The 68,014-nt window shown below is 43.3% G+C and overlaps 3 protein-coding genes and 1 long non-coding RNA gene across 7 annotated transcripts; all 4 read left to right on the forward strand.

Annotated features, from left to right (window-relative positions):
• The first annotated feature begins 3,616 nt into the window (after positions 1–3,616).
• On the forward strand, positions 3,617–6,754 carry LOC118398105 (perforin-1-like). Of its 2 annotated transcripts, none has more exons than XM_035793137.2 (3): positions 3,617–3,753; positions 4,166–4,710; positions 4,932–6,754. In XM_035793137.2, the coding sequence occupies exons 1-3, from the start codon at positions 3,751–3,753 to the stop codon at positions 6,142–6,144; spliced, it is 1,761 nt and encodes a 586-aa protein (XP_035649030.1). In that variant the 5' UTR covers positions 3,617–3,750; the 3' UTR covers positions 6,145–6,754. The 2 variants fall into 2 exon arrangements, with proteins under 2 accessions (XP_035649030.1, XP_035649031.1); XM_035793138.2 differs by having other exon boundaries at positions 3,712–3,845.
• A 5,630-nt stretch (positions 6,755–12,384) lies between these two features.
• On the forward strand, positions 12,385–19,880 carry LOC118397737 (uncharacterized). Its single transcript, XR_004828464.2, has 5 exons — positions 12,385–12,936; positions 13,220–13,308; positions 13,438–13,571; positions 19,500–19,616; positions 19,837–19,880. It is a non-coding gene; the product is annotated as an uncharacterized LOC118397737 (long non-coding RNA).
• LOC118397738 (uncharacterized) lies at positions 19,870–29,085 on the forward strand. Of its 3 annotated transcripts, none has more exons than XM_035792634.2 (11): positions 19,870–19,942; positions 21,321–21,432; positions 21,636–22,777; positions 23,249–24,430; positions 24,748–24,839; positions 25,008–25,140; positions 26,085–26,248; positions 27,066–27,169; positions 27,804–27,872; positions 28,144–28,373; positions 28,611–29,085. In XM_035792634.2, exons 3-7 carry the CDS (start codon positions 22,481–22,483, stop codon positions 26,151–26,153), a joined length of 1,773 nt encoding a protein of 590 aa, XP_035648527.1. In that variant the 5' UTR covers positions 19,870–19,942; positions 21,321–21,432; positions 21,636–22,480; the 3' UTR covers positions 26,154–26,248; positions 27,066–27,169; positions 27,804–27,872; positions 28,144–28,373; positions 28,611–29,085. The 3 variants fall into 3 exon arrangements, with proteins under 3 accessions (XP_035648527.1, XP_052326293.1, XP_035648528.1); XM_052470333.1 differs by having other exon boundaries at positions 28,615–29,085; XM_035792635.2 differs by lacking the exon at positions 26,085–26,248.
• A 750-nt stretch (positions 29,086–29,835) lies between these two features.
• Positions 29,836–31,875, forward strand: LOC118398106 (ras-related and estrogen-regulated growth inhibitor-like protein). The gene is made up of 4 exons (XM_035793139.2): positions 29,836–30,002; positions 30,215–30,268; positions 30,384–30,460; positions 30,632–31,875. Exons 1-4 carry the CDS (start codon positions 29,933–29,935, stop codon positions 31,046–31,048), a joined length of 618 nt encoding a protein of 205 aa, XP_035649032.1. The 5' UTR covers positions 29,836–29,932; the 3' UTR covers positions 31,049–31,875.
• The last annotated feature ends 36,139 nt before the right edge of the window (positions 31,876–68,014 follow it).

Genomic DNA, 68,014 nt, shown 5'->3' on the forward strand with positions numbered 1-68,014 from the left:
AGACACTACATATAGGCCTAGGGTTACATATAGACATTACATATAGGCCTAGGGTTACATATAGACATTACATATAGGCCTAGGGTTACATATAGACATTACATATAGGCCTAGGGTTACATATAGACACTACATATAGGCCTAGGGTTACATATAGACATTACATATAGGCCTAGGGTTACATATAGACATTACATATAGGCCTAGGGTTACATATAGACACTACATATAGGCCTAGGGTTACATATAGACATTACATATAGGCCTAGGGTTACATATAGACATTACATATAGGCCTAGGGTTACATATAGACATTACATATAGGCCTAGGGTTACATATAGACACTACATATAGGCCTAGGGTTACATATAGACATTACATATAGGCCTAGGGTTACATATAGACACTACATATAGGCCTAGGGTTACATATAGACACTACATATAGGCCTAGGGTTACATATAGACATTACATATAGGCCTAGGGTTACATATAGACATTACATATAGGCCTAGGGTTACATATAGACATTACATATAGGCCTAGGGTTACATATAGACATTACATATAGGCCTAGGGTTACATATAGACATTACATATAGGCCTAGGGTTACATATAGACACTACATATAGGCCTAGGGTTACATATAGACACTACATATAGGCCTAGGGTTACATATAGACATTACATATAGGCCTAGGGTTACATATAGACATTACATATAGGCCTAGGGTTACATATAGACACTACATATAGGCCTAGGGTTACATATAGACACTACATATAGGCCTAGGGTTACATATAGACATTACATATAGGCCTAGGGTTACATATAGACATTACATATAGGCCTAGGGTTACATATAGACATTACATATAGGCCTAGGGTTACATATAGACATTACATATAGGCCTAGGGTTACATATAGACACTACATATAGGCCTAGGGTTACATATAGACATTACATATAGGCCTAGGGTTACATATAGACATTACATATAGGCCTAGGGTTACATATAGACATTACATATAGGCCTAGGGTTACATATAGACACTACATATAGGCCTAGGGTTACATATAGACATTGACTCTCGCTCCATCTGTTGGAGGCTTGAAATAACAAAACTTTTAACTGTTGCCGAAAATTGTAGCCGAGACATACTCTGTCATATACCATTTTTATTTTATTGTTGTTCGTTTTGCCTTTTCAAGCGCTTTGAGATTCTTTCTGTAATGAAAAGCGCTATAGAAGTTGAATAAATGAATGAAAATGACACTGCAGTTGGTGAATGTATTGTTTGTAAGGTAAATGAGCATTAGAATGCAGTAGACCTTAGACTGACTAGTATATGAACTCTGTATTTCCCTTGTTCCTCTGAGTTTTTGATCATCTCCATGGTGTGCGTATTGTTTTTTTATAGAACGTGTTTGATGCACAAGTGCATGTATTGTCTTTTACGCGCAAAACTGTGATAGATGATCCTTTACGCACTTCCGTTGTATACATTCCTGTGCATTTATTTTTCATGTTGCCTCTATACATTAACGTGGTCATGTTATATTTATGTTTTGTACATAATTTATTCTCCTGACATGCGACATTTACTTGCCCCGCCACATCAGCTTCCCTCTACAACGCTGCCCGAGGAAGAATAGTAGTCAAAATGCGTGCAGTTGTTCGTCCTGATGTATAATGCTGACTGCTGCTATATGTATTATTTTGTAAATATATTCCATAAAAGTTTACTACAACATACTGGCCTCCTACTCGTCTTCTTTTTTAGATAAAAAAAAATGAACACTTATTTTTTTCTTAAAATTGCGTTGTTGGTTAACGGTTGTAAGTAAGCATTTCAAGGTGTCTTATGTGGCAAGACCAGACGTGACATAGTAAATGTAAATCCGGGATACTCAAATTAGTATGATACTGTATGTTTTGTTTGATATGGTTACATGGGACAGATGGTTGGTTGTATAACGCGAACACCTAGCAACCCAAATGTTGGTGTAAGGTCAATGCATTTTGATAGTCTATACATGAGAGCTTTCCTTTGCCATACTTTTCAATCTCGATATGCTGATAAAACTACATGCTGTTTATTTGTGCTTGAGGTATGCTCATTCTGGTAAAATGTGATTAAAAGGAAAACAGGAATTTACAGGGATGATATACGTTGAATGGTGTTGTTGGAGCTAAGAGAAATTACTTAAATTGGCAGACAGGTGAAAACTCATGGAAGATAAACTTGTGTTTAGCATTAGTGCTACAATGGTTTAAATTAAAGGGAAAGAGTCATGTACTCTGAAAGACTAATTACCCATTCTTGGCTGCAATGAAATACAAACAAAATTGATTCTGTGCTCTTATCTTGTTTTCACTATGTGACATAGATCATCATAAATCAACATTGAATAAAGCATTGGGGGTGATTATGAGGTCTTGTGTTTTCAGAACATCAAAATCAGTAGAGTGTTTCTAATAAATATTTTCATGGCTGGAAAATAAAATACAAAGAAACAGATCATGATGATACTGTAATGTGGAGAATTTACACTGCATGTCTAATTGTCATGGTGACATTTACCATGAAGAGCAATGTATCAGCAATGCAATGTTACTGTACTGTCATCGTGACTTAACGTTTCAACTAGTAGTACTACTGGCAGTAGTTTATCCTGTAGGAGAATGTGAATGTCCCAGTACTGTGGTAAAGCAAATTGACTAGTTTGATTTAAACATTTTGATAGACCTTCAATCCTTTTGACTTGTAATAGGAGATGTGTAGTAGCTACACTACCGTATTCTTCATGCACACAAGCTGTACTCACTGCACCTGTGCTCTGACTGAACAAATAATGGAAACACTTAGCTACACTGCTAACCTCATGTGATATGTCAACTTTTACATTATGAACATGTGCTCCTGTAACACAAAATACACAGATGGGACATCATCAAATGTAAGAGGATGCATATATTTTCAAAACATTGCATATTTCAAAATGCTGGATGTGGCCTAGACTATAGGCCTACAGTATCATCACACCATTCGATTATCATCAGTCGAGCACTACGATAAACATATTTTTGCCCCCTCAGTTTTTAAGCTTGCCCTCCCCCACCTTCCCCTCAGCAACCAGTTCAGTTTCCATCTCTGGCCTTTGTGGCTGAAGTGGTTTATTTTGCAACATTAAGGAGAAGCCAGTGCAATATCCATGCATTCTGAAGTCACTGACACCCACAGGGTTACACTGCTGCCCAAGCTGTCTCACGAAGCGCTCTGTACCAGTAATGGTGGCTGTAGTGAGGGTAAAGTGTGAGAAGATTGTGTGTGAGTGACTCAAAGGAAGATGTGTTAGATAAAAAAATTACAGAGCAAGAACATCATTGAAGATATTACCGTCCAAGTAAAATTAAACTACGTCTTTCAACCATATGAAATCATCCTTAAATATTTTTTACTTGAAACAGAACCATATTTGGCATAATCAAACTCCTAAAACTCTTAGTTTTTGCATTCTAATGCTAAAACCACCAACTGACTTGTCACCCAATTACAACAGAGGAGAATGTACTTTTTTTTGTTGCATTGAAATTTGGGGTTTGCCACTAAATATTCTGTGAAAATGACCAGCAAAAAAACCTCAAGGTACCCAGCAGTGTATTTAAAGGCTCTTCTCTCTCATCCAGTATAGAATCAAGAAACAACTCTCTTCGTTTTACATCTCCAAGAGAAAGAGCACATGGTATGATATGAAGTCTCAATTTTTATACATGTTATCTTTTGATCTCTAGTCATAAAACCTGAAGGACAACAATTCTTCATACAGATCTTAAGGTATATTGTCCTATTTCTTAAAACTTGATTTCACGTGCACTGTACTGTAATTGATAAATACGTAGTGCTTGGAACAGCAATACATTTCACTGATCAAATGGATTAGTACAACACATTTACTCATAGATTACCATTACAAGCTCACTACAGTGTGTCACTACAGTGTGTGGTGGCAGGTAGCCTAGCGGTTAAGAGCATTGAGCCAGTGACCGAAAGGTTGCTGTTTCAAATCCCAGAGCTGACGCTGACTAGGTGAAAAATCTGTTTTGATTACTTCTACTTACTTTGATTTTTGATTACTTCTACTTTTTTCTATTAAGAGGGTGATGAAGGAGCTGTGTCTACTTCTACTGATCTGCTGGGCAGGCACACTCCAGTGCCTGGCAGAGAGTTTGAGGGGAAAGATTCCTGGCAAGCCACAGGAATGTGAGCAGGCCGAGTTTGTCCCTGGTTACAACCTGGCAGGGGAAGGTTTCGACATTGTGAAGATGCAGCGAAAAGGTTCTTATGTGATCGACATGGAAAATTGGGAGCGGGAGGGAGACACTTGTGAGTTAGCTGTCAATTTCTATTTGGGTGGAATAAAACAGAAGCTTCCAGCAGCCATGGCAAACTGGAGAGCCCTCACCGACTGCAAGCGGGAGGTCTCAAGCAGCATCTATGAATCCAGTGAGTCCCTCATCAATACCACAACTTCAGCCGTGACCAACAACTGGAAACTTGGCTTGGACCTTGAGATTCCTGAAGTAAAGTTCAAGACCATCATTGGAGGGACAGATTCCAGAGAAGCAACATATGCCATTGCAAAGTCGAAGCAGGACAGATACAGTTTCACCAGGCATGAAGTCCATTGTAGCATCTACAGGTGATGCGCTCAACTTCAGTGACTAAACTAAAAGATTCTTAAAGAGGCTGTAATATGAGGCTAATATAATGCTTTTCATGAATATTGTGTATCCATTGCATGATAAGTTCACGTACAATACCATCACATGCTTACCAATTGCGTTCAACTTAACTGCTATTACTAAAACACAACCGATTATTGTTAAATGTTAACCAAACCATTGTCACTTTTTTCCTCAGATATAGCCTGGTTGAAGATCCTCCTCTTCACAAACAATTTCTGAATTCGGTGAAGAAGCTCCCCACTGTTTATGACCTCAAGTCTAAGCCGGCCTATAGAAACCTGATAGACACATACGGCACTCATTTCACCTCTCAAGTCAACCTGGGAGGGAAAGTGAGCGCTGTAACTTCCATCAAGTCTTGTCAGGCGACTATGAACGGAGTGACAGTCACTGCAGTGAAGGACTGTCTCGATGTCGAGGCCTCCTTGTCATATCAATACAGCGCTAGTTTGACCGCCGAGCTTCACTACTGTAATGAACTAAAGAAGAAACTTGGCACCAACCGAAGTTTCAGCAGCATGTTCAGTGACCGCCACTCGGAAATTAAAGGAGGGGTACTAAATGGAGGCGACCTGCTGTTCTCAGGTGCGTTGGACGCAAACGCCTACAAAGAGTGGCTGGAGTCCTTGAAAACGATCCCTGACGTGGTGCACTACTTCCTTAAGCCCCTTCACATCCTGTTGAAAAGTAGACATCCTGCTCAACCTGGGCTGAAGAAAGCAGTGGAGGAGTACATCCTTGAAAACGCCCTGATCAAGAAATGCTCAGAGTCCTGTCAGATAGGTACGAGGACCAGCCAAAGGGATCACTGTGCCTGTGTCTGCCACAGTGATCAGAGCATCAAGTCCAACTGTTGCCCTGCTGGGAAAGGCCTGGCCAGGCTACAAGTCTATGGTTTGAGAGCAAAGGGACTATACGGGGACATTTCAACCGAAACAGATGGTTTTGTTGAGATCTCATATGATAAACAAGTCAAACTCACTGAGGTGATCAAAGACGACGACAATCCCGTTTGGCCAGAGAGCTTTGAATTCGGACCCATCCATATCAACTTTGCCACCAAACTCACTTTCAAGGTGTATGACACAGACGGAGTTGTTTGGAACAAAGATGTCCTGGGTGAATGTTCCTTTGATCTGCGTAGAGGAAATGTGAGTGACGTCTGTGTGTTCAAATATGGCACATTCTTCTTCTCCTACACAGTGCAATGTGCTCCCAGCCTTGGAGGCTCACGCTGTGAAGAGTACATCCCCTCTCCTATGAGCGCCTCCCTAGCAAAAGTCTTCCACTCCAGAAATGGCATGCTGGCTGGGGAGAATTGGCGACCTGAGTTGGGCAGGAATGATGCGGTTGACAAGGTTGGCTTAAAGAGATGTCATGGTGAATAAGGCATGAGGTGAGCGACGAGTTGGTGACTGCTTCGCATTGCATAGTTCAGCATTTCAGATGGTCCCTTTGGCCACAGGCAGGATCATGGTTAGATGATTCATGTGAAATTAAACTAGAGTGAAATGTGTCATGTGTTTCTGTTCGATCTGTAACATTGATAGTATGAGGAATTGCTTTGCACTGGTTTATTTTTTGCATTAAAGCACTGAGAAAGACGAAATATAATGTTTTAGCTTTTTCTTTGTTCAAAGTATAATATAATTATAATTGCATTGGATTTGCTTTACAATTTTGACGTGACAGATATTGTGAAAATGTTTTTAGCACCTCATCTTGTATTAGTTGTATCATCTTGTACCAAAATATAATTCCCAATAATTACATCTAAGGCTTTTGCTATATATATATATATTTCTTTTTAAAGGTATCTCTAACCACTAGAATGTCATGGTATTTTTTTGAAAATAGTGTAAGGACCCAGAATGCGAATTATACCGTGACATTTGGGGTCCATATTTTTTTCGCGGTACTTCCTATGTGTGCCTGAAATTGTTTTATGGGCCTCAGTGGTGTGTATTCATTACCAAAGAAATAAAATACAAAAGCATGTATCTTTCGTCTCTCTGTGTTTCATAATTATCCTTCAATTTACAAGAGGCTGAATGTATCTAACAGGAGAAAGCGTCTGAGCGAGTGAAACAGCGCCCCTCTGTCTCTCTACATGTAGGCCATCTATCTGATGCTGTCTGGTCCAAACGAGTATGACATGTTTGCCGCCTGTAGCGTTGACGGCAAAGGAAGCCAGCGAGCATCTGACCGCACTTGACAAAAAAAGTATAAACCAAAAAAAGTATTAAACGTGCTAATTTTACCAATCTCATATGTATATACTGTATTATATTCTACTGTATTTTAGTCAATGCCACTCCGACATCCTAACATTGATATATTTCTTAATTCCATTATTTTACTTTTAGATATGTGAGTATTGTTGTGAATTGTTAGATACTAGTGCACTGTTTGAGCTAAGAACACAAGCATTTCGCTACACCCCCAATACAATCTGCTAAAAATGTGTATGTGACCAATACAATTTGATTTGATTTGATATCACGGTCGCAAGGCATATGAATTAACAGGTTATAGAGCAAACAACGCAATTATCCCAGCACATAGATAGTAACAATGGCTTTTTGGGGGAAGGGTGGGGATTGGCTTACCCGGTGATTTTACCTGACATACCGCTACTAAGGGGCCTAGTAGTAAATATGTAATGGTTTTGTACACCAGCTTCAAACAAGGTGAATATACAATATTTTTGGTTGTAGAAAACAGATTTCACAGTGGTTTAGATGGTACAATAATTCTCTACACTATACATTGCTTGTTTTGTCACAAACTGAAATTAGGCAACCAGGAAATGGCGGAGCGATTTCTGCATATTGCACCTTAAAGTCTGTGGGCACTAACTCCATGCAGCACTAATGGGACATTTTAAGACCCACAAAAAGCAGGTCTTAAAAGGTACTGCAGTTGATAAGGGCATGTATTTTGAGAGCAGGAGCACAGCTTTTCCAGCCATGACGCACTGTGGCCATGGATTGATAGATGTGCCTTTTGAGCCAGTGAATTTCATGTTTAGAAACATTCAAAAATGAATGGTTTCCACCCCCCACATTTCGTTGAATTAGATTTTTTTTAAACAAGCAAACTTCATTTTGCTTGTGCAAGTAGGCTATCCATCCCCATTTTTTTCAAAGAGCGCCCCTCTTCTGATTACAAAAGACACACTCCAGTCCATACTATTCAGACCCCCTATAATGCCCTATCAATGGCATGTATATATTTTTTCAATCTGCCTCGCACATAGGCAACGATACAGGAGCCTAGTATTTTATGTCGACATGCCAATGTTTTGTGTAAAGATATTTAGGCCTACGTGTACACAGAGTGCCATGGAACAAGTGAAGCGATTTATTATATCATGCTTCTGACCCGATCCTATGTAGAAATATTGTTCTTGGTTTAAAAAAACAGTTCATGTTTTTTGTTTCATTTGATTGAGAACCAAACTTATTAGAAAGATTCACCGTCAATGGGTGTAACATATGGATGGCTCGAATGCACGGCTATTTCAGGAGAAGTGCAAATCTGATCTGTAAGATGGTTCCATGATGTTTCTAAAAACATTACATTTGCGAGCAGTATAACAGTGAATGGACATTCCCCCTTTGTCTTTATATTGGATCTTTATCAAGGCCATAAGAAAAGTTTGGATGTGCGTAAAACCCTACATAGTTTAAGATGCCTCGTCTGTATTATACGCCCACGAGGTGCAATTATGGTGTCTGTAACTGTATTTACATATAGCCTATTTAAAACATGTGTTGTTTCTTTTTTTTAATAGAATTCGATTAGAGTTATATACCGTCATTTTAGGCCTTATCAATAGCCTTGTGAGTTGAATCTTGCTTCTTGACTACGTTTGGCATGTCCCTGTCGAGACTGCAATATACAGTCGGCCTCGCCCCTATATCTGTCACGTTCGATGTATGGAGGAGACCAAGGCGCAGCGTGATGTGAATACATACTTCTTTAATGAAGACGAAGAAACACTAAACAAACTTACAAAAACAATAAACCGAACATGACGCTATATAATACTAGTACAGGCAACTAGACATAGACATAGATAATCACCCACGAAATACTCAAGGAATATGGCTGCCTAAATATGGTTCCCAATCAGAGACAACAATAAACAGCTGCCTCAGTTGGAGAACCAATCTAGGCAATCATAGACATACAAAACCCCTAGACGGGACAAAAAACATATAATCACCCATGTCACACCCTGACCTAACCAAAATAATAAAGAAAACAAAGAATACTAAGGTCAGAGTGTGACAATACCCCCCCGGTGGGCATATCTCCGCGGTGGCGGTGGCGGTTCTGGTGAGGGACGTGGACCCCGATCCACTTCTGACTCGGCCCACTTACGTAATGTCTTCGGAGCGGGAACCCTCACCACCGACCCCGGACTAGAGGGCGCCATTGGACTGATGGTCGAGTCTAGAGTGAGTGGCGCCTCTGGACTGGAGGGAGACTCTGGCAGATCCGGACTGGAGGGAGACTCTGGCAGCTCAGGACAGACGGGAGACTCTGGCAGCTCAGGACAGACGGGAGACTCTGGCAGCTCTGGAGAGGAGGAAGGCTCTGGCAGCACTGGACAGGCGGGAGCACCTGTAGGAAGGAGACGGAGAGACAGCTTGGTGTGGGGGGCTGCCACCGGAGGGCTGGTGTGTGGAGGTGGCACCGGATAGACCGGACCGTGAAGGCGCACTGGAGCTCTTGAGCACCGAGCCTGCCCAACCTTACCTGGTTGAATGCTCCCCGTAGCCAGGCCAGTGCGGCGAGGTGGAATAGCCCGCACTGGGCAGTAATGGCGAACCGGGGACACCATGCGTAAGGCTGGTGCCATGTACACCGGCCCGAGGAGACGCACTGGAGACCAGATGCGCTGAGCCGGCTTCATGGCACCTGGCTCGATGCCCACTCTAGCCCTACTGCACCGGGCTATGCACGCGCACCAGGGACACCGTGCGCCTCACGGCATAACGCGGTACGGTAAGCAAGGGGAGTTGGCTCAGGTCTCCTACCCGACTTAGCCACACTCCCTGTGTGCCCCCCCCCAAGAACATTTTGGGGCTGCCTCTCGGGCTTCCAACCGTGCTGCCGTGCTACCTCCTCATACCACCGCCTCTCGGCTTTCGCTGCCTCCAGCTCAACCTTGGGGTGGCGATATTCTCCAGCCTGTGCCCAGGGTCCCTTGCCATCCAGAATCTCCTCCCATGTCCAGGAGTCCTGAGATCGCTGCTGCTGCCCGTTACCACGCTGCTTGGTCCTTTGGTGGTGGGTGATTCTGTCACGTTCGATGTATGAATACATATTTCTTTAATGAAGACGAAGAAACACTAAACAAACTTACAAAAACCCCTAGACAGGACAAAAACCATATAATCACCCATGTCACACCCTGACCTAACCAAAATAATAAAGAAAGCAAAGAATACTAAGGTCAGGGCGTGACAATATCAGTGCTAATGCTATAGCCTATGTTTAACAATCCATATTGAAGCAATGAAATTAGAACAATGTGGACTAGAAACATGTTCGACATATTTAGACAATAAGGGGCAGGCTATTTAACAAACTAGGCTATAACGGACTAACATTTGAATTGGAGTTGATGACAACGCAATATATAAAAGAATGTAAATACACAACTTGAAGCAACCACATATTTAGCCATGGAGCACATTTTGATTGGCCAGCGAGAGGCCAAGTCTCGACACACCCACAACTTGTTTATGTATCAAAACCCAGCCATTCCGTGCCACCGGCAGCTACTGCGTCCGTAATTCCATTTGTGAACACAGCAAAACAAATTCTGACACACTTCCAAACCTATAACGCTACCGGTTTACCATTGCGTTAGATTTGTTAACATAGACCCCTGTGAGTTGTAAAGCAATAGCCGACTATGTCAGAAACAGATCAATGATTGAAGTTGTGCCAGTTCATAACTGAACAACTCACAATTTTGGAAACTCCTAACCCTAAGCATTTGTATGTTTGTCATAGAAGATTTTTACATGAACCTTTACCTTCTACTGAATCTGATAACCATGTGCATGCTATGTATTTCTTTGGAAAGGAAAGGTGGGATACCTAGTGTGTTGTACAACTGAATGCATTAACTGAAATGTGTCTTCTGTATTTAACCCAACCCCTCTGAATCTATTGTAAGTCTTCATGAAGCTTGTTTGGTTGCCAGGTTGCCAAAGCCCAGAGCCCCACGCCAGGACCTATTGATCATCACCTAGCAAAACACAAGGGCCCACAAGGTCAGGGGCAATGGGACCCCCAGAGAAACTTCATCTATTTCTGCACTAAGCACTTCACCCCAGAGAATGTTGAACTCTCAGGAGTCAGGTATGTAGTGTCTCTTCCAACTGATAGAGGGCAGAGTTTACTCGGAATTCCACAGGTCAGGTGATAATGTACACTACATATTTGTGGATTCCCTTCAAATTTGTGGATTTGGCTGTTTCAGCCACCCCAGTTGCTGATAGGTGTATAAAATCGAGCACATAGACATGCAATCTCCATAGATAAACATTGGCAGGAGAGTGGCCCGTACCGCAGAGCTCAGTGACTATCAACGTGGCACCACCATAGGATTCCACCTTTCCAACAAATCAGTTAATCAAATGTATTGCTGCCCCGGTCAACTCTAAATGCTGTTATTGTGCAGTGGAAACGTCTCGGAGCAACAACGGCTCAGCCGCGAAATGATAAGACACACAATTTGCTTTAACTTCAAATAGGCCTAGACCTTTTCTCATTTGGGTAAAAGTCAGTTCTCCACCTTCTCCTCTGTCCTCCTCTCTTCTGTGACCCAGAAGCTGATAAGTGGTTGAGGGGAGATGTCAATTCGTTAGTAGGCGATGGAAGTGTCCTCCTCTCCTCGATAGCAAACTTTCATTGAGGATAGTGTGTATCCTACCTGAGAACTTCACAGAAGAGTTTTGACATCTAGGGCCTTTTCTCAATTTGATAGCTCAAGTCCTGCGTTCTCTCTCCTCCGTCCTCTCCCGCCTCCTTTTGAAAAAGGTCAAAGGTAATCGAGGAGGAGAGGGAAGTAAGGAACATGTGCATAAATGAAATGACTGACCTCCACTCGCACCTCATCAGGCAAATTACATTTATAGGGGTGGATCCCAAAATAAATCGATAAATTAAGTTTTATAGATAAAACGATAAGTTGCATATTGTTTTTAAATATGTGCATGTTCATCTCTTCCGACAAATATGTGATTTGCTACGTACATTTTTGCACTTTTAATTTCATGATATATAGCCATTGTTTCCTCATGATCGTAGTTCAACTGTCTAACCACATCAGAACCCAAAGTATACGCTTGTTGTTCTCTGTGTTTAAACCATTTGTAATTTTAAACTAACACTGTATAGCCTCAACATGGTTTAAAATATAATTGTATATAATAGAGGTTCCGTCCTTGCATAGGCAGTTCTGTCTATGAATTTTGTTCAGCCCCATCCCGCAGTTGTTTATCGAAATAGTGGCGGGGCAAATTCGTTGTTATTGTTTGGACTGCAGATTGCCCTTCAAATGGGATTCGGTAATTGAGAGTTGCAAGAACGCCACAGAAAGAACACACGTTTTTATTTTTCTACTTTCGCGCCACATGACATGCGTGTTGGAGTCTGAGGCAAGCTGGTTACCGCTGGCAAATTTTAACAATCGTTTTAATATAAGTCAAAGCCGAATGACTAGACTTTTTAAGGAGCTCGTCATTAACTAGCGAAGTATCGCATGGAAATTGATTTGAGGGCCTTGCTACAAACGTTACTAGCTAACGTTAGTCTCACAATCTCAAGTCATATAAGACGTGGCCATAAACCATTTAACGTTAGCTAGATATGCTAAAAGTAAACAAAGTGTGCCAGTGTGACCCCAGGTGAATGCTTAACTCACTTTTCTTCTCACCCTTTTTGTTTCATGGTGGTTAGACAGTTTTATAATCGTTTGGTGAAATGGTATCTCCGAGAGCTGACAGAGGGATAACCTGTAACCATGCGACCACTGTGGCCCCTCGATGCTTGTGGTTTGTGTTGTACGGAATTGAAGCGTGACAGAAATCAACTTCTACCATGCCTACATTCTGTGTGTCAGGGGTGTGTTCCCCTAAGTGATTTCAAGACAGGTGAGCAATGTTGAACGATGTCACACTATTTAGAAACTATTAAGAATTTGAGTGATTAGGTTGCATTGAGTATGACTCGGCTGAAGAGACTTGACCACGGATCAGATTCAGTCTCTGACCATTCTGATTCACAGTCTGTCCAACAATTAAAATATGCCACACTTGGACTAATCAAACCATTTCTGTGGTAAACGTGTAAGTCTGTTCAAGACATGGCAATGTGATTGCAGACAAGCATTCCTGTCCATCCCGTGAATTGAAAATCACTTCCATTTTCTCCTAGAATGTCCGGTCTGTGGAAGGCAATACACTTCTTCCGAAATCATTGACAATCCTTTCCTCCCTAGCTTCCCCACTGATTCAAAACCCTGGGTAGGTAATGGATGGGTGCTGCTGTGAATGACAGTGAACAAAATAATATTTGTATCACTCAATGTATACATGCAGTAGCCTGTTGGCTATGAATGGAATGAAAGCTGATATGATACCCCTCTTTTTCAGTGTGGGGGTTGTGGTGAGCCTGTGGTCTGTGGCTGGTGTGTAGAATGTGGCGAACCGCTCTGCTCTGACTGTTGCAGCCCACAAGAGGGTGAAGTTAACACGCAACCATAATGTCCTACCCCAATAACCTCCAGGTACAACCCTCTGCCATTGTCAGAACAGGCTATGACCACAAACATTTAGCACTGGCCAATGAAATGTTTTAATCCAGTGGAACACCTTATTCAAAGCAGTGTTAACTAGAGGTCGGACGATTTAATCGGAATGGCCGATTTTTAATTAGGGCCGATTTCAAGTTTTCATAACAATCGGAAATCGGTATTTTTGGGTGCCGATTTGACAATTAACAAGAAAAAAGTAATAACATTATTTAACTAGGCAAGTCAGTTAAGAACAAATTCTTATTTTCAATGACTGCCTAGGAACGGTGGGTTAACTGCCTTGTTCAGGGGCAGAACGACAGATTTTCACCTTGTCAGCTCGGGGGATCCAATCTTGCACCCTTACAGTTAACTAGTCCAACGCAATAACGGCCTGCCTCTCTGTCATTGCACTCCACAAGGAGACTGCCTGTTACGCGAATGCAGTAAGCCAAGGTAAGTTGCTAGCTAGCATTAAACTTATCTCATAAAAAAACAATCAATCATAATCACTAGTTAACTACACATGGTTGATGATATTACTAGGTATTATCTAGCGTTGCATATAATCTGACTGAGCATACAGGTATCGAAGTATCTGGCTGAGCGGTGGTAGGCAGAAGCAGGCGTGTAAACATTTATTCAAACAGCACTTCCGTGCGTTTTGCCAGCAGCTCTTCATTGTGCGTCAAGCATTGCGCTGTTTGACTTCAAGCCTATCAACTCCCGAGATGAGGCTGGTGTAACCGAAGTGAAATGGCTAGCTAGTTAGCATGCGCTAATAGCGTTTCAAACGTCACTCTTTCTGAGCCTTGGAGAGGTTGTTCCCCTTGCTATGTATGGGTAACACTGCTTCGATGGTGGCTGTTGTCATTGTGTTGCTGGTTCGAGCCCAGGCAGGAGCGAGGAGAGGGACGGAAGCTATACTCTTACACTGGCAATACTAAAGTGCCTATAAGAACATCCAATAGTCAAAGGTTAATGAAATACAAATGGTATAGAGGGAAAAAGTCCTATAATTCCTATAATAACTACAACCTAAAACTTATTACCTGGGAATATTGAAGATTCATGTTAAAAGGAACCACCAGCTTTCATATGTTCTGAGCAAAGAACTGAAACGTTAGCTCGTCTTACAAAGCACATATTGCACTTTTACTTATCTAACACTGTTTTTGCATTATTTAAACCAAATTGAACATTATTTACTTAAGTCTAAATTGATTTTATTGATGTATTATATTAAGTTAAATTAAGTGTTCATTCAGTATTGTTGTAATTGCCATTATTACAAATAAAAAATGTTTTAAATCGGCCAATTAATCGGTATCTGCTTTTTTGGTCCTTTTTTGGTCCTCCAATAATCTGTATCGGCGTTGAAAAATCATGATCAGTCGACCTCTAGTGGATATTTATTAGCTGTCAGTGATGGCGTGAAATGTTCAATCTCCAGGTTTCAGCAGGACAGTGTTGTGTCCCATCCTTAAGAGAGAGCAGATGAAGCTTTTCTGTGTGACTTGTGATCAACTGACTTGCTGTGATTGTCAGCTAACCTTCCACAAGGAGCACAAGTAAGATTTCCCTCAAGCACCTCCAAATAAAATTGTATTTGTCACATGGGCCGAATACAACAGGTGTAGGTAGACTTTATCATGAAATGCTTGCTTACGAGCCCTTCCCAACAGTAAAATACACAGGAATGGAGCTACAGTGCATTTGGAATGTATTCAGACCCCCTGACCTGTTCCTAATTTTGTTACGTTACTGCCTTATTCTAAAATTGATAATTTTTCCCCCCTCAATCTACTCAATACCATATAATGACAAAGCAAAAACAGGTTTAGAAATTCCTGGATGCCAGGAACCTTGGCCCCAGTGATATACTGGGCTGCACTACCCTCTAGTGCCTTGAGGTCGGAGGCCGAGCAGTTGCCATACTAGGCGGTGATGCAACCAGTCAGGATGCTCTCGATGGTGCAGCTATAGAACATTTTGAGGACCTGAAGAACCATGCCAAATCTTTTCAGTCTCCTGAGGGGGAATAGGTGTTGTCGTGTCCTCTTCACAAATGTCTTGGTGTGCTTGGACCATTATAGTTCGTTGGTGATGTGGACACCAAGGAACTTGAAGCTCTCAACCTGCTCCACTTCAGCCCCGTCGATGAGAATGGGGACGTACTCGGCCCTGCTTTTCCTGTAGTCCATGATCATCTCCTTTGGCTTGATAACAGGAGAGGTTATCCTGTAACCACACTGCCAGGTCTCTGACTTCCTCCCTACAGGCTGTCTCATCTGTGTCGGTGATCAGGCCCAACACTGTTGTATCGTCGGCAAACTTAATGATGGCGTTGGAATCGTGCTTTGCCATGCATTTATATGTGAACAGGGAGTATAGGAAGGGACTGAGCACGCACCCCTGAGTGGCCCCTGTGTTGAGGAGCAGCGTGGCAGATTTGTTGTTACCTACTCTTACCACCTGGTGGCGGCCCGTCAAAGTCCAGGATCCAGTTGCAGAGGGAGGTGTTTAGTCCCAGGGTCCTTAGCGTAGTGTTTAGCTTTGAGGGCACTATGGTGTTGAACGCTGAGCTGTAGTCAATGAATAGCATTCTCACGTAGGTGTTCCTTTTGTCCAGGTGAGAAAGGGCGGTGTGGAATGCAATAGAGATTGCGTCATGTGTGGATCTGTTGGGGTGGTATGCAAATTGGAGTAGGTCTAGGGTTTCTGGGATAATGGTGTTGTGAGCCATGACCAGCCTTTCAAAGCACTTCATGGCTACAGACGTGAGTGCTACGGGTCGGAAGTAATTTAGGCAGGTTACCTTAGTGTTCTTGGGCACAGGCACTGTGGTGGTGTGCTTGAAACATGTTGGTATTACAGACTTCGTCAGGGACAGTTTGAAAATGTCTGAAGACACTTGCCAGGAAGTTAGCGTATGCTCGGAGTACACGTCCTTGTAATCCGTCTTTCCCTGCGGCCTTCTTGACCTGTTTAAAGGACTTACTCACATCGGCTATGGAGAGCGTGATCACACATTCTTCCGTAACAGCTGGTGCTTTTATGCATGCTTCTCAATGTTGCTTGCCTCGACGCGAGCATAGAAGTCATTTAGGTCGTCTGGTAGGCTCATGTCACTGGGCAGCTTGCAGCTGTGCTTCCTTTTGTAGCACATAATGCCACATCTGACGATCATCGGAGCCGGTGTGGTACGATTCAATGTAAGTCCTGTATTGACACTTTTCCTGTTTGATGGTTCGTCGGAGGGCATAGCAGGAAGCTCTAGCCTTTAGCTCAGTGCGGATTTTGCCTGTAATCCATGGCTTCTGGTTGGGATATGTATGTACGGTCACTGTGGGGACGACGTCATCAATGCACTTATTGTTGAAGCCAGTGACTGATGTGGTGTATTCCTCAATGCCATCGGAAGAATCCCGGAACATATTCCAGTCTGCTAGCAAAACAGTCCTGTAGCTTAGCATCTGTGTTATCTAATCACTGCTTTAGGTTTTACTTGTAAGCGGGAATCAGAAGGATGGAATTATGGTCAAATTTTCCAAATTGGGGGTGAGTGAGAGCTTTGTACGTGTCTCTGTGTGTGGAGTAAAGGTGGTCGAGTTTATTTATTCCCCCCCTAACCCTAACCTAACCTAACCCCCCTCTGGTTGCACATGCTGTAGAAATGAGGTGAAATGGATTTAAGTTTCCCTGTATTAAAGCCCCCGGCCACTAGGAGCGCCGCCTCTAGATGAGCATTTTCTTGTTTGCTTATGGCCTTAAGGTTGGTTGAGTGCGGTCTTAGTGCTAGCATCGGTTTGGGGTGGTAAATAGACTGCTACGAAAAATATAGATAGTACAGCTTATCATAAGATACTCTACCTCAGGTGAGCAAAACCTTGAGACTTCCTTAACTTACAGCTGAAATCCCGTGAACGGGATCTATTTGACAACAGCCAGTGACAGTGCAGGGCGCCAAATTCAAACACATCTCATAATTACAATTTCTCAAACATACAAGTATTATACACCATTTTAAAGATAAACTGATTGTTAATCCCACCACAGTGTCCGATTTAAAAAAAATTAAAAAATAAGGCTTTACGACGAAAGCATTCCATGCGATTATGTTGGGTCAGCGCCTAGTCACAAAAAACAGCCATTTTCCAGCCAAAGAGAGGAATCACAAAAAGCAGAAATAGAGGGAAAATTCATCACTAACCTTTGATCTTCATCAGATGGCACTCATTGGACTTAATGTTACACAATACATGTATGTTTTGTTTGATGAAGTTCATATTTATATCCAGAAATCTCAGTTTACGTTGGCGCGTTATGTTCAGTAATGTTTTGCCTCCAAAACATCCAGTGATTTTGCAGAGAGCCACAACAAGTGTTATGCTTAGCATTAAAGATATACTTCTCCTTAATGCAACCGCTGTGTCAGATTTCAAAAAAGCTTTACGGCAAAAGCACACCATGCGATAATCTGAGTACAGCGCTCAGCCACCAAACAGATACTGCCATGTTGTGGAGTCAACAGAAGTCAGAAATAGCATTATAAATATTCACTTACCTTTGACGATCTTCATCGGAATGCACTCACAGGAATCCCAGTTCCACAATAAATGTTTGTTTTGTTCGATAAAGTCCATCATTTATGTCCAAATACCTCCTTTTTGTTCGCATTTAGTCCAGTAATCCACAAGCACTAAATCCAGACAAAGTCAAAAGTTCTATTACATACAGTTCGTAGAAACATGTCAAACGATGTATAGAATCAATCTTTAGGATGTTTTTATCATAAATCTTCAATGTTTCAACCGGGAATTCCTATGTCTTTAGAAAGGAAAAGGAACAGAGCTCGTGCTCACGACTAAACTAATGGCTTTCTGCCAGACCCTTGACTCAAACAGCTATTATTCTCACCCCCTTCACAGTAGAAGCCTGAAAAAACTTTCTAAACACTGTTGACATCTAGTGGAAGCCTTAGGAAGTGCAATCGGACCAAATGGTACACTATATATTGGATAGGCAATCACTTAAACTACAAACCTCAGATTTCCCACTTCCTGGTTGGATTTTTCGCATGTTTTCGCCTGCCATATGAGTTCTGTTATACTCACAGACATCATTCAAACTTCAGAGTGTTTTCTATCCTAATCTAATATGCATATCTTAGCTTCTGGGCCTGAGTAGCAGGCAGTTTACTCTGGGCACGCTTTTCATCCGAACGTGAAAATAGCGCCCCCAGCCATAAGAAGTTAATATTAGATTTCGTGCATCAGCTGCTGTTTACAAATATACACAGACCGCCACCCCTTGTCTTACCAGAGGTGGCTGTTCTATCTTGCCGATGCACAGAAAACCCTGCCAGCTGTATGTTGTCCATGTCGTCGTTCAGCCACGACTCAGTGAAACATAAGATATTACAGTTTTGAATGACCGTTTGGTAGGATAGTCTTGATTGGAGCTCATCCAGTTTATTATCCAATGATTGCACGTTGCCTAACAGTACTGACGGTAGAGGCGGATTACCCACTCACCGTCGGATCCTTACAAGGCACACCCCGACCGACGTCCCCGTTATCTCCGTCTCTTCTTCATGCGATTGACGGGGATTTGGGCCTTGTCAGAATTCAATTATTTGCGTCTGACTCATTAAAGAAAGATTCTTTGTGAGGTGAGAAATCGCTGTCCTTCTACCCAGAAGTTATTTTCGGTCATAAGAGACGGTGGCAAAAACATTATGTACAAAATAAGTCCCATAGTGCACAATTGGTTAGGAGCCCGTAAAACGGCAGCCATCTCTTCCTGCGGCATTCTAAATATACATATGGAGACCATAGATGTCATCAGTTCCCTCATGCCTTACTACTTACTTACTGCTTGATCTTCTCTCTTTCTGTCATTTCTGTTTATTTCCTCAAGGTACCAGTTTGCCCAGGACGCTTTACCAGAGCAGAGGAAATGCTTACAGTATCTAATCGAGACTGTGCGGATGCAGAGAGGGACTGTGCAACAGAACCTACAGGACCTGGATGGGCGGTCAGTTGTTAACGCATTTGTTTCTGGGTGTGCGTGAATGAAAATGATGATGGCGGCACACCAATTGTTCAGGAGTCTGCTGTATCAAAGACAGACCCAGTAAGACTTGGATACTATCATTGTTGATAATTTAGTCTTACTGGGTCTATCATTTGTGGTCATTTAGTCTCATGAAATAATTAATAAATGTCATAGCTAGCTGTGTGAACTTTGCCCCCAGGCTGTCTGACTTGGAGGATCTGCAGGAGAGGGCATCAGGAGAGGGCATCAAGGGCATCTGGAGTGTCCTGGTGAAGAGGGCCATGCAGCTTTCCAAGGAAATGCAGGTAACATTTCACACACACATCAGATTGGCAGAATCTGGTCTCTTGGCCCTTCCACCCATACGGAAGGGTGGTTCATGCTCAGCCCAGTCAAAACTCTGCGGTCCTTATACTCCAATAGTGGAACCAGCTTCTCCCTGAAGCTAGGACAGCAGATTCCCTGCCCATTTTCCGAAAACATCTGAAATCTTCAAAGAGTTTCTTAAATAATCCCACAGCACCTCCCAGCATGACTGAAATGTAAATGATGTAAATCACAGATGTCAATAATGCAATGCATTGTGATGGACCATTTGCTGTGCTAATTGCTCTTGTGGGGCCTCACCCTGTTAGGCTGTGTATTGGACATCATTCCTCTTGTCAGAAGGCAGGTTTCCATTGATGCAGGTTAATTCGACAAAAGCAGACATGTAAATGGAAACGGCAGCTATAGGAGAAATATTCTAAACATTTTTGTCTATTTGACGACAATTCAGAATTAGGTGTTAATTATAAACATCAAAGCCAAATTAGCTTTAGTATGGAGATAGCAACCTTACCCACATGCTCTACCAGTAAAGCACCTTTTTTTTACCAGTTTGTGTTTTGTACATATTTTCTCACTGCTGATCCAACCAAGTTGTAGACCAAATTAGTCTGAGGGACTGAAGATGATGTTTAGACTGCTGAGCTAAAGCCCAGGTATCTTCAGGTCTCAGATGAGGTTACTCCTCATGCAACTTACAAGTCAACTTAATTCCCTGAGTCAACCCAGTCGTGCCAATGAAAAATCGCTGTTTTGTCCACAGTGTCCAGCCAGCTGTGTAGATAACTTGATGCTGCACTCTATATTTGAATGATTGGTAATTGTCTCATTGTTTGTTGCCTAGGATCACTGTTGGGAGGAGAGTGAGTGTTCGGTATCTTCAGTATTTGAGCCAGGCGTCTATTTCCTTAATCCACACAGATTTTGCTCAATAAAATATGGAAAAGACAACCATATTGTCTATTGTGACCAGTATAAACATTCTAATTACAAATCCATCACGAATCAGATTTGCGAAGACTAGGCTGCCTATCATACATCCTCAGTTTTGGGCTTCATGGCGCCATGGCTAGCGACGATGACAGAAATAAAAAAAATAAAAACAAGTTTTAATGCACATGACTGGGAATATCAGCTGTATCCGTGGCAACCTTGTAAAAAAAAAAAAAAGTGTTTTATATGAAACGGGTGTTTATTTGCCGGAATGTGTGCCGATGCCCGGCTATTAAAAGGGAGACTGCGTTTAGTTGAAGTTTTTACGATACATAAAAAATGAATCATGCCTTTCTTGACCCACCAGTGCTCAAATTGTCTCACCATCTTGTTTCCTACCGTCCTCTTCTTTCCCCTTTTTAGATCCACTCTGAGCTGCAAGGTGTTCTAGGCAAAAACCCCAGTGCAGTGTCTACAATGAAGGAGCTGAAGCTCCATTGTGGCCAGGACATCCACCAAACCCTTGGATGTTTTGGTACGTATCAAAGCACTGTGATTTTTGTGATGCGTCTAGATTTGTCGCACTTGTGAATAATGACATCTCTATGCAGTGATATTGCTTTTTTTTTGTTTGCTTGATGCTGCCAGAAAGATTTTGTTACAGCTTAGAGAAAAATAGTAGAAGATGGTGGAAGTTGCACTCTTAATTAATGTGTATGTCATTCTGTTTTCGTTCAGGGGAAATTGTGACTAAGCAGGTCCCGTTTGCTCGGCTAAATCTGAGAAAGACTCAAATCAATCCTCCCCAATCTTCTCTGGAACAGCAGAGAAATGGCAGAGCATCCTCAACATTGTCACCTTCATCCCAGGAAACCTCCAGTATGTCAGCAGGAAATGCTCCCCTCTCCCAATGTCAACCAACACTAATGCCCTCGCTTTCTTGCCCCCGGTCCTCCCCCTATCCCCATGAACCAGAGAGACTGTCATTTTACCACTTTTCCCCTGACTCTCGCGGACTCTCTTTACAGGCACTATCCTCTTCCCGCTCTGACAGCCCTCTGTCCTTGTCCTCTACGTCTGCTGTGAATGCAACAGGTCCCCAGCGATGTGCTGTAAACACGGAAAACAAAGACTGCTAGTCATTATCAGGGATTGCACTGGACACCCCTGTCCCATATCACGGGTATCAGGGTGGCTCCTCAAAGTCTGACCTGAAGGTGGAACTTGTTTCCCGGGCCTTTCATGTCAAAAGGAAAGCAGGGGATGAAAATGTGGGTCCTCAAATTAAACGAAGTTGTTTGCAGCCCTTGAAGGTACCAGCGGACTCCTCCTGTGAGAGGGTTCCCCCTATAGGTACTGAAAAGCAGGCTGGGGATGTGGCTGCTACCGTTGTCATAGAAAGAGAAGCTATACCCAACATTACGGACCAGAATGCAACGGCTCCAGTGTATGGACAAGAAGCTACTAAGGCTTCAGGCAGCCGTCAATCAAATCTGGTTGTTGGCAGGAGTGTGAAGACGGCCAATCAGGTGGTTTTAGCTCCCTTCACACTCCCTGTCACCGGGAACTCCGTCACTTGGGGCATGTCACCAGCTAATGCCACTCTTTTTCCTGGTACTGTGAACACTCCCCCCAGCTTTGGATGTGTAAGGGCTGTCCCCCCATACTTGGTTTTGTCCAACAGCGCTCCAGTTTCTGGTCCCACTGGCGCTGTGGGCAGGCTTGACAATGGAAGCCTGGTCTTCATTTGTAATGACGTGCCCTTTTCCAACATCTTGAGAGATGTTAGAGGAGGTCAAAACCAAGTGCTAGCTGGTTCTGTCCCAGGAGGACTCCGCCCACCATGTCTGCCAGACCCCACCTCTCCAAAGAGCCCTATGGTTAGTTGTGAAGAAAGGTCTTTACTGTTAATTTCCCTCTTATCTATAGTATCTCCTAGTAGTTCCTATCCCATAGTAGTTCATGTGTCCTCTTTTTCCTCCCATCTCTTTACTTCCTCTCAAATCCATCTTCTGTCTGTTGGTGTCCCAAATCTCATTTTATGCTAGTTTGTCGATTGCCCTGTTTTGTATCCTCAGTTAGGTCTTGGGACGTTGAGTAAATAATGGAAAGTTAAACGTTTTGCTAAATCGCAATTTGGGGAAACTTTGGACTGAATACTGTGTTGCGTTATCTGAAGTATAAAAATTGTAGATCAGCTATGAATAATTCAATAATTCATCATATCTGCATTATGCAATGTAATTGGAAACTTTTTGAAGCCTGTTTTTAAAAAATTGAATTAAGATCACACCTCTGGCCTTTGATAGTCTTAATCTTATTAATAAGACACTATCACATCCTCTCAACAGGAAGCTCCTCAGTCACAGTCCACTGGTCCAATATATCCCATCAGAATTTTTCAACGGGTAAAGAATATTTCAACAGTCCAGGACACCAAGCAGCCCACCCAGAATGGCACTGCTCAGTCAGGATTGTGCAGAAAGGATGAAGCCGCCTCTACTCTCCTCGTACACACCGCTAATGCCCAGGCAGACTCTGTACAAATGGAAATTTCCAAGTCAGATGATGACCTCATCCAGGCAGACCCAAATCCAACAGTCTTTGTCATGGAAAAATCCACGGAGATAGACATTGTCCATAATAAAACTGCCCAGCCAGATTTTGTCCAGAATGAGACCAGCCAGGCCGAACTTGTCCAGACTGCATCTGACCAGACAGTACTTTTCCAGAATAAAACAGCCCAGATGGTAATTGTTCCTTCTCAAGTAGTTGGAATCCAGGAGGAACAAACATTACGGCCAGTTACAGGCCCAATGGAGTCTGTGACGACAGACATGCCTAAACCTGCACAAACTGTGCCTGTCCAGATTAACCTTGTGCATTCTAACACTGTCCAAAGCGACATTGTGCATACTGAAACTGACCAGACCTACTTTGTCAACGTAAGCACACAAGTATCTGGGATCACAATCAAGGAAGAACCGCCAGCCACAGACAGCTTATCAGTTACAGGGTTAATGGAACCCATCAGAGTGATTATGCCTGACACACTACCTACTGAAACTGTCCAGACTGACCCTGTCCGCACACAAATGGTTGTGACTGAAATTGTCCAAAGGGATGTTTTCCAGCCTGAAACGGTGCAGACGGACTCTGCCTTCATTGAAACGGTGCAGACAGACTGTGCCATGGCCGAAACCCTGCAGAATGAAATTGTCCAGTCAAACTTCAATGAGACTGAAACCGTGCAGACAGACCCTGTCCTGACTGAACCAGTTTATGCAGTCCAGATAGACCAGATGGAACCAGTCCACAGTGAAACTGTCCTTACCGGCATTGTGCAGACTGCGACTCTGCAGAGGGACCTAGCCGTAACTGACTGCACAGAGATAATTCAGACAGACATGTCAACCACCAATGAGGTATCCACAAATGACACTGTCAATGTGGTCAGTGTCCCCAGCTGCACTAAGGAAGTTGAACTTGACCTCACCCTTGACCTCAGCAATGATTTCTGCTCTCCGATAGTGGTAAGTGTTTGCTTTTAGTCCAAATCTACCTAGTTTATGCCCTGAATCACAACTAACTCCAGCCTGTTAAGTCTTTCTGCAGTCTCTTGCCTTTCATACCAAACAAAAGTGGAAATATTTTTAATCCATTTATTTTCATATAAACTCTTGTTGGTGTAACGTATAGTGTAATGGTGTCAGAGTGTATTTAAACAATTTCATTTGAAGCATTTATGACTCATATGATTTATTTTTTTATTTCATCTGAGCGCAATGGCTGTCTCACTCTTTCACAACAGAACAGTAAAATGTAAACCATTTCTCTTGCTGTCATACAGGAGGAAGATGACAATATGGCTGATGTTGATGTCAGTGCTGCTGACTGTATTGAAGAGACTGGGTGCCAGGCATCTGTTCGACTTAATAGCAGGTGACAATCTTTCTATCCTTATTGTAACATTTGTCAACCAGAAAAACGGCACAAATCATTATTTTGGGCATGAATTACTTCAGTGTGATGGTTTGTAGCTTAATTGAGTTTGTACATGCATGCATACATCATATTGTGGGTTTAACCTCAGTGCATGGCTCTCTGTAGATTTCCCCAGGTGTCTTTGCTTTGGATGCCCATCCTTGACGCCCATGTTAGCGTCCCGCCAACCCGCTTCCGCCTCCTCCCAGGGGTCAAAGGGCAGCAAACTATCGTTCAGGTGATACAGACGGACGCGCCGGTAAGGCCAACTTTCAGTGTTGGTTTGAATGTGTGTTAATATCACATTTTCTTGCTGACAAGAAATAAGACATGGAATCATATCGTAACCAAAAAAGAGTTCGACAAAAAATATATATATTTGACATTCTTCAAAGTAGCCACCCTTTGCCTTGATGACCATTGCCCATCCGTTCACTTACTCTGTGTTTCACAAAAACACTGCAGTTGGAACCAAAAATGACACATTTGGACTCATCAGAACAAAGGACAGTTTTCCACCGGTCTAATGTCTATTGCTCGTGTTTCTTGGCCCAAACAAGTCTCTTCTTCTTATTGGTGTCCTTTTAGTAGTGGTTTATTTGCAGCAATTCGACCATGAAGGCCTGATTCACGCAGTCTCCTCTGAACAGTTGTTGAGATGTATGTTACTTGAACTCTGAAGCATTTATTTGGGCTGCAATTTCTGAGACTGGTAACTCGAGTGAACTTATCTGCAGAACAGGTAACTCTGGGTCTTCCTTCCTGTGGCGGTCCTCATGTGAGCCAGTTTCATCATAATGCTTGATGGTTTGAGCTGCTGCACTTCAAAGTTCTGGACATTTTCTGGATTGACTGACCTTCATGTCTTAATAAAGTAATGCTTATTTGAGCTTTTTTGCTGTAATATGGACTTGGTCTTTTACCAAATAGGGATATCTTCTATATAAGAGGGAGGCATTAAGAGGGAAAGAAATTCCACAAATTAACTTTGAACAAGGCACACCTGTTAATTGAAATGCATTCCAGGTGACTACCTCATGAAGCTGGTTGAGAGAATGCCAAGAGTATGCAAAGCTGTCAAAAGGCAAAGAGTGGTTACTTTGAAGACTATCAAACAAATCAATATATATTATATATTTCATACTTTTTTGGATGCCATAACTCACCGCCACCATGGGGCACTGTTCACAATGTTTACCTCAGCAAACAGCTTGCCCACATGATGCTGTCTGCCATCTGCCCGGTACAGTTGAAACCAGGATTCATTCGTAAAGAGCATACTTCTCCAGCTTGTCAATGGCCATCGAAAGTGAGCATTTTCCCAGTGAGGTCGGTTCCGACTCAACTGCAATCAGTTCAAGACCTTGGTGAGGATGACGTGCATACAGATGAGCTTCCTGCAATGGTTTCTGTGCAGAAATTCTTCGGTTGTACAAACCGTTTCATCAGATTATACATGGTCTGCATTTGTGAGGCCGGTTGGACGTACTGCCAATTTCTCTAAAACGACGGAGGCGGCTTATGGTAGAAAACTGAACATAATGAAAAAAGGGAAGAACTCACACAATGCTCTTGCTAGTATCACTGCTCTTTATTAAGTTTACGTATCGGCCTCATAAACATTCAATTATCTGGTAACAGCTCTGGTGGATATTCCTGCAGCCAAGCATGCCAATTGCATGCTCCATCAACTTGAGACATCTGTAGCATTCTGTTCTGACAAAACTGCACATTTTAGTGGCCTTTTGTCCCCAGCACAAGGTGCACCTGTGTAATCACCATGCTGTTTAATCAGCTTCTTGATATGCCACGCCTGTCAGGTGGATGGATTACCTTGGCAATGGAGGAATGCTCACTAAACGGGATGTTAAACAAATTTGTGCCCGTCATTTGAGAGAAATAAGCTTATTGGCTTTATGGAACATTTCTGGAATTTTTTTTTTCAGCTCATGAAACATGGAACCAACACTTTCTACATGAGGTGTTTTTATATTTTTGTTCAGTGTATATTATATATTTTTTACTTTTATTACTTAAATAATTGGTTTCTTATTAGAATCTGTATTGTATATGGATCTCAAATGTGGGCCCCTGTGTGGAAAGAGGTTTCACTGTGGGGCCCAAATAAAGCATTGAGATTTCTCTCTCTGTATTGGCCTGATGTATGCAATACTGCTTTCCCAGTGAGAGCTGGCAGTGTATGCTGTGCCGGGACCTCTCTGATCTGGCGTTGCTGCAGGACTACAGTGGGACTGACGGGGGACTGTATGTGCCCTCCTGACCAAATGGTGAGCCTTTTTACTTTGTGGAGCATGTCGGGGCACGTCTATCTTTCACTTCAATATGTGCATCTGTGTACACACATGACTGCATGCCCAGTTCTCTGTTTGAGCATGTCTACGAAGGTCTGTTTTTTTTACTGTGTCTGCTTCTAGTACTTATTGACCCTGACCCTATTTTAATGGAAATTATCTGATTTTTAGATCCAGGAAATAATTTTTAATTGAAAGAAACAAGGATAGAGTAAAAATGTCAACCATGTATTTCTGATATGACTGATATGACTAGGGCTTAATTTGTTATTTTAACCCAGACTCATCCAACTCATCCATTTTTTTTTTAGTCTGGCCATTAAATCCCTATTGCTTCTGTTAGTTTGCCCACTCAAGGTGTTTTGTCTATTGTACTCTAAAGCAGTGTTACCCAACAGTACATATTTTTGTTGTGACCCCAGACAAACTCACCTATTCAACTCATTGAGGGCTTGATGATTAGTTGACAAGTTTAATCCGGTGTGCTTGTCTGGGGCTACAGCAAAAATGTGTGTTGGGGCTCCTGGAGTTGGGTAACACTGGTCTACAGTGTGGATTTGCTGGACCGTGTGTGTCAACCATCTCTTACCCTTTGGTATTAACCCTACAGAGATGTGAGCGCTTACTACTCGTCCTTTTATGCAGAAAGTGCAGCGTTGTCCTCTACAGACCAGCCAAGGTAATCGACAAGGGCAACTTACTGCATTTACCTTTACATCCTCAACATCCCTCTTAGTATTGTCATAGTGTTAGCTATTAAAATGTCACACATAAACACAAACTTTTCATGTTTATTACCATGTAGGTTGCTGACAAATGACTAGTCCTTTTAATGAAGTATGACTTTGTTTTTCAACTGTGTGTTGAATATACTGTATACAATTGCAGTTTGATGTTAGTCGTATTGCTTTGACTTTAGAGAGAAATGGTATTGATTCTCTTCTCCTTAGCTCTCTTCCCGGTCTTCTCACTACATTGACATCACCATGATACGGGGACAGTTGCTACGGAAACTGGTCCCCGTTACTGCACCCGGTCGGAATTTGTGTCCGATGTCTGGCTTCTCCTCCACACACTGTTGAAGAGCGTGATTGTGAGGAGACTCACGACGGCTGTGTCCATGGCTCAGCTCACCCTGATTTCCTATAGAGAAATGCATATGATGGCTACAGTTCCATATGTAAGGCCCTCATTTCCAAATGACGACTGTTTTCTTTGTCAAAATCCCTCAACCCCTACCTTTTTACTTTACGAAACAATTAGTCAGAGCTTTGCATTTGGAAAGCCGTACTCTATTGCTCTCTTTAGTCATCAATAGTGATCTGGTTCTGTTGCTCTCTCTCACCATTCCTCTCTCTCACCATTCCTCTCTCTCACCATTCCTCTCTCTCACCATTTCCTCTCTCACCATTCCAAGTCAGTGGACTGATTTCAGGCATGTTTTGGGAAGGAGCTGGGCAAAACGTTTGAGGGGACCCTGCACTCTTAGCTGCTCGTCAATCCCCACCAAGGGGAAGCGGAGGAGGCGGAACAAGAGGGGGACAAGGAGAAAGTGACCATGAGGAAGACTCCGAGACCTCTCGAGGTAGAGCGTGCAGGCAAAGACATTTCACGCAGGACGAAATGAAAGATAAAGAATGTGAAACGAATCCTGTCTTTTTATGTATTGATTTGAATTGCTTGCTGAACATGTTTGTACAGTTGCCTCCAAATATATTGGAACCACACTCATCTTTAAAAAATTCTGTTTTCTAAAATAACATTTCATTTTCTGAAAATTGTTTTTTGGCCACAACTGTAGTTGGTTAAAAACATTGGGGATAAAGTGTTTCAAGTGTTTGTGTGTGCATCTTTTATATTTCGTATCTATTTACAATAAACATTTGTTTGCATCTTTTGTACAACTCTGTGAAAATCTTACTGGGCACTATTCAAACAGGACAACTAACAACATTTAACAGTAAGTTAAAATGTCAATATTACCACCACCGGGTGGCATTGGTCATCAGTAAATTGAATGAATGCAAAACATTGTTTACCCATCATATAGGTCCTCCTGCCGTTGATCTTATGACTGTACAGAGTGGGGTAACTTAATCGCAAGTTATTTTAGTGTCTACTTTGTGTTTTTTGGTAGACTATAAATTGTGTTCTGTTTACTTCCAAGATTATGGTTTCATATGAATGTGTCCATTTAACTAAACTCAAACAACTGAATATGAAATTGATACATTTGAAGGTTTAGGGTATTATGCTATTCTGTACATAGCAGCGGAGCGTAAAGGGGCTGCAGTACCCCTGAAAAATCTGAATTATCACAAATGTTAGTGCACTGGGCCTTTTAATGTGCTGTATTTGTGGACCAATATAGTGTATGTAGTGCAGACAAACATTTTTTTTTGTCAGCACCCCCCCCACACACACACACACACTTAAATACAATAAAAAATAAAAACGCAGCAAACTACTTACCGCTACTATGATTCTGTATTGTTAATCGGCGAGTTACGAAGTTCTATATTAAGCGCATTGGCCTCTGACAAGCGCACAGTCCTCTCATTGGCCCGTAGGTTTAGCCATCACAGAACCGGGCCCGCCTACCCCTTATAAATCGACACGGCACAATCCCATATATTTTACACTTTGTGTATCCTCCACGTTGAGCAGACACGGAAAACGTTGCACCCTTTTAACAAATGGTTGTCTAACTAAATCCGCACACGCCACTACAACAAAACAATGGAAGGAAGTCAGCAAAAAGTGGAGGCTAATTTCTTACTACTTGGAGCTGAAAGCGTCGGTAAATCTGGTGAGAATAATTTGAATGAATCCTTGAAATGTTTTTGCACTTTTATTCATGACATTGACAGTCTTTGTGCACCATGAATAGCATATATTTGTGATCATTGAAAGTAGACGAGTTATGGTGGTCAAATGCAATGTAGAATGTCTTTCCTTGTGTAGGGCTAATACATGTACTGATCAACATGTCTCATCAATTGCGCTATTTTCTCCCCTCAGCTCTCACGGTGCGGTTTCTCACTAGAAGGTTTATTGGCGAATACGGTGATATTGGTAAGTGCTGGTCTTTTGACTTGATCCATTAGTAATGCTATAATTGCGTTCATATCAAAAGGTTACAGTCGATCAAACCAAGTATATAAATGGTCCGTTATTTTTGCCTTTACAGAATCCATCTACAGTCATACTGACCGAATAGACGGACGGGATATCTGTTTTAATATCTGGGACTCACTTTGCCCTCAGGTGAGGCAAAACATTGTATATCATTCGGGCTACATTATAATAAAGTTATAATGGTAACAAAGACTTTGACTAGTGGACACTCCAACAGTCAGGGCATGATTGAGGTTTTCTATTAAACACGGAGGCTAAAGGGTTTACTAAATGAATGTATTTTGTCTTCATGTGTTTTAGAATGATGAGGGCGCGGGACACATCAGCAACCGACAACTCCAGTGGGCGGACGGTTTCATCCTGGTTTACAGCATATGTGACCGTGCCAGCTTCAACGTGGTGCGGCAACAGGTGAAGCGCATCCGGCAAGCCAAAAGCAAATTCCCCGGCCCACCTCCCATCGTCATCGTCGGGAATAAACGCGACCTCCAGCATCGCCGCACCGTCTCCAGCGAGGAAGGACGCCTCCTCACCCTTTCCACAAACTGTGGCTTTTTCGAGATCTCTGCAGCGGAGACATACCACGGGGTACAGCTGGTATTTCACGAACTGCTCGACCTTATCCGAGAGGCGAGGGCGCTCAAGAAGGGGGCAGCTGGGATCAAAGGTATCGTGAGAAGCATGTCCGCCGTTTTCGGGAGGAAGAGAACTGAGTAGTTCCAATAGCCTAATATGAGAGACACTGAGATGATGGTTCTGCGTCTAAACGGTCCGGGACTTGTCCGTGCGTGAAGTGGTTCGCTACGTTTCCATATTGGAACAGGTCAGTGCGGCCTAACTGAATTCACCCTGCTTGGATTCTTACTCAAATGAGAAGATTGACAATCAAATCCTGTCGAACGGGCCTTTGGACAATCTACTTACTGCAAAATAAATACTCTTGAGGTCAGCTGGACTAAAGTAGCATTACATGCCCTTAAATGTCCAATATATTAGATTGCTGTACAATGAATTGCCAGCTGTAAAGCAAATGGTATCATGTTTAAATGCCTGGAAGAAGTATTGTGGAAAACTTATGTGCAATAGACCATTTATTTTTCTTTACTAAACTAGCTTGGCCTTGTCATTGGCACAATCCTTTTTTGGACTGTTGACAATCTATGCAAGACAGATGAGAATGTGTAGCCGTTTCACTCATTATAATGGTCTGGTCATTAAACTTGCTGCCTCAGTTAGTATACATGTAGCTTTGCTGTGTTTCTATATATGCCACCAGCATCACACTTCAATGCATCTTGAAAGGCCAGCTATTGGGGGACCAATTCTCTGTTCATCTTTAGGATGTTCAATAATGTCAATATTGTCTATTTGTGTACTGGCTATTTGTGTACTGGCTATGTCTATTTGTGTACTGTACATTTGATGTGTTCTAAGAATGCAGAGGCCCACTTTACTTTTTCACAGGGTTGTTAATGCACTGGACCAACGTCTTGTCTATTTCATTTAGTACTGATTCTATAAAAAAAATAAATGGGTACTTTTCATGAATGATAACTGAAGTCATGTTTGTTATACAAGTCATTAGACTTTAAGTGAACAAAGTGTACACATTACAGATTTCCTAATAAAATGTCAAACAAATGCTTAAGTGCAATCTCTTTTTTTAAGCTCTTTGTCAAACCATGCTGGAGATTTTTAAAAAGTTTTTAAATCACTTTAAGAGGGGAACATCTTCTCACCCATTCTAGCTAGAGGTAAAGATGAACCAAACCACATCGGATAATCTCAACTAAGGTTTCCAAGGTTATTTGTACAGAAATCCATTCAATTCCATTTATGTGAAGGGTGAAACACATCAAACTTAATGCAAAACCATTTTGAAAACACAAACATTTTGACATTCCAAAAAGTTATCCTTTTATTGTGCTCTCTCTCAAATCAGAAATCTCCACAAATCAGAAATCTGCTCCAATACAGCTCCAAGATCGCTGAACTGAGATCTCCAAGCCTAATCCCATAGAATCCCTATGGCGAAAGTAGCCAATCTAACCCCCAAGCTCCCATCAATGTTTACTTTCTAACCAAGGTCAACTACAAGGGAAATGCAGTCAATCACCCTGAAGTCTGTGCACTTAAACTCTGCACTTCAAAGCCATTTCCTCCACTGCATTCGATTTCACTGACCAAATGAAACCAATAAAAACTAACATCCCCATTCACAACAAAAGAGGGGAGCTCGTGCCACCTCATTGCCCCCTTGTTTACTCACAGGTTCACTCACACACTTGACCTGGCAGGATCAAAGTGTGGGATACTGACTGCAGCGTGATGACCATTGTGGCCAAGCGTGGGAGTTTTCCAGTCATAACACCTGAGCATCACGTGGTGCCCCAACAGAAACCACATCTCAAGAGGCAGATTGGCTCAAGGAGGCTATGTGGGTTGCTTTGCTAATGCTGTGAGTTTGCACATACAAACATCCAGCAGAAAGGATATGTAAGCAAGGTCCTGATGAGCAGTTGATTAGTAGAATCAGGTGTTAGTGTTTAGCAGGGCTGGGGCAGTAACCTGAAAACCCAGTAGTTCTCCAGGAGGAGGGTTCGCCACCCCTGTGGTGACAAGCAGTGGGGGACTCGATATTGACACAGCCCCCGGCGCTTCAGGCAGTCCCCACATGTACTTCATCTTTATCAGTTACTGCTCAAAAGCTTTGTTTAAACCTGGTCCTGTGTTCTGATCCTGTCCACATTCTGATTGTGCATGGTGTTAAAATGTGACTTTTATATGTCCACTGTATACTCATTGTGACCAGATTTCCTGGTACCTCCCTCGATGCAAATTATTTGACAGATATTCTTTAAAAATATATATATTTATTTACTTTAAGAAATATTGGTGCCATAATGATCATTTAAATGGTTTTACTTTCCAGATCCGTCTACATATCCAGTGACAATGCGTGCCTGACTACCTCTGGAGGTGGGCATGAAGATCTGATCACATTCAGATCACAATGTGTCTTTTAATCGTCTTCACCAGTCTTAAAATTTGGACTCAATCAGAATGTGGATCAGGATTAAGGATGCATGTTTCTACCAGGTGTAAACGGGGCTAAAGAAGCAAAACGTCCATGCCCACTTTCCATAACACACAGAGCCTCTCAAGCTTCTCCATGTGTTCTCGTCTTTATCACCGCTGGTTGCCACAGGTTCACAGCGTATCGCTGCCTATCTGTCCCCTGCCAAGAGGCCTATTCTTCACTGACAATCCTTGTTCAGGTCCCACTCCTCAGGCATAACCACCCTGGGATCACTGGGTCTCCTCCAGGCTCTCCTTAACCTTTCCAATAAATGTATTTAAAAGAGAGAAGGACTTGAGAGGGCGACTCTCAACTGTGTAAATGAGCTTCCTTCTCTCCTTGTGGACACACAATAATGCTGTATGAAAATACTATAGATACACTATATATACAAAAGTATGTGGATGCTATTTCAGCCTCGCCCGCTGCTTAAAGGTGTATAAAATTGAGCACACAGCCATGCAATCTCCACAGATAAACATTGGCAGTAGAATGGACTTACTGAAGACCTCAGTGAATTTCAAAGCGGCACCGTCATAGGATGCCTCCTTATACAACAAGTCAGTTTGTCAAATTTCTGCCCTGCTAGAGCTGCCCCGGTCAACTGTAAGTGCTGTTATTGTGAAGTGGAAACTTCTAGGAGCAACAACAGCTCAGCCGCGAAGTTGTAGACTACACAAGCTCACAGAACGGGACCTCCGAGTGCTGAAGCACGTAGCACATAAAAATCATCTGTCCTCATTTGCAAAACTCACTACCGAGTTCCAAACTGTCTCTGGAAGCAACGTAAACATAATTAGCTGTTAGTTGAGAGCTTCATGAAATGGGTTTCAATGGCTGAGCAGCCGCACACAAGCCTAAGATCACCATGCACAATGCCAAGCGTCAGCTGGAGTAGTGTATAGCTCCCCTATTGGACTCAGGAGCGGTGGACACGCGTTCTCTGGAGTGATGAATCACGCTTCACCATCTGGCAGTCCGACGGACAAATCTGGGTTTGGTGGATGCCAGTAGAACTCAACCTGCCCGAATGCAAGTGTCAACTGTAAAGTTTGGTGGATGAGGAATAATGGTCTGGGGCTGTTTGTCATGGTTCGGCCCCTTAGTTCCAGTGAAAGAAAATCTTAACTCTACATCAAACCATAACATTCTAGATGATTCTGTGCTTCCAACTTTGTGGCAACAGTTTGGGGAAGACCCTTTGCTGTTTCAGCATGACAATGCCCCCGTGCACAAAGCAAGGTCTATACAGAAATGGTTTGTAGAGATCGGTGTGGAAGAACTTTACTGGCCTGCACAGAGCCTTGACCTCAACTCAATCGAATACCTTTGTGATGAATTGTAAAACCGACTGCGAGCGAGGCCTAATCGCCCAACATCAGTGCCTGACCTCACTAATGCTCTTGTGGCTGAATGGAAGCAAGTCCCTCCAGCAATGTTCCAACATCTAGTGGAAAGCCTTCCCAGAAGAGTGGAGGCTTTTATAGCAGCAAAGGGGGGACCAACTCTATATTAATGCCAATGATTTTGGAATGAGATGTTCGACGAGCAGGTGTCCACATACAGTACATGACCAAAAGTATCATACACATCTCAACCATATCCCATGCAAATAATACTGTAATACATTACGAATGCATGTCAATTGAGATAAGGATTAACTACAGGGATACTTCACCCAAATTACAAAAAGGCACATTGGTTTCCTTACCCTGTAAGAAGTCTATGGACAAGATATGACAGCAATCCATGCATTGGTTTAGTTTCCCTGGCACAAATACTTTAGCAATTGTGGCACGAATCCCATTCAAGTCATGTGACCGATGTTAGCGTGTGACCGATATTAGAATTGCAGTCATATGTTGTCCACAGACTCTTACAGGGTAAGGAAACCAATGTGTCATTTTGTAGCTATCCCAGGAGGGAGGACCACACTTGTATAATGCACGTCATATACAGTACACTGAGTTTACCAAACAGTAGGAACACCTTCTTGATACACACAATGAAACTGTTCAGCGTGAGAAACTCAGCAGCGCTGCTGTACTTGCCAAACGGGTGCAGCTTGCACCTACTACCATACCCCTGTAAAGGCACCTAAATATTTTCTCGCCCATTCACCCTCCTGAATGGCACACATACACAATCCATGTCTCAATTGTCTCAAGGCTTAAAAATCCTTCTTTAACCTGTCTCCTCCCCACCATCTACACTGATTGAAGTGGATTTAACAAGTGGCATCAATAAGGGATCATAGCTTTCACCTGGATTCACCTGGTCAGTCTATGTCATGGAAAGAGCAGGTGTTCTTCATGTTTTGTATATTCAGTGAAACAGTTCAAACACTTGTATTTCTGCAACCTACACCAGGGTTATCGTGGGCGTCTCTCGCCTGAACAAATAGGTCGGTATGTAGAAGGAAGTACTATGAGTATGTCATACTGCATACAGTATGTAGCTACCACAGCTTCTGCCATCCCATTAACATTGTCCATGGAGACCAACAGTGATTTTTATTTGAACCTTTATTTAACTAGGCAAGTCAGTTAAGAACAAATTCTTATTTTCAATGACGGTCTAGGAACAGTGGGTTAACTGCCTTGTTCAGAGGCAGAATGACAGATTTCTACCATGTCAGCTCGGGGATTCGATCTTGCCACCTTTCGGTTACTAGTCCAACGCAAGTACAACGCTCTAACCACCTGGCTACCTGCCATGATTCGGGGACTATACAGCTCTGGCAGGGTGGGATTTCCTTTTTTATTATTTTTATTATTATTTTCCCGAGGCGTTTGCCTGTTGCATACAAACGTGATAATACTTACATGTACAGTACATCCATACAGTATGCGAGGTAATGTATCTGGGGGAGGGGGTAGGGCAAATGTGGCTATTGGGTTAGGGGTTCTGAGCCGATGCGCAAATGACGTTTTGTGAGGAATATTAGTTTAGAGCATTGTCTCCTGTTATGAAATCCACTCCGTGACACCCCCCCGGACAAGCAACAACTAATATTTGTCTCTTCAGTGCTTCAATCAGTACTAATGAATATGAACGTAGAGGCTCATAGCAACAACAACACCATCGTTGACACTTATCTGTAATGAGTGGGAGGGATCGTGTCGGTTGGAGTACAGGTTGGTGTGCCACACAGAGTGAGAGCTGCCACGATGTCATCGTTGTGGGTCGGAATGGAAAAGGGAAACTCAGTGTCCATGGCAACCAGGGCTGTCACTGTTGCCGACGGTCTCTCGCCCACGCAAACGCGCCCACGCCATCGAGAAAGCAAGCACCGCCGGGAAGATTCCACAGAATGAACTTGGGGGGTTGGGAGGTTGGGGGCACGTTGGCGAGAGAGAGTGGGCGTCTTTTTTTCTGAAAGACAGCGAGGATTCTCCGGAAGCTCCAGTGGTTTGACCTGTGCCAACGAACAAGGAGCACAGAAACACACCTCGCAGCTTCTTTCAGGCACGTCGTTAACACACACAGACACACAGAGGACCCCCCCACCACACACACACACACACCCACCACGGCCTCCTCTCAGTCAATGACGCTGGCACACAAGGCCGGAGAGACCAGTTTGTCTGTAGTAGATATGGCTTTTCATTCACAGACAGGATGTGGAGTACCAGCTGCCTGAGTCATGCAAGTGTCCAGGACCAGCCAGAGGCTTACATCCCCAGCTACTGGGGGGTGGAGGAGGGCGAGGGGTCTTGGATATGTCTGGGATTGAAGGGCAGCAGATGTTCACATTGCCAGTCGACCTCCGGTTGTATGGAGAGAAAGTGGGATTTAGAGAGCACACAAATTTGATTACTGGCTGTTATCTAATAAGGCCCTAGGGAAGAGGAGGCTAACACAGACGATATTGGCCTGTCTTGACCATCACCGGTGACCCTGGAGAGAGAGTGAGTGTGTAAGTGTGTGGGTTAGGGAAAGCAAAGGAAAACCTAAATTATTGTTTCTTATTGGACCAGCCCAGGTAGTCCCTCCCAGTTTCATTTTGGTCCTTCTGTAGCACAGTTGGTAGAGCATGGCGCTTGTAACGCCAGGGTAGTGGGTTCGATTCCCGGGACCACCCATACGTAGAATGTATGCACACATGACTGTAAGTCGCTTTGGATAAAAGCGTCTGCTAAATGGCATATATTATTATATTATATTATATTATTTTCACTTGTTCCCGTTGGTGCCCAATGAACATGACCCAGGCCAACTGCATTGTGCAACTGGGACCAATCAATAATGACCAGACAGCAGGCAGGCATCAACAACATGGATGACATCCATGTCAGTACCATTGGACACGTAGTAAAACAGAGCAATGTCCAGTCATGCCCCTCACATGTCAATGGGTGAAATCCATTTAGAAAGTTCTTGCAATCACAGAAAATAAACCGTTTTAGGGATGCATAAGAATGGCCATCCACACTCTGAACTTCTACCCAGCCAGCCGAGGAGGACGGCTTCCTTCCAAAGGAGATTCTCCTTCCCACTGGGCACAGATGTCAATTCAACGTCAATTCCACAATGGTTTAACGTAATTGAATTGAAATGTGGAAACAACGTTGATTCAACCATAATGTGCCCAGTGGGTTGCCACTGCTTGGTCGTTGGTGCTTTAAGTCTGGGTTGTTGTTTTAAACATGTAACAATTGTGTGGGGTAGAGGGCTAAAGACCTATTCATGATTCCTGCATTTTCACAGACCCTGTAACCAAAATACAGGAATCAGATTTGTATGAATGGTACTCTGCTTTTTATACAGGTAAAGCCATTCACACTTCCATTGTTTAACACCTCCCTAATTTGAAATGCAAAACACCCCCCAACCCGGCCCCTCCCAATTTGCAATTTACTTACTGATTTGTATAAAAGGGGTACACCTGCAAGAAAGTGGTAAATAAGGGGCTGTTTGAATGGGGGTCATATAAACATTGTCTTTTGTTTTTCTGTCTTGGTAATATACCACGTCTACAGTCTGAAATAGGTATCTGAGATCACTTTCCCCTGTAATGACAAAAGGAAACTGAAAAGGAATGACAACAGGATGCTGACTAAGCATATTTGCAGCACAAGTGGAAGGTACACACACACACACTGTGGAGTAAAAGGATCACTCCAAACACTCTCTCCCGGTGTACCTGAGGGCCTCTCTCCAGACAGATGAACAGATTGTAGTGCCCCTCCAAATAAGATTAGTCTATAGAGACCCTGCCTCTCTCTCAAACATAAACACAAACCCACTACCAAGGTGAGTGGAAGAGAGGATATTAATGATTAGGTTCCTATTGGTCTGTCTCTGATGCACGGAGAAGATGAATTACCTGTGTCAGTGTGTCCTTGCCATGTGTCTTAATGTGTGTGTGTGCGTGTGTGTGTGTGTGTGTGTGTGCGTGCGTGCGTGCGTGCGTGTGTGTGTGTGTGTGTGTGTGTGTGTGTGTGTGTGTGTGAGAATGAGAGAGGTCCATTGAGAGGGAGTGTGTCTGTAACTATGAGTCTATTATTTGACTTCCTCCTCCCTGTTCAAACACACCTTATCTCCACTCCCATGGTTTTTACAGGACTTGACCTCTCACCTTTAGGGATTGGCTCCTTGAAAGGTATTTGTTGGGTAAGTGTCTGACTCCTGAGATATAATCAGGACACCTCAGTTACTATTGAGCTGCCTGATCTGCAACTGGGCCAGGGGAGGCTGGTGGGAGGCGCTATAGGAGGACATGCTCCTTGTAATGGCTGGAATGAAATGAATGGAACGGAGTCAAATGTGGTTTCCATATGTTTGATGTGTTTGATACCATTCCATTACTTCCATTCTAGTCTTTACAACGAACCCATTCTCCTATAGCTCCCCCCACCAGCCTCCTCTGTTCTGGGATGACCCTTGACCTGTGACCTACACAGGAACTTTGTTACATGTAGCCTGAGTCAACCAGGGGACAGTGCACATTGTATGATACTAACTCTATTGACTAGCCGAGGGCAGGTGAATGTACCAAAATGTCAGATGTCATAATTTCAGAAAATGTTCTGTCCCCATCAAATGCTAAAGAAGTCCCGTGTTGGAGGCTGGTCTAGTGGTAGTGCTGCATTTTACAAATAAATAAGTAAACAAGGATCCATCGGGATTGCCGGTCATATAGGCCATCATTTCTAAATGTGCATTTCAGCAGCGTGGAGTGTAGCTCTGTATACGTAACCTCAGCGCAGTTATTTTTGAAACTTTTGTCAAGCGGGAGTGATTTTTATTGTTAAAGCAAAGCTGGATGTGTAAAACCCATAATCGTAAGTAAGTGGTTTCAGGTAGCAAGCATCTGCATTATCTGGTAAGATTGGCCTTCAAGTTTGCTGATCTCAATTTCTTCAATGAAGGAGCGCACTCCAGTGAAAACTCTGAACCCAAACCCCAGACTACATCTTGGCATCCATTGTGCCTATGTCAAGATGTCGACTGTCACAATGTACATTTGTACTCCGCAAACCGCCATTTTACATGCATTCTTTTATGCTGTGAATCCAGATTATTGAGTGTTAGAATGTCCATTTCAGCAGTAAGGTGCCTTGTTTCAGTGCTCCCTGGCTGAGATATTAGAAAGCTCTTCTGTTTGGTAGACGATGACTCAGCCCAATAGCATTCCTCCCATGGAGAGTGGTGGACCCCAAGCAGAGTCAGCTAATCATTAAACTCCATATTAAATACCCTGGAATGTGCTTGGTACCACTCGCACCCTGCCAAAAGCTCCATGCACTACTCAGCGAGAAACAAACAAATGTAACTACTGTATGTACGTTCTCGCTGGAAGGATATGCAGGCCCAGAAAACAAGCACTTTGTAGACAGATCTGTACATGTTTACTGCCATAGTCCGTTCAGTACGAACATTCAGAGCACACGTGAAGGCAGAGATGTACTGTACCTACGAAACCTATAAAAGTCTTATTTGAGTACTACTGCTGAATACAGGTGTCTTTTTTTACATACTTCCCCCCTGTTAGAGAAGACGAGAGAGATTGCAGGATTTATTGTGCACACTTCCCACATACTTCTACCTATACAGTACAACACACACACACACACACACACACACACACACACACACACACACACACACACACACACACACACACACACACACACACACACACACACACACACACACACACACACACACACACACACACACACACACACACAACTCATTGACAGTAGCTGTGTTCGAATACCCATAGTAACATACTGTATACTACATACTTAATGGGTATGTACTACATACTATATAATATTAGTTCATTTAAGTATACTGTAAACGAACGGTATCCTTTCAGTTGAGTGCACTAGTGCTTCGCCTGTCTACTAGAAATTGATGCTGTTGCTATGCAACTTCTTGCTAGCTTGTTAGCATGACAAATTACTAGCTAGACATCTTACGACTTAATTAACAATGTCCGGCCTCCCGGGTGGCGCTGTGGTTAAGGGCGCTGTACTGCATCGCCAGCTGTGCCATCAGTGACTCTGGGCTCGTGCCCAGGCTCTGTCGTAACCGGCCGCGACCGGGAGGTCCGTGGGGCGACGCACAATTGGCCTAGCGTCGTCCGGGTTAGGGAGGGCTTGGTCGGTAGGGATGTCCTTGTCTCATCGCGACTCCTGTGGCGGGCCAGGCGCAGTGCACGCTAACCAAGGTTGCCAGGTGCACGGTGTTTCCTCCGGCACATTGGTGTGGCTGGCTTCCGGGTTGGATGCGCGCTGTGTTAAGAAGCAGTGCGGCTAGGTTGGGATGTATATCGGAGGACGCATGACTTTCAACCTTCGTCTCTCCCGAGCCCGTACGGGAGTTGTAGCGATGAGACAAGATAGTAGCTACTAACAATTGGATACCATGAAATTGGGGAGAAAAAGGGCTAAATTTGTATTTATTTTTATAAATAAAAATAACAATGTCCATTGAGAGCGCACAACGACTATACCACTTAGCTAAGCTAAGAACGACGTGAATAATCAAGTCAATGAATGGTGGGTAGTTAGTTAAAGAGCATATAGTTAATATACTGGCAAGTTCCATTTATTCGTATCCAACTAACGTTAGGTAGCTAGCTAACATACCGGTACATACAAGCAACTAGTGTAATGATATGCAATGTGGCTAGCGTAGCTAACAAATTGTCAGCCAACATAACGTATAACGTACCTTATTTGAAAAGTCATTACTTTATTACTTTGCTCAACATTTTCTTAACATTTGTCAAAATTAGCTAAAACGATGAATTTGTATCTGCTCTCGGATATTTTCTGCCATTTTCCTCAAATCTGAAAATTCTGTGAAGCCACGCCCATTTTCTGAAGAATTGCCATATGGGCCCTAAAAGCACAAATAGTGTCCACTGCTTGTATACTTGTATTTTGGCGAAAGTAGTACGACTTTTGGCATACTAACTATATCCATACTATGACCAATAAACATACTACACACTCAATTTACAACACAAATAGTAGGTTAGTGCGGTCAGTATGAGTATTCGAACACAGCTAGTGTCTTATTGGCATGTGACTATGTGTTACGGCTCTGTTTAGTCCTTTCTCTTTATTCCCTCATGTGTGCTTTATTTTGAATGTATTAACCTACAGGTGCCTTAAATATTTATTCTATTGTGTGCTGAGTTTTGGTACATGTCTTATTTACTTATTTTGAGGGACTTCCTTTACTTTGAATTGGTTAACCTTCAATTTGAGTGTTTGTAACAGAATGGCGCCGGAGGAGATGGCTGCCGTTTTACGGACTCCTAACCATTTGTGCTTTTGTGTGTAATTTTTTGTGTTATTTCTAACCTATTTTGTAAATAATGTTTCTGCCATTGTCTCTTCTGACCGAAAAGAGATTCTAGATATCAGAACAGCGATTACTCACCTCGTACTGGAGGTGACGAGTCGGATGCAAAGGATTTACTTCAGACACCCGACAAGGCCCAAATCCCTGTGATTCGCATGAGACGGAGATATCAGGGACGTAGGTCGGGGTGCCTTGTAAGGATCCGACGGTGAGCGGGTAATCTGCCTCTACCATCAGTCCTATTAGCCAACGTACAATCATTGGATAAAAAAAATTGTTGAGCTACGTTCACGAATATCCTACCAAGAGTGCATTAAAAACTGTAATATCTTGTGTTTCACCGAGTCGTGGCTGAACGATGACTGAATAACATACAGCTGGCGGGGTTTACACTGCATCGGCAAGATAGAACAGCCGCCTCTGGTAAGACAAGGGGTGGCGGTCTGTGTATATTTGTAAACAACAGCTGGTGCACAAAGTCTAATATTAAGGAAGGCTCGAGGTTTTGCTCGCCTGAGGTAGAGTATCTCACGATAAGCTGTAGACCCCATTATTTACCAAGAGATTTTCATCTATACTTTTCATAGCTGTCTATTTACCACCACAAACCGATGCTGGCACCAAGGCCGCACTCAATGAGCTGTATAAGGCCATAAGCAAACAGGAAAATGCTCATCCAGAGGTGCACTCCTAGTGGCCAGGGAATTGAATGCAGGGAAACTTAAATCCGTTTTACCTCATTTTTACTAGCATGTTAAATGTGAAACCAGAGGACCACCGTTACTCCTCACACATTATCGCATACAAAGCTCTCCCTTGCCCTCCATTTGGCAAATCTGACCATAATTATATCCTCCTGATTCCTGCTTACAAGCAAAAACTAAAGCAGGAAGCACCAGTTACTCGGTCAATAAAGAAATGGTCAGATGACGCAGATGCTAAGCTACAGGACTGTTTTGCTAGCACAGACTGGAATATGTTCAGAGATTCTTCCAATGGCATTGAGGAGTACACCATATCAGTCACTGGCTTCATCAAAAAGTGCATCAATGACGTCGTCCCCACAGTGATGGTACATACATACCCAAACCAGAAGCCATGGATTACAGGCAACAGCCGCACTGAGTTAAAGGGTAGACCTGCCGCTTTCAAGGAGCGGGACTCTAACATGGACACCTAATAGAAATCCCGCTATGTCCTCCGGCGAACCATCAAATAGGCAAAGTGTCAATGCAGGACTAAGATTAAATCATACCACACCGGCTCCGACACTCATCAGCTGTGGCAGAGCTTGCAAACTATTACAGACTACAAAGGGAAGCACAGCTGTGAACTACCCAGTGACACGAGCCTCCCAGACAAGCTAAATTACTTCTATGCTTGCTTTCGAGGCAAGCAACACTGAAGCATCCATGAGAGCATCAGCTGTTCCATACGACTGTGTGATCACGCTCTCCGTAGACAATGTGAGTAAGACCTTAAAACAGGTCAACATTCACAAGGCCGCAGGGCCAGATGGATTACCAGGACGTGTACTCAGAGCATGCGCTGACCAATTTGTAAGTGTCTTCACTGACATTTTCAACCTATCCCTGACTGAGTCTGTAATACCAACATGTTTTAAGCAGACCACCATAGTCCCTGTGCCCAATGAACACTAAGGTAACCAGCTTAAATGACTACCGACTAAAGCACTCACGTCTGTAGCTGTTCATGGCTCACCTCAACACCATTATCCCAGAAACCCTAGACCCACTCCAATTTGCATACTGCCCCAACAGATCCACAGATGATACGATCTCCATTGAACTCTACACTGCCCTTTCCCACCTGGACAAAAGGAACACCTACGTGAGAATGCTATTCATTGACTACAGCTCAGCGTTCAACACTCATCAGAAAGCTCATTACTAAGCTAAGGATCCTGGGACTAAACAACTAGGTAGCAGCACATCTGCCATGCTGATCATCAACACTGGAGCCCCTCAGGGGTGCGTGCTCAGTCCCCTCTTGTACTCCTTGTTCAGTCATGACTGCTTGGCCAGGCACAACTCCAACACCATCATTAAGTTTGCCTACTACAACACGATGAGACAGCCTATAGAGAGGTGGTCAGAAACCTGGCCGTGTGGTGCCAGGATAACAACCTCTCCCTCAACGTGATCAAGACAAAGGAGATGATTGTGGACTACAGGAAAAGGAGGACCAAGCATGCCCCCATTCTCATCGACAGGGCTGTAGTGGAGCAGGTTGAGAGCTTCAAGTTCCTTGGTGTCCACATCACCAACAAACTAACATGGCCCAAATACACCAAGACAGTCGTGAAGAGGGCACAACAAAACCTACTCCCCATCAAGAGACTGAAAAGATTTGGCATGGGTCCTCAGATCTTCAATAGGTTCTACAGCTGCACCATCGAGAGCATCCTAACTGGTTGCATCACTGACTGGTATGGCAATTGCTTGGCCTCCGACCGCAAGGCACTACAGAGGGTAGTGCGTACAGCCCAGTACATCACCGGGGCCAAGCTTCCTGCCACCCAGGACCTCTATACCAGGTGATGTCAGAGAAAGGCCTTAAAAATTGTCAAAGACTCCAGCCAACAGACTCATAGACTGTTCTCTCTGGCTACCCAGACTATTTGCGTTCTCTTTTTGCTACTCTGTGTATTATCCATGCATAGTCACTTTAACTCTACCTACATGTACATCTTACCTCAATGACCTTGATTAACCTGTGTTATAGGTAGCCTCGCTACTGTTATTTTACTGTTGCTCTTGAATTATTTGTTATTTTTCTTTTTACTTAACACGTTTTTTTTAAACTGCATTGTTGGTTAAGGTCTTGTAAGTAAGCATTTCACTATAAGGTTGTATTGTTGTATTTGGCTCATGTGACAAATACCATTTTATTTCATTTGCCTTGTCTCACGGCAATGAGTGTGTTAATTAGGGACCATAGCCACGCAACCCTAACCTGAGGAGCATTGGGCTAACGAGCTGTCCCTGCACAAAGGTAGCTCTCAGACATTGTTCAGGTGATTCAAGCCAGCAATGGTAGAGGATACAGTGCCTTCGGAAAGTATTCAGACCCCTTGAATTTTTCCACATTTTGTTAGGTTACAGACTAAAATTGATAAAAAATAGTTTTTTTCACAAACAATCTACATACAATACCCAATAATGACAAAGACAAAAACAGTTTTACATTTTGGGGGGAATATCACATGTACATTAGTTTTCAGACCCATTACTCAGTATTTTGTTGAAGAACCTTGGCAGCAATTACAGCCTTGAGTTTTCTTGGGTAGGACGCTACAAGCTTGGCACATCTGTGTTTGGGGAGTTTCTCCCATTCTTCTCTGCAGTATCTGCATAAGATACACCTTTTAGATGGTTGTCCTTTTGGAAGGATCTCCCATCTCCACAGAGGAACCCTAGAGTTCTGTCAGAGTGACCATCAGGTTCTTGGTCACCTCCCTGACCAAATCTGTGCCTCGACACATTCCTGTCTCGGAACCTTCCGGACATTTCCTTCGACCTTGTTCCTTGGTTTTTGCTCTGTCAACTGTGGGACTGTCACGGATCCCCCTGGAACTTTCATTGCGCACACCTGAACCCTATTCCCATTGATTAGTACTTGTAAAAGTGTTCCCTTTGGTTTCCATTGGGTGGTCCATTGGTGCGTGTGAGTACCTGTGCTGTGTGTTTTTGCTTTCGTTCCCTTATGGATTGCTCAGATGATTATGGGTCTTGTCCCGTGCGTTATTCATTGTGCGCATGTGTTATTTATTCAAGGTACTCCTCGCTCTTTTCTTTGGGTTTCAACCCTGTGTTTTTGTATAGTGTTTGTTTGGTCTTTGTCCCTGTGCCTTTACACGGCACGCAGTAATTTGGGTACACAACCCCTATTACGCATTCCTGCGTCTGTCTCCCGAATCATTCCTACCAACATGACAGGGACCTTATATAGACAGGTCTGTACTTTTCCAAATCATGTCCAATTCATTGAATTTACCACAGGTGGACTCCAATCAAGTTGTAGAATCATCTCAAGGATGATCAATGGAAACAGGATGCACCTGAGCTCAATTTCGAGTCTTATAGCAAAGGGTCTGAATACTTATGTAAAGAAGCAATTTCTGTTTGTATTTTTTTCATACATTTGCAAAAATTCTAAAAAACAGTTTTTGCTTTGACATTATGGGGTATTGCATATAGATTGCTGAGGATTTTGATTAATTTAATCCATTTTAGAATAAGGCTGTAGCGTAACAAAATGTGTAAAAAGTAAAGGGGTCTGAATACTTTCCGAGGCACTGTTGATGCCACAGGCTGTGTTCAGCCACACGCACACAATCTCTCTCTCTATCGACCGACCGGCGTCTGGGGAGGGTGGACCAGATGAGTGTGACCCTGCTCGGGAAGAGTCGAACGGAACAATCCTGCTTTGGGATGAAGAGCCGAACGACGTGTGAGTGAGTACCAATGGTCTCCAGTGTGATGACGAGACTGCCGAGGCCACGACTACCACATCGGAAACCCATGAGGTGAGATGCTAAACGACTATGGACTCTACTAGCGTGTATGTCGTGGGAGTGTGCTGTCCTTGTGTTTTGTTCCGTGTGGCTTTTATCCTGTAACCCTCTTTTCATACAGAATCTAGAGACTGACCGTCTGCCTCATGCCTGCTTGAAAGAACCTTGGTTTTTGACATGCTGTTGATAATGTTTTATCACATAGTGTTTGTCACATGCGTCGTGAACAACGAGTCTAGACTAACTGAAATGCTTACATATGGGCCTTACCCAACAATGCAGAGAATAATAAATAAACAATGTGTAGCTTGGCTATAACAATAGCTTGGCTATATACACGGGGTACTGAGTTGATGTGCAGGAATATGTGGTAATTAAGGTAGATATGTACATACAGGGGTTAAGTAGGCAACAGGATAGATAAACAGTAGCAGCAGTGTATGTGATGAGTCAAAGCTGGTGCAAAAAGGGTCCATGCAGATAACCAAATCGCTACCCAGACTAACTATTTACCAGTCTTGTGGCTTGGGGGTAGAAACTGATCAGGGTTCTGTTAATTCCAGACTTGGTGCATTGGTACCTCTTGCCGTGCGGTATCAGAGACAACAGTATGACTAGGGTGGTTGGAGCCTTTGACCATTTTTAGGGCCTTCCTCTGACACCGCCTTGTATAGAGGTCCTGGATGGCCGGGAGCTCAGCCCCAGCGATGTGCTCGGCCGTATGCACTACCCTCTGGAATATGCCTCCTTCACGACTGTTGGTGTGTGTGGACCACGTTCATTCCTTAGTGATGTGGACACCGAGGAACTTCAAGCTCTCAACCCAATCCACTACAGCCACATCGATGTGGATGGGGGAGGCTGTTACCTGTAGTCCACTATCAGCTCCTTTGTCTTGCTAATGTTGAGAGAGAGAGGTTGTTGTCCCGGCACCACACTGCCAAGGTCACTGACCTCCCTATAGGCTGTCTCATCGTCGTCCGTGATCAGGCCGACCACCGTCATGTTTTCAGCGAACTTAATGATGTTTCGAGGGGAGAACAGTCAATCCGTTGATCACTCTATAGTTAAACCATTCACAACAAGCATGGCTACGCCCACCATAGAGGCATTTACCATACTGAAATGTCACATTTACACTTTGAGCCTTAAGTTTAAACACACACACACAAAGGACAGAGTTATTTGGTTGAGCGCATTTAAAGAGAAAGGTCAAAGTCATCCACCAGGATGAACAGGACCCCCCACCTGTCTGTGTCACCACAGACAAACCCACCCTCCTCTTAACCCCCTGCGGAGTGTGGCCTCTAATGCGTGACTTGCTCTCTCCCACTATCTCTCTCTTTATTAGTCCAAAACAGGTCATAAAAGGGGTTCAAAAAAGGGGTAAATTACTGCACAGTAAATTACTGTGTTACGGAGGAACTTACAATATCTTCTCGTTTTAAAACAACCCTTTCGGACATACATTTACATTTAAGTCATTTAGCAGACGCTCTTATCCAGAGCGACTTACAAATTGGTGCATTCACCTTATGACATCCAGTGGAACAGCCACTTTACAATAGTGCATCTAAATCTTTTAAGGGGGGTGAGAAGGATTACTTTATCCTATCCTAGGTATTCCTTAAAGAGGTGGGGTTTCAGGTGTCTCCGGAAGGTGGTGATTGACTCCGCTGTCCTGGCGTCGTGAGGGAGTGTGTTCCACCATTGGGGAGCCAGAGCAGCGAACAGTTTTGACTGGGCTGAGCGCGAACTGTACTTCCTCAGTGGTAGGGAGGCGAGCAGGCCAGAGGTGGATGAACGCAGTGCCCTTGTTTGGGTGTAGGGCCTGATCAGAGCCTGGAGGTACTGAGGTGCCGTTCCCCTCACAGCTCCGTAGGCAAGCACCATGGTCTTGTAGCGGATGCGAGCTTCAACTGGAAGCCAGTGGAGAGAGCGGAGGAGCGGGGTGACGTGAGAGAACTTGGGAAGGTTGAACACCAGACGGGCTGCGGCGTTCTGGATGAGTTGTAGGGGTTTAATGGCACAGGCAGGGAGCCCAGCCAACAGCGAGTTGCAGTAATCCAGACGGGAGATGACAAGTGCCTGGATTAGGACCTGCGCCGCTTCCTGTGTGAGGCAGGGTCGTACTCTGCGGATGTTGTAGAGCATGAACCTACAGGAACGGGCCACCGCCTTGATGTTAGTTGAGAACGACAGGGTGTTGTCCAGGATCACGCCAAGGTTCTTAGCGCTCTGGGAGGAGGACACAATGGAGTTGTCAACCGTGATGGCGAGATCATGGAACGGGCAGTTCTTCCCGGGAGGAAGAGCAGCTCCGTCTTGCCGAGGTTCAGCTTGAGGTGGTGACATGATAGGAACAGCTGGGAACTTGCGTGTTGTGAAAAGTTCTACGTGAACTGCCTCGTAATATGGAAGGGGATTCAACCATTTGGATTAAAACATGTTACATTTTTTTGGACATTTATGTTCTTGGCTCAAGGTAAACACAAATTCCATCAGTTGGTTACATAATTTAACTGCATACGATTTGTTAAGTTTTCCTGTTTTATCACTATGGAGGGCCAGTTAAACGAGGAACAACCTATTAAACGAGGGATAAAATAAAAACATTTAGTCATGCACATTCCATCCATTCCCCTTCCTGTTGCGCAATACTGAGTGACAAAATTCTCATCACTCCTTTTCGATATAAAGAAGGTATAGCAGACTACGTGCTTCAGCGGTTCTGCTCAGTTGAGACTTTGCTCCCCTACCTTAGCCCCTACTAGCTATGTCACGGGTGTCGAAAGAAGCGGACCAAGGTGCAGCGTCGTGAGCGTACATATTGCTTTTATTTAGGATGACGCCAAAAAAATACAAACAATACAAAACAACCGTGAAGCTTAAGGGCTATGTGTCACAAACAAAGTTAACTTCCCACAAAGACAGGTGGGAAAGGGCTGCCTAAGTATGGTTCCCAATCAGAGACAACGATAGACAGCTGTCCCTGATTGAGAGCCATACCCGGCCAAAACAAAGACATACAAAATATAGAAAATAGAACATAGAATGCCCACCCCACATCACACCCTGACCTAACTAAATAGGGAAATAAAACGTCTCTCTAAGGTCAGGGCGTGACAGGCTAAAAACATCCATTGCTTTGACCCAGCTTAATGCCAAACTCCAGCCTGCATATCTGTCCTGGTTGAACTCTGAAGTTACCACATATTGGCTCCAGGCCACTGAAAGCCAACAGTTTAAAATGTAAATCATAAGTCGTTCAACTTCACAATCAACTTGAACCTTCCTCCAAGTCGCCCCCCTGGACAGCAGCAGAAGACAACCAACAGGTTGGCTAAAGATTAACCAGAGTGACCTCTTGGCAGAGACTCTAAGTGGGAGAAGGACTCTTGGAAAACAACTTGGTTGAAACCGACCACGCCACGCTGTTTGCAAATAAACAGCCCTGAGGTCAGGTCGCTCCTCTGAATGTCTCTGGAATGATGGAGAAGGACAGCCATTCCTGGCATTCCAGTGAGCAGCTCGGCCCCCTCCGGTCCTGCATTCCACACATAGCAGGTCCCTCATGCCACACAGGGTGCACGAGAGGAACACAGAGCCCTCCTCTCACTCCCAGCGCACCTGGGCTGCCAAAGGGTGAGCGGCTCAATCGACGCGGGTCGCTAGCGTCGCTTCGCACACCTGTGCCGCAGATCGACTGATCGTTAACACTGGAAACGAAATTAAAACCAGGTGCCGAGATGTCTGACCCTCTGCCATTTCTTATAAGAGGGGCTTGACAGTTTCTCACCTTTAGACCTTGACTGAGGTGTGTCTTCTGTGTGATGGCCAGAGTGACAGTCAAGCCAGCTACAGCACAGATGGAGTTATTTGCAATAGCAGGACAGGAGCAAACCCATTTAGAGTTCAGTTGTTGTGGACTGTTATTGGATTTACTAAATCCATATTTGATGGCCCAGCCGAATTCTCGGTTGCGCTGATGATTTAGGGGAAACATTGGGGGAAAGTGAAACTTAACTCGTTGGTTAGATTCCCAGAGGGCAAAACCAGTTGTTATGACGCCATCGTGACATCTTTTATGACACCATGGTCAGGTTGTATACCAATGAGATTTCTTCTACATTTGGATTGTGCTATTGAATACAGTCGGGGACCACTATAGACATACAACCGTCCCCTCAAGATCCCATCAACAGCGATCAGAAGTACATCAGTAACTCCAAACTAATTTAGCTCAGTTACAAACAGTGAAAGAGCCTTCACCTCAGAGAAAAGAGACACAAGGCAGAGCCTTCCTGATGAAGGCACGGTGATGCCGAAAAATGGTTAAACACCCAATAAACCACTGGGAGTTTATATACGTAGTGTGCGACTCGATTTATTTTTATGGTTTATAGTTTATTCACCGTTAGTCAGTACCTCCACACAAAAACATTTTTCTGGGTGTGCGCCAGCTCATGTTTGGCCACAGCTGAGGTGCATCAACCATATCACCCCAGTGGGACTCTGAGGCACATGCAAGGAGACGTAGAGGAGGATGCAAGGAGACGCAGCCCTCTTGGCCCTTAGCTGGAGACAACAGGACATGTGCTGGTGGAGCCGGCAACACCAAACAGAGCGCATCCACGCACATGCATACGGTATGTACTCAGACACATTGTGAACAAAAATACAGTGCATTTAGAAAGTATTCAGACCCCCTTAACTTTTTCCACATTTTGTTATGTTACAACCTTATTATAAAATTGATAAATAGTTGTTTTCCCCTCATCAATATTCACACACAATACCCCATAATGACGAATCAGAAACAACATCACATTTACATAAGAATTCAGGCATTTTACTTAGTACTTTGTTGAAGCACCTTTGGCAGCAATTACAGCCTTGAGTCTTCTTGGGAATGATGCTACAAGCTTGGCACACCTGTACTTGGGGAGTTCCTCCCATTCTTCTCTGTAGATCCTCTCAAGCTCTGTCAGGTTGGATGGGGAGCATCGCTACACAGCTATTTTCAGGTCTCTCCAGAAATGTTTGGTCGGGTTCAAGTCCGGCCTCTGGCTGGGCCACTCAAGGAAATTCAAAGACTTTTCCCGAAGCCACTTCTGCGTTTACTTGGCTGTGGGTCATTGTCCTGAAGGTGAACCTTCGCCCCAGTCTGAGATCCTGAGACCTTTGGAGCAGGGTTTCATCAAATATCTCTCTGTACTTTGCTCTGTTCATCTTTTCCTCAATCCTGACTAGTCTCCCAGTCCCTGCCGCTGAAAAGCATCCCTACAGTATGATGCTGCCACCACCATACTTCACCATAGGGTTGTTGCCAGGTTTCCTCCAGACGTGATGCTTAGCATTTAGTCCAATGTGTTCAAGCTTGGTTTAATCAGACCAGTGAATCTTGTTTCTCATGGTCTGAGAGTCCTTTAGGTGCCTCTCCAAGTGGACTGTCATGTGCCTTTTACTGAGGAGTGGCTTCCGTCTGGCCACTCTACCATAAAGGCCTGATTGGTGGAGTGCTGCAGAGATGGTTGTTCTTCTGGAAGGTCCTCCCATCTCCCCAGAGGATCTCTGGAGCTCTGTCAGAGTGACCATCCCCAGATCTGTGCCTCGACACAATCCTGTCTCGGAGATCTATGCACACTTCTTTCGACCTCATCTCTTGGTTTTTGCTCTGACATGTACTGTCAATTGTGGGACTGTCACAAGTGTGTAGAGGAATAGGCAGTAGACAGTCGCACGTGTAGAACTACTGAATTTATTAAAGCACTAATATATATATATATATATAAATAAATAAAAGCATGCCAAAACCAAAATTGCTAAAATAATAAAGTAGAGATTCCTCTCAGGAAAACAAGCAACATTTAGAATGACAGACAAAGACAAATGACAGAGGGAGTATATATACAGTGATAGAGTGTGGATTGGAACCAGGTGTGTGTAATGCTGATGGGACAAGTCCAAGGTTGATGAGTGAAGGGCGTTCGCCAGCAGCAGGTTCGGCAGCAGCTAGAAGGCCGGCGACGCCAAACGCCTGAGCTGGACAGGAGGGGGAGCAAAAGCGAAGGCTGGTGTGACAGACTGGTGTGACAGAGATACATGAAACAAGGGTGAGATACGGTAATTGACGTGGAGCTGTAATCAATACGTCACCTCATTGACTCTCCTCAGGACTTTGAACGGCCCCACAAACCGCAGGTTCAGCTGTCCTTGTCCAAAAATCTAAGTCCAATAAGAAATGCATTATTGGACCGGTCCTTGTCTTCTACTACAACTTTTGATAATTTAGTTCCATTCTTTGATTTCACTATGTTCTATTCATTATCGCAACTTCAGTTGCCACACTTTCAGATTCAAGCACAGTCGCCATTTCCGCCCTTCTCCGCAAATTACCATTGATGTCATCCGCGCTCTGAGAGCAAGGTTCAGTTTAACTAGTTCTGGGGGCATTTAGTAATTAGTTTGGGCAGGGAGGTGGTGATATTGAATTGGCAAGAGCTATTTCAAGTCAATGTAGTCTATTCCAATCTGGGGAATAGACCATCTCAAGGACAGAACATACATACCATTTTTTTTAAAGGCACACGTAGCCTACATATCAATACATACACAAACTATCTAGGTCAAATAGGGGAGAGGCGTTGTGCCGTGAGGTGTTGCTTTGTCTGTTTAAAAAAAATCAGTTTTACACGTGAGAAGTGAGGTGAATGCAATCATTGTCAATAACACACTTGAGTGAAGGCCCCCGTCAATAGGGGATGATGGCAAAATAACAAGACATGCTGATAACATGAAAATAAGATAGAATGCCAGTCTCGCAACAGTCAATGTCACACAAACGTCTCCATACTCACACAGTACACAAAGGCACATGTTCACTTACATAAGCAATTAAATCTGGATACTGCAAGAAATAGACGCACTGATAAAAAAAAGTGTATTACATTTTTGTATAATAACATATTTGGAACAAAACAAACATTATACATACACGACATACATGGATATACTCACTTATACAGACATGCACAGACTACACACACTGGCACAACTTAATCATTGAGCATCTGCATGAATATGAAAAGGGAACCTTCCATGCCTATAGGACTATGACAGGTTTTTGGAGGCTCGTGGTCATAAGTTACTATTCAGTTCTCCAACATGGGCCATAAGGAGCCCCGTAATGGTATTCTACCAGGCCAACCAATCAAACTCATCGAAGGGCCCTTGTGAAGCCTAGAGTAAGGTTCAGATTTACTAAGCATATGCAAAGGCAGTATACAATTCATCCAAAGGCAGTAAACCAATACTGTTGTTGAAACTACCTCTTCAGCTGAAACTATAGTATGCCAGAGAGAACAAATAGAGTTTCCGGGCTCTCACAAGATATTTTAAAAGGATGATGAAATAACGCAACACATGGGGAAGTGATTAGCCAAAGTGATTAGCTAAGAGCAGAACACCTATTGGACAGGGGAAAGAAACCACCTGTCACAATATACACACATGGATTTGCAAGTACACGCACACACACACACACACACACACACACACACACACACACACACACACACACACACACACACACACACACACACACACACACACACACACACACACACACACACACACACACACGATCTAAACAAAGTATGAGTCAGGATCCTGTGACACATGGTTCTCATTAGGTTGGCCACTTTATTTCCCTGCGTTAAAAAAAAGAAAACAGTATAGACCAGCATCATTTTCAAGCTGGTCCATGCTGGTCTGTGCTGGTCTATGCTGGCTAGTGCTGGTTGGATGCTGGTGAAGTTGGTCTGACCAGCATGGTTATGCTGGTTGACCAGCCTGGTCTATCTGGTTTTACCAGCATGGTCTAGCTGGTTAGGCTGGCAGACTAGCTGGTAAAGCTGGTGATGCTGGTGACCATCTTATGCTGGTGATGCTGGCATGCTGGTGACCAAGCTGGTCCATGCTAGTCTATGCTGGTCAAGCTCATCTACAAAACCACACCCATCATTATCATATTTCCCAGCATGCTCTATCGTAGTTCAATTTTTAAAAATTGTTTGTTTCAATGTCTTTTCTTTTGTTGTGTTTTTGCACAATTCATTCATTAATTCATTGTATGCTACACAAAGAGAAATAACATACATTTTTCTATTGCACCCGTTATTTGTGCCCGTTACTGAAATGGTTGTTCCAGTTTAGATGGCTTAACTAGTCTCAATTACTCACATTTCTGACCCTAGCAATCATTCTGACTGCAGATTGTGAGTGAATAGTTCCAATTGTTGGATTGCCCCACTCTTACTGGGACATATAAATAGGAATTAAACATCACTGTGTAAACCAGCATAATGTGACATAATGATGGTTGCATATGCTGGTATATGCAGTTTTTTTTCCAGCAGGGTTGCCAGAGCTTTATAGGCATTCTAATTCATCCTTCAATTAGTTGTTGGGTTAATGAGGTGATTCAGGGCCCTGCATACAACCTTTCCCTGGAGAGAGACTTGAATGTGTTGACCACAAGACATAACAATGCTACCCCTGTGGTAATGACATGTTCACACCCAGTGAGAAACATACCAGCTCAGGGCAGTGAGGTAATTATGGGTAATTCCGTTGCTTGGTGACAACAATCCCGCCACAACACAACATGTCATTAACTTACCCCGATTCAACAGCCTTAAGATGGTCATTCATGTGCCATTGTAAAGATAGCCTTGTCCCAAGCTCATGCCACAGGTAGCCAAAGAAAACCTTAGAGGCAGACAGATTAGGGGAATTCTTTTCCATGTAAAACCCTTAAAGAGGGGGATATGAAGGGGGATAAGAGGGGTTTCGCTAATCCTCTTATGTGGTTAAGTGGGTGTTTTGGACATTAGGCAGACCCTAAAAGCCTGTTTTCCGAGGAGAGTAACGTGACTCCGATCGAACATCACGTTTATAGGGCCTTTGCCACCTGAAAGAGGGGGGCACCGTTGTTCTCTTCATGTCACTAGAAGTTAACTCCATAGAGAGTTCTTTCAAGTTGCTAGCTTCACGGTGGCAAGATTCTGTAAAACGGCACCACTATCGCTTTTGACGCGTCATTGTCATCTCTCTCCCGATGCTCGCAAGTTCCAGATGACCAAAGCTTCAAACATTTATGAATCCCCCGTCATCTCTACCGCTGTTTATGTTCCCCCTGTAGGCACTCGTCTGATGCAACATGGAGATTTCAGCTGTTTGTAACCTCCACTCTGCCGTTTTTATTGAGCAACCCTACTAAGCCTGAAGAAGAGATTAAGAGTGTGGAAGCAAGCTAAGCCTGTGGGCACAGGTTCCGGTTTAAGCGAGCCACACTGCTTCCTGAGTTTGACTTGGAAAAACAATGGACTCGTATGAGTAGATGTACGAAGATACAAAGTTATTGATTGTGGGCGTCACCTTCCGCCCACTTGTAGCAACTGGTAGGGAGGGGTAACCACAGTATTAGGCAACATGGTTGAGTGTAATTCTCTTTGAAATTAGACAACTGAATTCAACTAACAACTTTGTTGCTGGAGATCTGCTAGTGGTTCCCAACGTTTTCCTTTTCCAGGGACCACCAGATCATTGTCAAAAGCTCTGGAGACCCACTGTGAGTGGAATCACTGAAGTTGACCAGTCGAATGTATCAGTGAAAGCTGTAGCCAAACTGCTGCTCTAGTGTAACTAGTTGTGCATTTTTAGTGGGAAAGGTACAAAGGATTCATTCTAATTTGATTTGGACTCTATAACCAACGGGAGCAACGTTATCTCTGAAACTTTTGTTATGAGTTCATCTTGGGGGCTATATGTTTGGTAGCTGTACAATTCATATTGATTGATTGATTGTGGATGAGATACATTGTATACATCGTTTCAGGAAACTAGACTATGTCGCATGTCACTACCTCACAGGAGCGGCATTTCAACCTAAACCATTGTTTTTAAATCAAAATGCGTTTTTTTGGCAGAAATGCTTTCTGGAACATGTAAATGTGCCTTAATAACAAACCTATATTCCATCCATATATACGAATAAGATTGTTAAATTACGAGCTTTGTTGGTTTTGCCACGGAAAAAGACAGATGAGTTTAGATTGGTCTGCCATGTAGCATGCTTTTGTCTACAACAAGAGCTGTTCAGTATGTGTTGACAGTTGACAGTTGTTGAAAGATATAACGTTAGCCATCCAGAACTACAAAAGTTTTGCTACTTTTCTCAATAACATTGATGTCCTGAATTTAGCAAGCACTATCGACAGATCAGTTGGAAAATGTGATGGGCTACTTTCTGCACACGCCACGGTCAGTGTGAACCAGAGTGACTTGACACAACGCTGGCCAAACAAGATGTAGCCACAAACAAAACAGAGTTAAATGGTTCCAGTCTGCCATGAAGCATTCATCCATGTATACGGGTAAGAGTCTAGTTACATTTTCAGATAAAAGTTTTTTAATTGTGTCAGAAAGTCGTTTTAATTGCAAGTTAAAGCGTACTGTTAGTTAGCTGGCAAATGCTAGCTTGCTGGCTTGCTAGCTAACGTTCCGTGTGTGATCTGTGTAGTAATATTGTTAAAATCAGAAATCCATTTGCATTACTCGTTAAAGCCTAATGTTAGCTAGCTAACATTGAACCTAGTTTGTTAGCTTTAGCAACCTGCAGATTCATACTACAGCTCTGACAATGTTTGTATTGGTAGTAGTATGAGTTGGGATTATGTCGGTTCATTGTTTATCTAGCTAGCTAACTAGTTGTCTAAACATAAGACTCCACTTCGGCCAGATTTTTACATGACCCAAATTAGTCAGGTGTGGGGGTGATTACAGCCATCTATTGTCCTTCATGAACATGTGTAAATGTTGTGTGTGTTTATTTATTTATTTTTCACCTTTATTTAACCAGGTAGGCTAGTTGAGAACAAGTTCTCATTTACAACTGCGACCTGGTCAAGATAAAGCATAGCAGTGTGAACAGACAACACAGAGTTACACATGGAGTAAACAATAAACAAGTCAATAACACAGTAGAAAAAAAGAGAAAAAAGGGGGAGTCTATATACATTGTGTGCAAAAGGCATGAGGAGGGAGGCGAATAATTACAATTTTGCAGATTAACACTGGAGTGATAAATGATCAGATGGTCATGTACAGGTAGAGAGATATTGGTGTGCAAAAGAGCAGAAAAGTAAATAAATATAAACAGTATGGGGATGAGGCAGGTAAATTGGGTGGGCTATTTACCGATAGACTATGTACAGCTGCAGCGATCGGTTAGCTGCTTAGATCGCAGATGTTTGAAGTTGGTGAGGGAGATAAAAGTCTCCAACTTCAGTGATTTTTGCAATTCGTTCCAGTGTGTGTGTGTGTGTGTGTGTGTGTGTGTGTGTGTGTGGGGGGTTATAGCATTTCCTTCATACGACCAATCAATTTAGACCATTGTGTTGGGTAAGGGTCATCTAATAATGATCAAATGGTTGTATCTGGACACTTTCTGTTTTTGATATTGCTACTATGCAAGTTACCACTTCACTGTACTGTTTACACCTTATTATCCTGTGCATGTGACCAATAAACATAGATTTTATTTGATATAGCATGTGTTTACCACATGGCCTCACATGTGAATCCTTTAAGAAATGGGTGGGGCGTGAAGAGGGTGTGAACACTGCTGAATGGATGTGGACAAAGAAGAGCTCTCCAGTAGGTGTACCAAATATTCAAGGGCCATTTTCTCAAAAGTGGGGTTTATCAACTTTCAAAGCAGAATTACGTTACATTAATTATCTAATGTAAAAAAAACTATTTCAAATTTCGCTACATAAGACCAACTTAGTCATATTTGCGTATGGTGGTCTCCTCCTGGTGGTGTGCACTTCCACACTCCCCGTCATGGATTTAAAAGCATTGGATTGGTGTAAGCATTGTTTAGGTGGAGTTTTCAACATTGTTAGATCCGTGGTGGGGAGTTTGCTGGTGCGCACTTTGGTTAAAGGTGTTGAGAATCATCGGGACCCAACCTGCATTAGAACCTGCATTAGAACCACCCAACAAATGTGTCTTCACGATCAGAAAAGGTTGGCTTTTCCCCATTCTACTCTGCATTACCACTATCTTTCTTCTATATCTTGGACAGCTATCCTATTTTGTTAAAAATGCCCTCCGGTTACTGGACTTCCAGGACAGTAGCTCTCCACGTCACTGTGCCTGTCTCAAATGTATCCAATACAGTAGTTCTCCACGTCACTGTGCCTGTCTCAAATGTATCCAGTAGAGTAGCTCTCCACGTCACTGTGCCTGTCTCAAATGTATCCAGTAGAGTAGCTCTCAACGTCACTGTGCCTGTCTCAAATGTATCCAGTAGAGTAGCTCTCCACGTCACTGTGCCTGTCTCAAATGTATCCAGTAGAGTAGCTCTCCACGTCACTGTGCCTGTCTCAAATGTATCCAATAGAGTAGCTCTCCACGTCACTGTGCCTGTCTCAAATGTATCCAGTACAGTAGCTCTCCATGTCACTGTGCCTGATACCCATCTACCGGATTCATGACTTTCATATTAGCCTTAAACATTTGTAAGGAGGTGAATGTGTATGGATTCGGAAAGATATATATGGGAACTGGCACCACTACTTTGAAACACTAACTGACAAAACTTTTGATGCTGGACAAGAACACAATTGAACCTACGAGTACAATGTTATTATGAAGCACTCTGCAAATCACAAACCACACATATTTTAAGGATGTTAATAACTGATCCATATTAGTTCACTAGCATACAGCTGTGTTTGCCACAAAGATACTTTGATGAAAGAGGCAGAATCAAATGGGTGTCAACATCATTCGACCTTGACAGTTGACCCTGACTCGAGGGGCCATAATGTCGCTGTTAAAAGTGAGTGGAATCATTTGGAATGACAATTCCATAGTTCCTACTTCCGGGTGGGAATAGATGACTCTGTGTCCGAGAAGTTGTCCATGGAGTTTACCTGACTTTACTACAACATTGACCCGGAGTATGGTTGCAGAGACTTTGTGAAACTATTTATAATCGTCTCTCTAACACGTTTAATCTCGACTCATGACCATATTACTATTTCTCACAACCTAATTGGCACTGCCCCAGTGCTATTAAGTAAGATTGACGTTGATCGAGCTTTTGACGACCGAAAAGGCAGAAACGTTTTGTCCAGAGTGCCCAAGATATTTGACACAGTAGCAGATAGACAAATAGGGGTCAACGGGTCAAAATAACAACAATTCTAAAGCTCAGGAATCTCAGCTCATTTGAGCAGAGCTCAGGCCTCAAGTTGCCCTTGTGTTGCTCTTTTTGGAGTTTGGGAACAGGAAATGCTTCTTGATCAAATACGTTTGAAATGCAGTGCGTATGTGCCCTTTAGGATTTGGTATAGAAGCGTAGGTGGTGGGTAAACCACTTGAAATGTTTCTGTTCCAGAAGTGGCACACAGGAGCCAAGCTGCACTGAGCTGACCTGGTTATATATCTACCAGTTGCTGGAACCTGCTTAAAAGGACAACGTGAAAAGAATATTATCATTTGATCAGCAGCACAAATAGTGTGAAAATTGCAAGAGACATCAAAATGTCCATTCTCCTACGACAGGATAGAAGGGTGGTTTTAAGGTTCTTTCGCCTACATATTTAAATGAGTCCAAATGCTGACACTTGAGTTGTCCCTGGGGTTGTGGGGAAAGTAGGCTAGAGGTTGTCCAGAGTTTCCATTTGTTATTTTATGGTCAGAGATTCTGGCGGATAGTTCTGATTTCTTGATACAAATGCACCGGGACATGCACCCATAGACGTGGTAGGACATTAGGCTACAGAAGAGTGTGACGATAGAATGACCTTTTTTTGACTGTACAGTACATGCACACATCGTTGATTTGTCCCCCAGAGATGAATATTACCACAACTCAATTCAGAATATGTGTAGATTAGGAAATCTCGAAAACAATGTCTCCAGGGCGTAGCAACCACATGTTGTTTTAGTCTGCAGACTAGAGCGTCTGCTAAATGACTTAAAATATAAATGTATGTAAATTTAAATGGGCCATTGAAGCTACTTCGGGCCATCTTCAGCTTCAGCTCCTTTATAATGGCTGTGGACCCGGCCTTATGTAAGAGGAGCGACAGACAGGACGTGCTTAAGAGCAGTCAGCAGCCTCCATGACCCGCGTCTGCACCATCAAGTCATCACTCAACAATGAGGAGAACCAGGGCTACGGTCCGAGTAAAACAGTGAAGATGCCAAGCACGGCTCCCAAAGTGCATGGGAAGCATGCTTTTCTGTTCGGTTGGTCTGTAGAAGCTTGAATCAGCCGGAATGATATGACAAGGCAATTCGTTGTAAGAAATCGAGCCTGGAATTGACATCAAGAAGAGTTAAGCTAGCCGAGGACTCTCAGAGAGGCTGACGTGTCAGTGCAAATATTAAGGGGATAGTTCATGCAAAATTTACACTGAACAAAAATACAAACACAACTTGTCGAGTCCCATGTTTCATGAGCCGAAATAAAAGATCCCAGAAATCTTCCATACTCACAAAAAGCTTGTTTCTTCCAAAAATGTGTGTACACTTTTTTTTTACATCCCTGTTAGTGAGCATTTCTCCTTTGCCAAGGTAATCCATCCACCTGACAGGTGTGGCATATCAAGAAGCTTAATTAACAGCGTGATTATTACACAGGTGCACCTTATGCTGGGGGACAATAAAAAGCCACTCTAAAATGTGCAGTTTTGTCACACAACACAATGCCACAAATGTCTCAAGTTTAGAGGGAGCGTGCAATTGGCATGCTGACTGCAGGAGTGTCCACCAGAGCTCACAACCGCAGACCATGTGTATGGCGTTGTGTGGGCGAGTGGTTTGCTGATCAACGTCAACGTTTTGAACAGAGTGCACCATGGTGGCGGTAGGGTTATTGTATGGGCAGGCATATGCTACTGACAATGAACACAATTGCATTTTCTCTATAGCAATTGGAATGCACTTAGTTTGAAGTGTTTTTGAGGAAGTTTCGGCTTGCAGTGCAGCATTGCTAACATTGGTTGGCATGTTTACATTCATGAATTTCTTAGATGCTAATATGCTAACTCCTGGCTGTGGCAGAAGTAAATAATGTATTAATGTAGATTCTTTCACCAAAGGCCTTCAGAGACAACTCAAGGTAAAGGTAATTCAGCCAAAATATAGATTTTGCCTGAACTATACCTTTAAAACAGACAATTTGTTACAGCTGATCATTTCTGATCAAGTGTATCTGATTAAAAAGATGATCTCGGACTAACAACAACCAGCTGTTATTATTTACAATGGAAACACAAGAGAGAAACCTCATGTTTATTATAATCCACGACCTCAGTTCGGTTCACACATTGAGCGGCAAACACAAGGTGAAATTAAATTGGTTCTAGCAGGCAGAATCATGAGGCAAATTGGAAAACAAATTGGAACACACTAAACAAACAACATGTTTTATCTATAATTTCTCTTCATTATTTATCTTCATATGACAAGGATTAAAAAGGATATGCCAGTAGATTGTTGACTTTATTCATGATGACTGCTAGCTAAGATTTTGAAAGTAAGGGAAGGGAAAGGGGTCAGTTGTATATCTGAATGCCTTCAACTGAAATGTGTCTTCTGCATTTGCCCTCCCAGTCACTCCTCCCAGGGCTTAATGACTGGATTTACTGCATCAATTAGCCATCAAGGTCTCTGAGAGGCGAGATGCCTGGCTGGATGATTGATTGTTCTCTGACAGCTGATGTCCCCTTGCCATGCTGTTCTATGTTGACATGATCAGTCCAATCAAAGATACTGTACATATAACATGATTTGACGTCATATTATCTGTGGCCAATGACCTTGAGCCTTCTTGGATGGGCACTTCTAATGTAACTTTATGGCAGCGCCCAACGGGATAAAATGTTCTATCTCTACCCTTAGACTTGGTGGCGACATAGTGTCCCCATGAGTGACAGAACACTAAACCAATCACGGCGCAACGCTCCTTATTTTCTGCTGGCTTGCCCCACCACCACAGACAGCACTGAGCTAGGCTGAAACACCTGCATTTTGTAGCTGCCTTACTCAAGAAAACAAAAAAGAGACAATGTCTGTATATGGCTTTATTAACTCAGTGATATATATATTTTATTTACATTGTTTGCAAACTGATACATGCTATTTTGGTATTAATGCCAAAAAAGCATGCAAAACAGGCAAGCCCCACCTGCCCTGAATGATGGGTCGCCACTGGGGGAAGGTGGTGAAGAGGCGAAGCGTCCGGCAGAAAGAAAAGGAGGTAGAGAGAGAGATACGCAGAGAGTCTGGAAGCGAGGGCCAGAGGATAAAGGAGAGTGAAGGTCAGATCGAGACAGAGTTTGAGAATCGGCATACAGTCACAAATGAAGAAAGAGAAAGACGGCGAGAGCAGGCAATTTGTGTCTGAGAATGGCGCTACATCATATTTTGATCCCTATCAGTGCAAGTTGGATGTGCTTTTTACCACCACAGTTTGGGTGAAGTGAGGCAGAGCCCTATGATTGGCATGTGAAAAAAGAGCCAACCGCCTCCACTCCCTATCTGACCCTCTATTTATATTTCAGTGCCATCGGGTCTTGACAGGGAGATCCATGCCTCACGTAGGCACCCCGTGGCCCTTATCCACCCAGACCATCACTCGTCAACTAACCCCCTCCTTCTGCCTGGGATTGAGAGAAGACACATCACCCACCGCCGACTACACATGGGTTATTCTATTTCATTTCAATATTGTCGCACCCTAATCTGTATCACCTGTCTTTGTGATTGTCTCCACCCCTACCAGATGTCTAAACAGACAAACTGAAAACGCAGGTATAAATACACAGGGGACAATGGGGGGTGATGGGAGACAGCTGGAGGAGGGTGGAGACAATCACAAAGACAGGTGAAACAGATCAGGGTGTGACAGATATAAAATATGAACGGGCATAGGTTGACATCATGACAACAGTAGACACTTGATATCATGACGGCACATTTGTATTTTTCTCTATTGTTATGCTTCTTCTGGGGGGGGGGGGTTGTTATGGACTATGCGTTGCTGGTGAATGAAAAGTCCTAACAGTCTTGAATAATATACCTGTGGGAAAATCCCAGGGCCAATTGATTTCACAGTAATCGAAATAGGATCTGCCCTAACTGAATTACCATGGACTTGTCTCTCTAATACACAGATAGAGCTCAGCTGCTTGGATACAGAGCAAGAAATCTCTCCAAAATAAATGTCAATATAATCATCATGAAACCACATAGAGGCCTAAACTTCCTCAATAGGAAAGATCTGGACTTCTGTTGCTACTCTGTCATTATGGCTACCTGGTATCACTAAATGCTTCGTGAGGACCGACCCCACATCCCCACACACAGCCCTAACTGGGGCAGGATGTCCACACCCCGCTGAGGAGAGACAGCCTGTTGCGAGGCACGTAATCTGCCTTATTTTGAGCTCTTCAACAACAGAAAAGACTTCTATGGCCCCAAGATGTTTTGGCTAGCATTCAGAGCCCCTTTGGGGTCTGGCCTCTCAGATGTAGACTGCCCCCACTTCTCCATAATTGTACACACCACCCTGACCCTGCAACCATCATGCAGTCACATTGTCAGGTGTGCTCTCAGTCTCAATGCACAATTTTTACTCTGAGGGGAAATGAGGCAGAGGAGACCAAGGGATGATAGTATCAATGAAAAGAACACACAGGGTCACACAGCAGTGGGGAATGCTGTGGAGCATGTATGCCAGATTTACTCGAGGACTGCCCGCTGAGACGACTAGGGTAGTTAAGGCGGTCCACTCTAGGCCCTGCCCATGGAGATCGGGTCGCCATGGTTACAGGCTATCATGACATGACTGGTCCAATTGGAAGGCATCGTGGCTCAGCGACAGCTCGTGACAGCTTCAGGTCAACCCCGGCCTGTCCGGGAGAGTTACGTAATTCAAATGGCTCACTTGCACAATTACACACGCTCACTCTCAGCCAGTCATCTTCCCTGTCAATTAAAGAGGCGGTGTCAATACGAAAATATGTGCTGCCTGGCAGGCTGCCATGCCATGGGCCAGGGTGTCAGTCACTGGTTACGTTGTCCCTGGCCTGTGGTTTTCATTCATCAGCTCTGCAGGTCGTCTTCGGCTGTCAACCTATGTGGGGGACTCGGCATACACTGTGAGGAGAAGTCATAAAGGACCATTATAAGTGCAGATGAACTGATTGAATAAAATTACCTCCACATATCGTGACTTTATCTTTGTGAAGCTTGCTTGAAGGTGGCACACACACACACACACAAACAAAACACACACATACTCACACCCATCTCTTTGTGTGCCACCCCCAAGCACATACACCGCCCAGGAGCAAGCACGGGGTATAAGGGTAGGGTTCCCGTGGGGGGGCATTCTCTCCTCTGTTGATCTCTGTCACCCAGCGATTAGATAGTAAAGAAGCAACAGGATCCCGGTGCTGAAACACTTCATTCAGGAGTTCATCCACAACATCATGCTGTTGAGTGTGCAGCAACCTGCAGAACAGCTGACACAGAGTTCTAGAAAAGGAGCCAGTCATGTATGCCAAACCATGGCTAGTGATGTACATGGTGCATTGAGGATTATGTATCAACAGTAAACATCATGTTAACTTTCACATGTCTGGGACTGCAGGTGATGTTTTGAAGATCAGATTGCCGGTGAAAGGTTTGAAATTGAAACAGTGTCTGGTGAATGGTCTTCACTGGGGTTCTACTAAGCTAAGATGGTCATACAAGGATCATTAGCCCATAGAAACGCATTGAATAACAGATTCATACATGGAAAACAGATAATTAAAAAAAAAATCGAAATTAAGTTTGTTTTAAAGTGTCTGTCCTATATTTGAGAGGCAAAAGAAAGATCAGGAAAATATTTATAAAACATTATTTTTTTTATTTTTATTATTTCACCTTTATTTAACCAGCTAGTTGAGAACAAGTTCTCATTTACAACTACGACCTGGCCAAGATAAAGCATAGCAGTGTGAACAGACAACACAGAGTTACACATGGAGTAAACAATTAACAAGTCAATAACACAGTAGAAAAAAAAAGAGAATAAAAAAATAGAGTCTATATACATTGTGTGCAAAAGGCATGAGGAGGTAGGCGAATAATTACAATTTAGCAGATTAACACTGGAGTGATAAATGATCAGATGGTCATGTACAGGTAGAGATACTGGTGTGCAAAATAGCAGAAAAGTAAATAAATAAAAACAAAAACAGTAAAAACAGGTTTTCAGACCATTTACTTGGTAAGTTTTGAAACACCCTTGGCAGCGATTACAGCCTCGGGTCTTCTTGGGTATGACGCTACAAACTTGGCACACCTGTATTTGGAGAGTTTTTCCCATTCTTCTCTGCAGAGCCTCTCAAGCTCTGTCAGGTTGGATGGGGAGCATCACTGCACAGCTATTTACAGGTCTCTCCAGAGATGTTCGATTGGGTTCAAGTCCGGGCTCTGGCTGGGCCACTCAAAGACATTCAGAGACTTTTCCCGAAGCCACTCCAGCATTGTCTTTGCTGTGTGCTTTGGGTTGTTGTCCTATTGCAAGGTGCACCTTCGCCCCAGTCTGAGGACTCTTAAAAATGGTTCTTCACCAACATCTTCTTCAGTGTTGTGACCAAATAATGTCTCATTATTTATTTTACAGATTAATCTTATGTTTGAGAAGGTAGATGACAGTTTCACACTAACATATAAATGAGTATGAATCATTTCGGTAAAAAGTTGGATTTTAAATGTTTGGTCTGTCTCGCAGTCAAATTTCCCAAAATACAGCGTGTCCCACAAAATGTGAATACATATATATTTTTTGAAAACTCTCAAAATCTAACTTAACTTATATAAACTATAATGAAAATCAGTGGTCAGCTAGATAGAAGGGTGTCTTTAGTCGCAAAATGTACCGTTATTTTCCAGGCCATTGAAGAGTTAATTTAATCCTCCAACTGCAAGAGAGTGTCCGAAGTCAGGGGGTGTCCGATGTGGGGGGGGGAATTAGCTACAAGGTGGCTGGTTCAAGCCCTGCATAGCACTGCATTATGTGTAACACAGAAGGCCGGCATGGACAATGACGACCATGGTGCTAATTGGATCCACGGGAGATGTATTGTGGAATATAAACACACTGGAAAACATTTACATTTTTGGTGAACTGTCTTTGTTCTCATGCCACGTATCTGATTGTCTTTGGGATTCAATTCATTTCAGCTAGAATCATCCCATTGGGTAAAAAGTCAATTCGGCCCTAAAACTCTCACAGAAGTGGTGAAATGCATTACAAAGACACTCACAGGTGGCATAAGGATATGGGCATACACATATTTACTCACACACAAATATACAAGTACAATAGGATATGGCACACACAAAAATGCATTTGGACACAATAAACACACACACAGACATGCACACACACACACACACACACCATCATGACACGTGGATGCGAATACACACCTGAGGGATGCAAAGGCACGGGAACTCACTTGAACACTTAAGAGGTATTGGAGAAATAATAATATCCAAGATAACTTTACAGGTGAATTCCAAATAAAAAGTCCAACACATGTCTACAGTAAAACAAACAGTGGGCTATTGCATTTCCCCTAAAGTGAATCCATGAAAAGAGAAGAGAAAGGTGAAGAGAGAGAGAAGAGAGAGAGAGAAGAGTGAAGTAGAGAGAGAGAGAGAGAGAGAGAGAAGAGAAAGAAAAGAGATAGGGGGAGAGTAGAGAGAAGAGAGAGAGAGAGAGAGAGAGTAGGGGAGAGAGAGAGAAGAGAGAGAAGAGAGAGAGAGAGAGTAGGGAGAGAGAGTAGGCTGAGAGAGAGAGAGAGAAGAGAGAGAGAGAGTAGAGAAGAGAGAGAGTAGAGAGAGAGAGAGATTAGGGGAGAGTAGAGAGAGAGTAGAGAGAGAGAGTAGGGAGAGAGAAGAGAGAGAAGAGAGAGAGACAGAGAGATTAGGGAGAGAGAGAGAGAAGAGGGAGAGAGAGGGTGAGAGAAGGGAGAGAGAGAGAGAGAGAGAGAGAGAGAGAGAGAGAGAGAGGAGAGAGAGAGAGAAGAGAGAGAGAGTAGGGAGAGAGAGAGAGAGAGAAGAGAGAGAACAGAGTAGGGAGAGAGAGTAGGGA

Source organism: Oncorhynchus keta, chromosome 19, assembly GCF_023373465.1.
Source record: "Oncorhynchus keta strain PuntledgeMale-10-30-2019 chromosome 19, Oket_V2, whole genome shotgun sequence".
NCBI lineage: Eukaryota > Metazoa > Chordata > Actinopteri > Salmoniformes > Salmonidae > Oncorhynchus > Oncorhynchus keta.

What these genes read in the sequence shown, in the direction of transcription:
- LOC118398105 (XM_035793137.2), top strand. An exon ending in GTCCATTGTAGCATCTACAG is followed by an intron (nt 4,711 to 4,931) that starts GTGATGCGCTCA and finishes TTTTTTCCTCAG; the next exon opens with ATATAGCCTGGTTGAAGATC.
- LOC118397738 (XM_035792634.2), top strand. Translation starts at nt 22,481, where the DNA reads ATGTCACCAGCTAATGCCACTCTTTTTCCTGGTACTGTGAACACTCCC. An exon ending in ATTTCTGCTCTCCGATAGTG is followed by an intron (nt 24,431 to 24,747) that starts GTAAGTGTTTGC and finishes GCTGTCATACAG; the next exon opens with GAGGAAGATGACAATATGGC. An exon ending in TGATACAGACGGACGCGCCG is followed by an intron (nt 25,141 to 26,084) that starts GTAAGGCCAACT and finishes TGTTTACCTCAG; the next exon opens with CAAACAGCTTGCCCACATGA.
- LOC118398106 (XM_035793139.2), top strand. Translation starts at nt 29,933, where the DNA reads ATGGAAGGAAGTCAGCAAAAAGTGGAGGCTAATTTCTTACTACTTGGA. An exon ending in TGAAAGCGTCGGTAAATCTG is followed by an intron (nt 30,003 to 30,214) that starts GTGAGAATAATT and finishes TTCTCCCCTCAG; the next exon opens with CTCTCACGGTGCGGTTTCTC. An exon ending in GGGACTCACTTTGCCCTCAG is followed by an intron (nt 30,461 to 30,631) that starts GTGAGGCAAAAC and finishes CATGTGTTTTAG; the next exon opens with AATGATGAGGGCGCGGGACA.